Below are 60,000 nucleotides of genomic sequence, written 5' to 3'. Positions count from 1 at the left end.
GGGGCTGGGAGTGTGGGAGGGGAGGGGAGGCGGAGGGGGATTTCATAATGCCTGAGTCTCGGCCATGTGAGTTATGGCCGAGCGAACGAGGCTGAGTATGTTGGTTACGACCCAAACCACTTCAGCCATGGAGGGGATTGTTCCTTTTCCACTTAACGCGCCGCTGTTCTAGTAAAAAATGACGGTGTGCAACATAAAGTTTTAATCTCTCCTTCAAACCTTCTTGGCGTTAAAACGTTCATTTTTGTGTCAGGTACCAAATCTGCTTCTGTGTGATATTCGCTTCACACTCCTACACTGAGGTTAGCAAAAAGAGAGCGGTCATGAAGTTGAATCAACATTTCGGATAATGATAAACTTACCAATCTCTCTGATTCCTACAGCGCTGATTCCTACAGCCACTCTGCACTCTGTGCAGCTGTTATATCGGAAAGTTTTTAATGCGGCCCTTAATACAGACTGTAGAGTGTATGATTTGATAGTTCTCAGTCGCCCACCTGCCAGTCGCCTCGTATCAAAGCGTCTGCGAAGTGACTCAATATGTAATGCTCACACTGATTCTGGCCCTAGTCCTACAAATTGATGCTGTAGGGACACAGCTGGGGGTTGGACTGGTCCAGCTGGACCTTTGCCTAGATCCTGTTTAAGTAAACCCCACCCTAGACAGCAGATCTTCGTGTGTGTGTTTGTTTATGCATGTGTGTGTGTGTGTGCGTGTGTGTGCGCATGCGTGTGTGTGCGTGTGTGTGTGCGTGCGTGTGTGTGTGTGTGTGTGTGTGTGCGTGCGTGCGTGCGCATGAGCATGTTTTTAGATAGTTCCACATCCTTGAGTAAGGGAAGATATTGACGCAATGTAAATGGTTTTAAGTTTCTTTCATCTGGGTGCCATGGATGTCTGTGCAGTGCGAGTGGGACCACACTACCAGATATGCTGTGTGAAAGGCACTGTGAGAACAAGAAATCAAGTGATCTTACTTGTTCATGTAGCAAAATATTTGACCACCCAACCGTAGACTAATCATAGATCCTCTGTTTAATAGAGTTGCATTTACTGAGGTCTCAGTAGCGGATGTTCTTTTTATGATTGTGGAAATGTGTTTCCCTACTCATGGTCAGACTGTGGTTTATTCTTCAGTAAATATACTGTTCAAACTGCCTATGTCTTCATAAGATCGAAAAATATATAACAGTATAACAGTTCTTGCTGATTTACCATCACCCTAAATCTCTTGGCATTTTTATGGCTCCACTTGTACTTAAAATACACACTTCATTGTATTCAAGTGACAAAAGACTGTGTAGGAATTGTATGGGAATATATGTCCCTTTTATTATTTGGTAATTACATTCATGACAAGTCCAGTCCTTCCTCTATTGCCATAATTGTGAATGCCCTTTTCAATCTCTGGTTAGTGTAATGCAGATCTTGTGAAAGCTGACTCATTCGCATGACTCATTGCATCAAATCCACTCTAAAACTCAAACAAAACTCGAAAGAAAACAACATATTCATTATTTGCCAGATGTTTGATAAAACAAACAAGATTTAAACTTTGAACATGGACTTATCTGAACAGACAGGACAGTTCCAGCTCGGGTCAATGACAGGCCAGGTCAAGATAGAATGGGAATGTTGAGAGAGCGAGTAAGAGTATGTGTGTGTGAGTGTGTGTGTGTGTGTGTGTGTGTGTTTGTGTGTCTGCGTCTGTGTGTGTGTGTGTGTGTGTGTGTGTGTGCGTGTGTGTGTGTGTGTGTGCATGTGTGTCTATGTGTGTGTCTGTGTGTGTATTTAGGTTTCCGTGGCAACGCTGGTGGAACAGGGAGGGAGGGAGTGAGTGAGTGAGTGAGTGAGTGTGTGAGTGAAGGGAGTGTTTCAGAGTGTGTGAGGGAGAGAGAGAGAAAGAGACAGGGGGAGGATGGATGTATGGAGGAAGGGAAGGAGAGAGGGGAGATAGAGGGAGAGAGAGAGGGAAGGGTGGGAGAGAGGAAGGGAGGGGGGAGGGAGGGTTTCAGGGTAACAAGGAGAATTCTGGGGGTTGCATAGCTTTCTGCAGTGAGAAAGTTCTGGTTTTCATTACATCGACCCATATATCCTCTACATATCTGATGCTCCTCCCCCAAGTCCCCTTCCTGGAATTGTTGTCAGTATCTGATCCAATCCTTCACACCGTCTCAAATCTGGATATGTGTGTGTGTGTGTGTGTGTGTGTGTGTGTGTGTGTGTGCGCGTGTGTTTATGTGTGCGTGTGTGTCTGTGTGTGTTTATATGTCACCATACAACAGAGTATTGCTGCATGTGTGCATTCATTAATACATGTGCATGCCATGATTGAATTCATCCATGAAAAGTGTGTTACATTGCAAATATATGTCTACAATCCTTCAAAAGATTGAGTTGGTTTGGTGCTGCTTAAAATGGCTATATTCACTGGTTTCAATATATTTTAAATCCAATCCCATAACAGGAATAGATTCTCAACATAATGAAAATAAAACCTTCATTGTCACTTAAAACATTAACGACTTGTGCTTACTACCCATCCTTGGCAAGGGACATTTTTATTTTGGATTGCTCATGAAGTTTGTTTGGATAGAGTTCAAGTCAAAAGCCGTAGTCAAAAGTCCTCCAAAAAAAGTATCCCTCCAATCATAGACGAATGCTGCAACCTTAGAGGTATTGCATTGTTCGTACCACTCTATTATTACTACTCCATTGTACTGTGTGTATGTGTGTGTGTGTGTGTCTGCGCGCGCGTGTGCGTGTGTGTGTGTGTGCGTGTGTGCCCCAGGTTTTTGTCCCGCCAAGTGTAAAAAGTGCACACAGAGGGCCTAGTTGTGGGTGGATAAATGTAAGTCACATGGTCACTTTTCCTTTTCCCACACAAACACACCCACACTCTCCATGCGGCCGCCCGCTTTCTGCTCAATCTCCCAGTCGGCCAGCCAACCTCCTCCACACGCTGCACGGATGAGCGCTACAACACCGCAGAAATAGTCGAAGATCGATGTTAACAACTGTTTGAATGTTCGAGGATTATCCGGGATAGGAGATTCAATATCCTTGGTATCGTTTATTTTTACTACTGAAGGGTTTCTTTGCAGGTAATTTCTTCTTTTTCTTGGGCTCTTTACAATCTGTTTTCAATCGGTGTTTAGTTAGTAAGTTGTCTGTTTCTTTTGCGGACCAAGGTATACTCACACAAAGTCGAGTTTAATGTTAAACGTTTTTTCGGGGTGTGAAAGTTTGTTGCTGGTTGTTATTTCTCCAAATATCTACACACTACTTTTCGCTTATGACAGGTTTCCATCCCAGTTTGAAATACCTTATTTCCGATTGTAGTATTGCTTTCTTGCATTTGCGCGTACTTCTCCCCAACGCTACAAGCCATCCCCACCCCTCCAGCCGAGCAGATGTGTGAACTCTTTTAAAGTATCTAATTTGCATGCGAGGCCCACTGCTGTGGTCTTTGTATTTGCTTGGTTGTTTGCTTGAGTTGTAGGTAAACCGTTTTTCACTCCATCCCCCAACTCATCTACCCCTAAGCTCAAGAGCCGTTTTGCATTACCTCAATTTGATGGCGGTTGTGTATTGGCGTGTGTGTGTGTGTGTGTGTGTGTTTGTGTGTGTGTTATGCATACGTGAAAAAGAAAACCCCAGCTGAACTCTAGTAGTACAAAGTCTACAGACTCAGATAAACAATACATCCATCGCATGTATAACTAAATTATCTCTTTTAGTTGATCTCTTTTTATTCTATTGTACTGGATGGTTGGAATAAATTCATTGTGAAGTATAAGATAAGTTACAACACATGTTATTACCTTAACAATACCCTTTTTCGTGGATTGCTATCCATAATGTGCTGAGTTTTGACATACTTTCCTCCTCTCTCTTCTGCGACCCAGAGCCTAACCCTCCAGGACGTCCCGACAGGACAGAGACAGAGAGAGGGGAACACATCCAGAGACATGAGTCTAGTTGACGTGAGACCGGCGCCCGGGTCTCTGACCCTCTCGCTGACCAGCAACCACCCCAAAGATCGCTTTGTGGACCGCATCGACCAGGCGGATCGCTCCAGAACCCTGTCCCCGGACCTCAGGGAGGACATCACCATGATGGAGCAGAAGAAGAGGGTCACCCACATCCTCCACAGCCCAGTATGTAGAGCCTAGATCTATATAGATCAGACCGTTCCCCCACAGCCCAGTATGTAGACCCTAGATCTATATAGATCAGACCGTTCCCCCACAGCCCAGTATGTAGACCCTAGATCTATATAGATCAGACTGTTCCCCCACAGCCCAGTACGTAGACCCTAGATCTATATAGATCAGACCGTTCCCCCACAGCCCAGTACGTAGACCCTAGATCTATATAGATCAGACCGTTCCCCCACAGCCCAGTATGTAGACCCTAGATCTATATAGATCAGACCGTTCCTCCACAGCCCAGTATGTCGAGCCTAGCTCTATATAGATCAGACCGTTCCCCCACAGCCCAGAACGTAGACCCTAGATCTATATAGATCAGACCGTTCCTCCACAGCCCAGTATGTAGACCCTAGATCTATATAGATCAGACCGTTCCTCCACAGCCCAGTACGTAGACCCTAGATCTATATAGATCAGACCGTTCCTCCACAGCCCAGTATGTCGAGCCTAGCTCTATATAGATCAGACCGTTCCCCCACAGCCCAGTACGTAGACCCTAGATCTATATAGATCAGACCGTTCCTCCACAGCCCAGTATGTAGGCCCTAGATCTATATAGATCAGACCGTTCCTCCACAGCCCAGTACGTAGACCCTAGATCTATATAGATCAGACCGTTCCTCCACAGCCCAGTACGTAGACCCTAGATCTTTATAGATCAGACCGTTCCTCCACAGCCCAGTATGTCGAGCCTAGCTCTATATAAAACAGACAGGTCCTCCACAGCCCAGTATGTAGACCCTAACTCTGTATAGATCCGACAGATCCTCTACAGCTCAGTATATATATACACAACATAACTCTGTACAGAGCAGACAGATCCTCCCCAGGTAATACATAGACCCTAGCTCTAAATATAACTTTTGGTGTATATTTTCTTGTGCACTGGCAAATGTAGAATCTGCAATCTACTTCTATATCAAAGTGAAGTGCCGTGCCAATGCACATACCCCTACACCCAGTTGGTCCCTAATCCCGCCCTGTGGGTATAAGGTAAATATCAGCGGCAAAGTATTCAGTGTTTTTATTCGCTGGGATTCATGCGGCAGGCGATGGAATGTGTCATTGTTTGGAGACAAGGCGCACAGAAATCGCTCAAATATTCTCTGACACGTTTGAGTTTAAAGTATGTCCTATATACAGCAATCTAACTTTGCTGCCGTTCGTATTCCTAGAAAGAAGGCATGAAGGCAGGATCAATTGCATTTAATCTGCTACTTTGATTCAGTGTTGATTCTAGGCAGCCGCCGCTGTTGTCGGTTATGATCTTCTCAGGATCATAGCTGTTAGTTATCAGGTCATGTGTAATAGACAAAGAACCAGGGACCAGCTACGTAGAATAAGTTAACCAGATCGCGCTCTATTATCAACTCTAATCCACCGTCATCGTGAAGCTCATTAAATAGAAGCAGAGTGCCGAGTAGAGACGCAGGGAACAGACACAGGGTTTCTGAAGTGGATGGAAATAAGATGAGCCCACGCACACATTTTGCCTGCGATTGCGTAACGGGCCCAACAAGTGGAGCGGCCGGCGCGTCGCCATGGGAACTGTAGCATAAGCCGAACGCTATCGAGCCTGACTGCGGAGAGAGACAGAGAGAAAACCTTTTTAGAAGGGGAAGGATTGGTTTCTCAAAGCCACTCTCTGCAGGGGTAAGTTGATAGGCGGTCTTCATATAAACAACAAAGTTCTCTCTCTCTCCTTGAGTCATGTCACACGGAGAGACACATGCCCACGCACACAGACGCACATCAGAGTCAGACTCGCATACAGCCCAGCACAGACAAATGCACGCACTCGTGCACACAAACAGACACACACACACATGCTTGCGCCCACATATACATATCAGAGTCTTGAACAAAAACGCACATATGCCCTCACACAAAAACACACACCCACACACACACACACACACACACACAATGAGATAGATTTTCTTTTTTACTTGTGATACGAAGGCCTGTGATTGTTCACCCCCATCTCCTGAGAAAGAGAAAGGTGGTAAAAGAGAGAGAAATGGGGAAGAGGTTCTAGGTTAGGCTGTGCAAACACACAAAACAAACAGGAATTGCAGTGATATGTTGTCGTGCCCACCTCCATCTCACCTCCTCTCATCATTTCACAGCGGAAAGAGACACATGAGCTCAATCAAAGTGTGTGTGAGATAAATCTGCACCAACCACAACCCATTTTGGTATGCTATGCACTCGAGGCGTGGATACACGCAACATTGCGGCACTAAGCCTTTTTTTTTTTAAGTCTGTTACTATTTGCTACTATTTTACTGTATTGTTATTCAGTAGGTAGAGGGTTGGTGCTAGGTCTGGTAATGGCCTAGAATCTGGGTTAGTTGGGGTTTGAATCTTTGGCCTGGAAGTCGAACACACCATATCCATGGCCTTTTGTCTTTATCTATATCATACCGCTCCTGTCTGAAGTAGAAGGATCACCCATTGTTAAATTGAATCAATTTTATACTTACTTCCCCTCACATTATTTCCTGTAGGAAAGGCAACCTACTGGTTGCCTGTTTAACCCCGGTGGTAACTGATTAGTCCACACTCTCTCTGTTTCTCTCTCTGTCTCTCTCTGTCTCTCTCTGTCTCTCTCTGTCTCTCTCTCTCTCTCTCTCTCTCTCTCTCTCTCTCTCGCGCTCTGTGTGTGAAAGGCCTTTGGTGGCAAAGAAAACACACAATTGACATTGCCAAAGCACTCAAAGTAAAGGAAGGTACCACATAAGTTACAAATTAATACAATTGTGTAAAGTACAATATTCTAAAAATATAAGGACAGGCAAACTATTTAAAAAGCACCATTACAACACAAGGCCATTCGTAGAGCTTTAAAAATAAAGGAAGTGATAGAAAACTGTAAAGGACAAGAAAAAAAAAAAATTGAAATGCAAGAAACATCTTCTATTATTTTTGGAGGACTGATGAGGTACGAGTTATTTCTTGTACCTCACATATTCGGGGAAGTGTTTCAGATCTGTTTTGCATGGAAACTAGAAGCTGCTTCACCATGCTGTGATCAACCCTGGGAACCGTGAGCAGGTTGGTCCCTGATGACCTGAGAACAGCTCTAATAACACACAAACAGATCACACATGTATTTTGGTCCTAACCCATTTAGTGCCTCATACACTTCACTGCTTTATACGATTTGGGACTTTGTGTTTAGTCTGCAATGATGAGATTCAGCACAAGCATTTACTTTTACTTGTTCACCCGTGGCACCAAAAATACTAATTTCAGTTTTATCTTTATTCAGCTTGAGTGAATGATGGCACATCCAGGCATTGATTTGCTCAATGCATGTGATGAGTCAAAAGCATTGGACCATAGTCCCCTGTTGATAAAAAAATGTACATTTGACTATCTTCTGCATCATTTTGGTAGGCTATATTGTTGTTTTTTCAAAATTTTGAAAAAGTGGGAGTATGCAAAGAATTGACATACTCCCACTTGAACAGAAGCAGCCTAGACCAAATCCTTGGTGGACCCCAGATGTGTTTAAAAAAACAAAAATGAGGTAATGGCTGGGATAGAGTTGAATAATCCAACTATTTCCTGGGAATAGGGCCATTGCATGACTGGTCTTCCTCCATTTCTGTAAACATCACTGTCGGTATATCACACTATATCTGACCTGTATACATCATGCATGTCTAAGCTCAACGTCCCTGACTCTGTAGGTGTTTAAAGAGGAGCTGGAGGGCCTGATCCAGGACCAGACTACCAAGGGAAGCAGCCCAGCAGGCCTGCTGGCCTTGCGACACATCGCTGACCTCATCACAGCCAGTACCATGGGGGGCGCCGGCCCCCTCACCTCCCCCAGCAGTACGTGTGTGTGTGTGTGTGTCTGTGCCTTAATGTCTACTTGTGTGTGTGTGTGTGTGTGTTAATGTTTGTGTGTGTTTCCGTCCTTCCAGATATATTAGCGTGTATGTATGTGTCCATGTATATATATGTGTGTTCATTGGTCTATCTGTGTGTGTGTGTCCTTTTTATTTTTGTTGTGTGTCTATGTGTGTGGATCTGTCTTTGTGCGAAACGCGTCTCTCCTCTGGCCTCTGTGCACTGCTGCACTCATCTTTGCTTTCCTTCACTTTATTTCCCGGTCTGAATATGGTTATTGTTCGCCGAGTGAGAGGCTCAGGGCCTTGTGACCAGCGCACCACTCAGCAGCTGAACGGGCCCAAAAGTTGTTGTTGTTGACCACATTCTCCATACAGAATGTTTCTGTTAACTTCCCCCTCGTGCTCGATAGCAGATAGCGGCGCCGTTTCACCCTCTGTGTTGCTTTAAAAACCTTAAAACGTCTCAAGTGTCAGCGATCTGACGAAATATGTAAACACCGGGCACTGGAGCAAAGCCACATCCAAACTGTTTTCTCCCAAAGGTTCTTTTTTTAGGAGGCCATAACCTAGAGAATCTTCTTTTTTTAGTAAATTGCCCTTATTTAGTAATGTGGCATAAAAGTGCCCAAAGCTAGTTGCAAGAGTGGAGGAGAAATGCCACGTTGAGGTTTTCGCCATTTAGGGTATACATAAGGACCATGTGATGTGTGGGCACATTGGGAGGACTCATTCTCACAATTACCCGTTTGTGTGCCGCCAATAGAATAACTGTGTTTTGTAACCAGCAAACACACAGATAAGGGAACATGTGTTAGCTAGATTGGTTTTGCATTCATGTGTACAACACTTGGCATGTTGCTATGGATACAGTCAAATAGATTGGTACTAGTTTACACTGAACGTTAACAAAAGTTAATGTTCAGAAGGTATCAGAGATAGGGTATCCTATAGAAGGGTATTAAAGGCATATGGATGGGGGGCATGGTAGTGTTAGGGTGTACGGCTCTAGTCAAACGGCACTGGGTTCGCTCTCCCAATGTCCGACGCCTAACCTGTGGGCATTGTTGAGTAACCCCTAACTGATGGCCCCTAACGGCTCCTTAATGACATGTAACTCAAATCACTGGCTTTGGATAGGTCTGAAGTTCCTGCTAAATGAATAAATAACAACAATATCCCTATTCATTACTTATCCCTGTTGATTACCTGTATGGTTGTGTTGGTGCAGGCATCGGGGCGGTGACGCCGGTGAACGACCTCCACGCCACCGAGCCCCCGACCTTCGTGAAGGGAGAGAAGCAGAGCCGCTGTAAGCTGGCCAGCCTCTACCGGCTGATGGACCTGTTCAGCTGGGCCCGCTTCACCAGCTCCTACGCCACCGTGAGCACCTCCTCTGAGTCGGCGGTCCCACTGTTTGAATGGGGGACTCCCCCCAGCCCAAAGGCTCTTGAGTTTGAACCCCGCAGTCTAATCTGTAGGGACCTTTGAGCAAGAAGCTTAAGCCCCTACTTGCCCTCTGATGACATGGATGACAAAAAATTAAACAGGACCGGTTCATATGGTTGTACCAAATACAAGTATACAAGTACATCTGGGCTATGCCTGCACTTTCCTTCTGTGGAGTCAGAATATTGCTGTTTCCTTTCTACTGATAGATATGCTTCATCAATAATCAAAAGAAGTTGGAAAGTATAAAACTCCATTAAAAGTGTGGTGATATCTTACCATTTCACTCATGACAAATTACAATATCAGGATGTTTTACCGTATGTACAGTTATAATGGTTGATGATCGAAATGATCGAAAGTCGAAAGAGTAAAAGTCTAAAATAAAATAAAGAGTTTATGCCATCAGAGCCTCATTATAAAGCCTTTGTTTGGTTTTGTTTACTCCAAAGATACGAGTCAGCAAAGAGCAGGATCACATTCTGATGGGTCCCCAGGGTCTGTCCTTTGCGGAGGTCTCTGCAGCCAATCTGGTAAGTAGAATTTCCATCAAGGTATAGCTGGAGGGTTGAAGCGTATCTGTTTGGAAACTAAAAGGAAATAGCTGAATGCCCTACCCCAACGTACCTTGTCGGAAATGAACCGACAGGGACCTATGTATTTCAAGTCATGCCCCAAATGTTTCAGATTGCTATTACCAGGGAAGTGGAAGTAGGTTATGTTCCGTTATCCCCCTGGCTGTTCCGGAAGATGACCACCCCCCTCCTCCTCCTCTAACCTGATCCCCCGCCTCTCGTCTCCCTCAGGTGAAGGTGAACATCGTCGGCGAAGTGGTCGAGCGCGGTTCCACCGATCTGGGCGTGGACATGTTTGGCTTCGCGCCTCACGCCGCCATTTACGCCATGCGCCCTGATGTCAAGTGCATCGTGCACATACACACCCCCGCCACCGCCGCTGTAAGTATGTGTGTGTGTGTGTGTGTGTGTGTGTGTGTGTGTCTGTGTGTGTGTGTGTGTTGGATCTGTAACAGAGATGTAAACAAGATTGAGTGCAGCGCTTCTCGGCTGCCTCGGGGAGGGGATCTGGCAGAGCGCTCCCCGGACCAACGCGCTCCCCCCTGTACACCCCTCATTATGTTCCCTTCCTTGGTCATTAGAGTGATCCACGCCTTTGAGGTTGGCCTGTAAAGGTTTTATAGCGCACAGCAGATGATACACAGACCATCGTTTTAAGTTCAATCCTGTGAGCAGCGGCGTGACGGTGCTTCAGTTGGAGTCGTGACCTTTTTTTATGATGCCTGTTATTTGTGTCTCCGTTTCTGACGGTGCTGTACTGTTGTTATTGAAAAGGTTTAAAGGAAACCCAAACAACAACAAAACAACTTATTACAGTTTACAGGTTACATAATGCTATGAATAGATCCTAGTCCAAATTTCATCTTAAATGCACAAAGTTAAAACATTTTGAATGAGATGAATGAATGAATATGGACTCAAAATGACCCCAGTTTAATGAATGTAATTGCACGCGTTTCCTCTTACTGGCAGACAGACCGGCTACTGCCCCATGTGCGGGAGATGGCGAAATAGGAGCAGCAGCATAGCCAAACAGGATGTTGAATTGTCATTGAATGTTTTGCACCTCCTCGACCATGCCTAAGAGTCATCAGTAAAGAGTCGGTCCTTCCTCGGCGTCCCGCAGGTGTCCTCCATGAAGTGCGGCCTCCTGCCCATCTCCCAGGAGGCTTTGCTGCTGGGCGACCTCAGCTACTTCGGTTACCATGGGGACCTGGATGGCAGGGACGAGAAGATGGCGTTCCAGAAGGCTCTGGGTCCAAACGCCAAGGTAGCGCCCCACATCACAGCCAGATGCTTCCCCACATCTTTTTATATACTTGTTTTGGATGTGTTATTATCGTTATGTAATAACTAATATAATTATTTAGTCATGCTTTATTTCTTAGTATGTAGAGGACCCTTGCCTTGTCATTAGAATTTCACTTTAAAAAATGACCCATGTTATATTTCACATCAGATTTTTGCTATTACACACCTCTAAGGATACTTCTCAGTGCACCTCTAAGGACCTAACTATTGCAATCATTTGCTTATTTAAGTAAACGCTGTTTTCCGAGACCACATACAGTAAATTCCGATATTGGTCATAAAGGAGCAGTTAGGGATTAGGGCGTCTCGGCTTAATGATGCCTACAGGTTAAGACCCAGCCCCTTTTGTCTGGGATACAGAACACCATAGCATGACACTGTCCTGGCCCCGACATAAATGCAGACTTGAACAGACATTTGTAATGGCAGATAGTGCATATAGTATGTATTAATTGACTGTAATGCATGTAACCAAGTGTTCCTTCTATAGGTTGTAGTGCTGCAGAACCATGGTCTGGTGGCTCTGGGAGAAACCATAGAGGAGGCCTTCTACTATGTTTACCACTCCCAGCAGGCCTGCGAGATTCAGGTACAACAAAACCCTTTGTTTACATTACTCTGTGGCACAGAACTGTGTCACGGTTTTTCCAAGATGGATGACTGCATGGTTTGGTTTGAGTCTGCATTACTTCTTGATCATTTTCGCGTACAGTTTAATATGATTCCTTTTTCCGGTTGACTCATCATTGGCTAACAGCTCAAAACCACCCTAACCAGCTTCATTAGCAAAGAAAAAGAAAGGTTGATGAATAGAGTACACACATAAATGTATTGCAAAAAGGTGTTAAATCGGTTATGTATATGGAAATATTTTTCTAACTTTGTCGTGATCATCCTCGTTGATTTTATTTATGACCAGGTGTCTTGGTCTATTTCCAAAATTGTCAAATAGACTAAACCAAACAATTCTAGACATCAGGGTGTACCGGTGGTGTTCGTTTGCCTCACTGCGTAGACGGTACTGTGTACTGTTATTCTATGTGGAGTGGCTGCATGATATGGTAACATATGTTCGATTCTACTCTTTAACATATTCATAATGCAAATCCGTTCTTGGCTCTAAACTTGGAGAAAGCGCTTTAAGGACACAATGCACTGCAGCACGGCTATTTTTAGTCTTTGAAGGCATCACCTGTGCTGAAAGTGAAGTGCACAATATGCTAAGTCTGTGTGTGAGCAGAGCTTGTTTAAATATGTGATCTAGAGTCTGCTTTCCATAGCCTGGTGGAGCCAATGCTGTTCAGACCCTTCCTTTGTTAGCTCTGCGTGCCGCAAGGGCTTCGCTGTTTGGACTGCATCTCTTTCTGAGCTGCTTTCATATTTGCTCCTACGCCTCAACAATGAGACAGCTGCACTCACACCTCATACAGGGATGTAAGGTAGAATGTAAGGCCAGCTGGACATTATTGAAAATGAAACCCCTTGAATCACCCTGTACAGTATCCCGCTTATTACACAGCTACCCACTAAAGAAATCAATCCTGTGCACATAATATAACAACCAAAATGTATTAAAAAATGATTAAATTGCTTCTGCTAAAATACAAATGTGCAGTTTGATTCTACAGTGGAAGAGCTGCAGCCATAGCAACGGCCTGTTGTTCCAACAAGCAGCGCACTTCTTTTCAGAAATAACTGACTGACTGGTGTATATATATATTTATTTATTATTATTTATTTATTTATAAACGTACACAAATACACATGCTTACACACCCAACGTATAGATGGCATGTGCCTGTTCTATATAACGGCCCATTTTGCCCATTTTTTACAACTTGTTAAACTTCAAATACAGAAACACGTGATGTACTTTTATGGGGGCATGATGGTGTAGTGTTTAAGGTGTGGTCCAGCTGCAGGGCACTGGGTTGGTTACCCCCACATCTGCAGCCTAACCTGTGGGCCTCCTAGAGCAGGGGGCCCGAACCACCTTATCTGCTCCTTAATGTCCTTTCAATGAATTCACAGTAAGACACTTTTAATAAAAGCATTTGCCAAATCACTAAATAATCGCGTAGACATTGCATTGCACAGGACATTCACAGATTGACCATTTGGGCTTAGCATCTCCGAGCTTTGAGCTCGTGGCTGGCCGTACCATAAGACATACAGGAAGTAGAGGTGGTCGATGTCACAAGTCAGACAAGTGTATGAAGGGGAACGCAAACGAGAGGATCCGACTCAGGGTAGGGGAACCAAGAGCTGATTCAGGGTAGGTGAACCTAGACCTGACTATGACCAGGCGTACCAAGACCTGACTAAGCAGGTGAACCCAGACCTGACTATGGGAAGGTGAACCCAGACCTGACTATGAACAGGTGAACCCAGACCTGACTATGTGAAGGTGAACCCAGACCTGACTATGAACAGGTGAACCCAGACCTGACTATGGGAAGGTGAACCCAGACCTGACTATGGGAAGGTGAACCCAGACCTGACTATGGGTAGATGAACCCAGACCTGACTATAAGCAGGTGAACCCAGACCTGACTATGGCTAGCTGAACCCAGACCTGACTATGGGAATGTGAACCCAGACCTGACTATAAGCAGGTGAACCCAGACCTGACTATGGGTAGCTGAACTCAGACCTGACTATGGGAAGGTGAACCCAGACCTGACTATTGGAAGGTAAACCCAGATCTGACTATGGGTAGGTGAACCCAGATCTGACCCACGGAAGGGGATCCCAGATCCGATGTTATCATCTTCGGTGCTCTGCCTGCAGGGCTGCTGGTTCTCAGTAAAACAGCACGCCAACCAGTGGGATGTTCCTTTACGCAAACAAAAATGTATGAGCTGTGCGGCGTTTTCATTGGATCTCATCTCCATCTTGTCTCTCTCCAGGTCGGAGCACTGAGGTGCTCTGGGGGAGTGGCCAACCTGGTGGTGCTGGACCGTGATAGGCTGAAGCCGCGGACGCAGGGGGTTGCGGCGGGAGGCGTCACCATTGACAACGAGCTCAAGTGGAAGGTGGGCGAGGCCGAGTTCGAGTCCCTCATGAGGATGCTAGACAACCTGGTGAGTGACCTCTGACCTCTCCACACCCACTGTGTTACCCATGATGTTTCCTCCTCCTCCTGCCTCTCCCTCCTCAACTTCCTTGGGATGTTTCTGATTACACAACGCGAAAAACAGTGGATCCGAAGGAGAACGACGTGCATGCATACTTTCATTTATTTTATTTTATTTTTACATATCCTGTCAGTCCTATTGGCAGATGTTGTTTGGGTAAAATAGCTGGAAGCTATGTGTGAAATTAATTGGCGTCATTTTCTTAACTCTCCCTTAAACCAAACAACATGAAAGAAACCCCATGTCTGACCTAGTTCTGCAATAGTTTCAGTACGTGGGAGCACTTTTATCTTTACCGTCGCAATGCCACGACCGCTATTGGTTACATCCATCAATCCATCAAACCGCTACACTGTCTTTATCGGCCAATGACAAGTGCCCGATGATGAAGTACATGTTCAATCCTCTTAACAAGTGCCTATGTGTGTGTGTCTGCATGTGTGTCCGTGTGTGTGTGTATGTGCAAATGTGGTGCGTGTGTGTGTGTTTATACTACATTATATGTTTAAAGAGAGTGGGTTGTGGTAGCTATTTGTGGTCTGTTGGGTGGTGGGGGTGCTGGTGCTGGTGGTGGTGGGGGCTGCAGCTGTGATCAGAACACATATCCCCCCCTCCCCCTACACACACACACACACCCCTTCCTTCCTCCTCACTTCCAGATGGCATGGAGCACTGTATGGAATGAACACACACACACACACACACACACACACCAGTCGGTGGGCTGGTCTTGGTTTGCCGTCTGATATGTTTTTAACAGTTTTCTCTGAAAAATTGACCGCGGCGTCACCCACTAGCTCCACCACCCTAATCCCCCTTCTTGCTCCCTCAACACAGTGCGTACTGGTTTGATATATTTATGCTATATAGAGAGTTTTTACCATGCCTTGAAGCCCTCTAGTGCAGTTCTTCCCAGCATGTGACTTTAGGTGAGGACACCAACTTGTCATCAAGACCTTTTGCGGCCCACCTCATATGCAAACGGTATAGAGCAGAGAACGTCACAGGCAGGGGCTGAGCAAAGACCGCCAGCACCCCCTTAATGCACAATTATTACTGCAAGAAGCCGGTGGGAAACAGTGGGAAGAACAAGTCTACGCCGCTTCTATGACGTTAGTTTGTTTATAAAGAAAACACAAATTAACAAGAAACATAACAAAAACAAGAGAAACTTGATAATGGAAAACATGATTGAATACCCAAATCGCCACTATATTGTTAATACAAAGCCATCATAATATGTTTACTAAACAAAATTAACAATGTATATTTTTTCAGTCGTCCATGTTGTTTTTCCTATTATTATTAACTTGTCTATTTCAAGAACATAATCCCACGCAGCAGCATGCATGCGTACGACAAACATTCTGCTCTAGTGCGCACAGAGAGAGAGAGAGAGGAGAGATCATCTGAGGATGAGGCTCTCGCTGGGAAGTTAGAGAGACTCGAATGTTCTAACGTTATACCAGCAAGAAAAGCTTTATTTAGCCTTTAGCTATATTTCAGCTTTTCGAACAAAAAGGATGCTTAACAACAGCAAACAGGGATACATTTACCAACAACATAAAGTGGTCGAAGAAGACAAACAGGCAAATATATACTGTGCTAAAACAAGGGGAACATATACAATATTAGTATATGCTACTTGTGAACCTCCTGAGATGGCGCAATTTGATTGGTTCGCTATATCTGGATATTGGGCAATATCCCATGATTGAGATCTCAAACTCGGGATAGCATGACGGTCATCTCGTCACGCTAATAAAAACTAATAAAACGCTAATAAAAACAAATAAATGTCGGCAAAAATTGTTATCTTGTTTAATTTTGGAGTGTTCAGGTAGTATATACTAAGACAATTATTCACCTCGGGCTCCGCTATTCCCCACTATTCACTTCACCCTCGGCGAATAATTGTTAAATATAACCCTATTAAAGAATACTTTAATACTGCAATTCAGACAATACAACAACGATTATGCACTTTTTCTTATGAAAACGCCAAACTAAGCTACCGACCAGTCTACTCATCGACTCCAGTTGTTTGGTTCTTTAGAAACCAAATCGCACGGCCCTTTTTGTGGCCACTCCAGTCCTGATCTCATGATTAGATGGTTCTCTGCTATGTAGAAGCCGGGATGGAAGAAAAGTGTTTCCTTTTTGCCTTTACGTGTACACTAAAACAAAGAGTGTCTCTCCCTCTGAACCTCCAGGGGTATCGCACCGGCTACTCCCACCGCAACCCCATCGTGCGGGAAAAGCCGCCGTCCAAGAACGACGTGGAGATCCCGGCCACGGTGTCCGCCCTGTCCCTGGTCGGGCTCTGCGGCGGCGTTGCCGATGGCGACCCCGGCCAGATGCTGGCCAGCCCGATGAAGCTCCTGGCCCAGAAGCAGCAGAAGGAGAGGACCCGCTGGCTCACCTCGCCCCACAGCTACCTGAAGGTCCATGTCCCGGAGCGTTCCGCCAGCGGGGAGTGCAGCCCCCGCACCAAGACCACCGTGAGTACCGCTTGGCACCGCTTTTCATCCACACATATTTATATACATATAGAGAGGGACTCATTGAGCAGTAGGTGGTTTAATCCAACGCACCCATCAAAGCATACAATCAGGACTGGAGATGGAATTACTACAAACACAAAGTAAATGCCTTGGAAGCACATCTGGAAAGAGTAGCCATAGAAGTCCGAAAACAAGGTTAATCATTTGTCAGCAGTCTACCAAATTGTTATATATGTTGCTTTGGCGGAAGGTTTCTGCCAAATTAGTAAATATTGTGTAATAAAATAGTTTGTCTGTACGGTTCCCAGGCAAAGTAAAGAAACAAATAACTGTAGGTTGCTTTTGATGACTGTGTCTACTAGATTATGAAATATTAGTTAATAATACCGTGAGAATTAATACAAACTGGTCTTCGAAGCCTTCTGGTATTTTGAGTTTATGCAAAAATTTATAACGACAGGCAAAGCTTACTGACAGTTTGGTGTGTGTGTGTGTGTGTGTGTGATGATAGTGCATTCAATGTTTACTCTAGACCCTCCCAACCAGCCATTCTGAACAAACCCAGACTCCTTTATATTCCTTGATATAACACTGCCCCCTTGTGGACATTTGGTAAATTACCGTTGGAAGATATTGAATCCAATGATAAGAATAAATCCAACTGTCAAAAATGTAATTTGAACATTGTGTTTACCCCCCCTAAAAAAGAATCTGCCGCTCACAATCTCTGGTTTATTTTCTATTTCAGTGGATGCAGTCTTCTGAGCCGGGCACAAACAGGGGCACCCCCATAAAGATTGAGGATCTCAACCAGTTTGTTCCTCTCAACACCAACCCCACAGATGTTCTGGACAAGAGGAACAGGGTCAGTTGGACAATACATAACTTTTACTTACACTTAACACATCACATATTCCAAAAAACTGACGTACAGTATTAATAGTTCAAAAATGGACATACAGTTGACCCTTACCTGGTGTAATGGTGTTAGACTCTGCTGAAGGGTTTGGGGTTCAAAATCCAATGTATTTAGTGTAAAAGAAAGTATTGATGTTAAAATGGTGTAACACCCTAATGTAATCCTGCCTTTCTTCTTAAGTCTTCATAAGTGTTGGTTTGAGGAGCTGTGGTTTTTCCTTGGCCTTTAGAGGGCTTAGGGTTCGGTCTTATACTCTCGTCCTCCTGCGAAGCCTGTTGAGACTGGAACTCTGATTAAGGGCCATACAAAAAAAATTGGCTTGACTTGACAGTAATGTAAATATGGCTACCAGCATGCAGTCAACTGTGCTGTCTGTGATTGGCCTTGCCCTCAGCTCTTTAGGTTTCTCACTGTTGCCCTCCCAAACGGCAGCAACTTTGCATCCTCCATTATGTAAAAGACTCACCGCTAAACTCATTCCTCAAGCAAATTAATATTGATTTGATACAAACACCAGCCCTTCAGGCCCCTGCTCTGGGTTTCACACATAATCAATCACAGAGTCCCCGGCCATTACTGAAAGACCTTATCAGCTGACGGAGCGAATGTAGCCACCACTTGCTCCTCCACAAGGCCCAATGCTGGAAGACATCGAGAAAGTTATGTTAATGTAGAGTGGAAGGGCGATAGGAACTGGTGGTCAGGTGTTTTAACTCTCAAACCCAAGGGTTCCGTGTTCGAACCCCAATGTCCACATTTGTAGGCATCCTTGTTTAAGACGGCAACTAACCGACCCGCTCCTCAAAGGCATGTAACAAATACAATTTGACTGTCCCTTTGGTTAAAGGTTCTGCTGCATGATAATGTAAGTGTGTGTGTGTATGTTTTTGTAGATACGGGACCAGAACAGATGCGATCAGATGACGCCGGGACCCAAGTCTCAATTACTGGCTGGCATCGTAGTGGACACCATAAAAGGACCTGTGAGTGTTTGATATATTTTAAATATTGAGCATACTTATAATGCAGTGTAGCCCGTTTAAGAGTCCCCAGGTCCAATCACACATTCATGGATGAATGGAAGAATGTAGTTCTAAAGAAAACTTCTTGGTTTATTGTTTTTGTTTTCTTCAAACAACCACAGAGGTTGACTTAAGTTAGCTTGGCAGCAGCTCCACATTAGGGACTGCCGGCCCATCCTCCGTGTTTGTTTTGATAACGCCTCCCTCTGTGCGGTCCAGGCCTTCATCGTGGAGGACGAGGAGCTGACTCGCTCCCTGCCCCCCAACCCCTTCAGCGGTCTGACGGAGAGAGAGCTGATGGAGTACAAGAACGCTGTGGAGCGGAGGCAGCAGGGCCACGAAGGTACACCTCCTACCTCCACCAACACCTACCTCCTTCATAGTACAACTACTACTACCAGCTAGGGCTGGGCGATATGGACCAAAAGTCATATCTCGATATCTTCAAGCAGAATATCGATATAAGATAAATATCGATATTTGTCGAGGGGGGGGGGGGGGGTAGAATTGAACACAGTTTGATGGTTGAATAAACCGTAGACTAGACACTGCCTCTGCCTCGTATTTGAGAACATTATAATATATAATATCACGGCCAAAAGCTGTGTGCGCCTCCGAAATATTATGAATCGTAACGACTGCGTGTGGGGGGGGGGGGGGGGGCGTTGCTAGGTTACTTGTTTATGTTTTATGTTTGGGTCTCGCGGAGTGAGAAACCTTGAAGTTAGTTACTGTGGGGTTACCGTTATTACTATACCTACCTACCGTTTGGATTTACCATTACTATTCCTACCGTACAGAAATGAATACAGTTTGATGGTTGAATAAACCGTGGACTAGACACTGCCTCCGCCTCGTATCATTATAATATATAATATCACGGCCAAAAGCTGTGTGTGCCCCCAGAATATTATGCACAGAATTGCAACCCTTTGGTTGCGACAGTTTTTAAGCACTCTCTACAAATTACGTGAATTTGTAATTTGTCAGACACCTTATATCCAAACCATTTCCATACTATGGAGCCGTTGGTCTTTCGCTTACAAACAAGCTCCCATGGAGCCGCTTGTGCCGGCGGACTCCATGTTTCGCGATTTCAAAAAGTGACGTGAGTGGAAGGGTCGGGGGGGGCAGAGACTGTGTGTGTGAGCCAGAGGCAGGGCGGGAGAGACATAAGCAGAGTTACGAAATAGCAGGCACGGTTCGAAACTGCTGTTATTTGGAACAAATGTGCTGTAATTTCAACGCAAATTAAATTATATCGATGTTGACGATATGGTCTCGTTCCATATCGCGTTTGAAAAAATATCGATATATATAATTTAAATATCGATATATCGCCCAGCCCTACTACCAGCCACCTTCTACATATAACCACCTACACTGCTACCACAACCTATCTCCTACATAGTACCACAGCCTACACTACTACAACTACCACCACCTACACCACTTCTACCACCATCACCAGCCAATACGGCATACCGCTAGTCCCATTTGTAACCCCAGCACCTCCACCCGCACCAATACTGCACAGCCTAGTATTACCACTAGCTCCGGTACTCTCCAGTATTAGCCGTTATTTAGCCAGACTGAATTATTTCTTTGGTCTTTGGGATTTGACAGTTTTTTCCCTATTTAGACTTCTTACCTAAAAACACTCTGATGCACTTAGGGTAGAGCGTTGGAAATCATTTCTGCTCTCGATATGATCGTCATAATATAGATGCAACCAAACATTCATCCTCAAACGTAGGTGTTTTGCAGACAACTTGTCATGTATATTACCACTAATACATATTCGCACTGCACTGACTTGCTAGAGCAACACATTCTGCGATGAATGACCACTAAGGGTGATGAAGCGACCTCTAAGAGTATGACTGACCTCTAAGCGTGATGACAACTGACTGACTCCTCGCCACAGATACGGACGACCTCACGGACGCTGATGAGATGACCACGTTTGACGGCTCCACCATCTCGCTCTCCCTCTCTCCTCTGATGACGCCCGCCAAGAACGGTACAACAAGTGTGATGACTAAATAGTCTGGCTTTTGATAGTGTTGTCACTATTAACCTGTTACCATATATATGAGGGCAAATGCACTGATTGGTGACCAGGAGAATGAACTCCCTTCATACTCCTTTTTTTAAAAGGCCACCAAAACAGGTTGATTCATAAAGATTAAATCTCTTTCTCGGTAGTTCCTGCCACAGATGACACGGTCAAACTCCAGTAGAGTTTATTTGTAAAGCCTCTAATCATATTTATAGCCTCAAAGGGCTTCTTATCCCCACATTATACGACACCCCTCAACCCTTAACACAAAGGGCTAATAAATAATAGAAGAAGGATCCCTTTTCCCAAGGCTGCTTAGCAGGGCAATAGGCACCCAATGGGCAGACATGTAATCCTGGCCAAAATTGTAGATTTAACTGTTTTTCTTTGTCTGTCTCCCTAGATGCCGTAACAAACGGGCGGAACCACTTGGGGGATGACGAGGAGGAGGAGGAGCTGAGCCTCAAGGTGTCCAAGCTCAGCGTGAGCACGGCGGACACAGTCGAGATCACCATGACAACCGCGGAGAAGATAGGGGACGCCCAAAGCGAGAATAAGAAGAAGAAGAAGAAGTTCCGCACTCCCTCGTTCCTGAGGAAGAGCAAGAAGAAGGAGAAAGTCGATGTATAAGCTAATGGATAAGATAGGTGGGGCTGGATGAATCTTGTATTGGATCTCAATACTTAGTCGCAGTACATTCCTTTGCTTTTATGAAAGCGGACCAAGAAAATTAAGCTAACTGAAATGTACATTGTCAAACAGTGTTCTGTACGATATTGTGGTTTTACTTTCTCACTTTTGCTTGACTTACTGAGTGGAAAGTGGATGGTCGTGGTTTTCTGAACACCTACATGTTGAATCCAGTACTATATGTTGTGGTTTCCCAATGGAACTGGCTTCTTTAGACACTAAATAGACGTCAATGTTATCATCAATGCAGTATCATATGGCCTTTTGGATATTATATACAAAGTTAAAGTCTTTTGGCTTATTTTTAATGTTTGTACGACGACTACCGATTATCTACATTTAAGGGGTAGCTGTTAAGTCGATACAGTGTGATGGTGGGTAGTTATTTAAACTTTAAAGTGAAGATCATTTATAACCTGTGTCTGGGCCTATTTTTTTTTTATACTGCAGTGTAATGGTAAATGCTTGTTTTATATCCTATCATATGTTTTAAATAGTTTAATTGTTTGATTGGTTCATATCGTATACCTATAACAATTCAAACGCACCACTAATAATACAGAAAAGCTATGTGTGTTTTCATATATGTGTGAATTGTTTTTTTACTTGACTGCTACTTGTATGTAATATGACAGAAAAGTAAAGTGTAAGTAAAATGTATTGGATAGCAATGAGAAGGGGTAGTAGAGTAGATAAGATGAAGAAGATGACATGAATGTGAACGTTTGACTGTCAAAGGGAGGCGCCATGTCTGGATTGTTCCAAACGTTTTGAAATCAGAATGCAAGTTGATGGCAATATTCTGTGGGAAGGACATTTTTTCAAAAACATCCCAAGCTCAAAAAATGTGAATGACCTGCTTTGACCCAAAGGGTTGAAACTGATTTGCTGTGAATAGTAAACCAAATAGCGCAACGGTCACAACGTTGGAAATTTGCTATGACATTAAAAATGTAAACCTGTGCATTTCGACATGTCTTTTGTAATGTCGCCTTTCATTGTATATTCTACATTTGAATTCATAACAAGTATAAACCGTACCTGATATTGCTAAAGATAATTGTTTATGCCAGTGGTTGTCTAATGCTTGCGTTTTGTTAACTACAATAAACACCTCCGGTTTTTCTTGACCTAATAGGTTTCCTTCATATTACTAAATGTGACTGTATTGCCTTGATTGAGATTCAAATAGATGAATATATATTCAATTCAGATAGTTGGCACTATTTTGTCATTTAGCAGACACTTGAATAAAGTGAGATGCCGTGAATCCAAATAAATTTCATTGAGAAGCTGGTAGGATATCATGATTGCCCTCTAAAATAAATACATTCCTCACATTTCATACATCTGTTCAGCAGTTCTTTTGTCTCCTTCAAACCCGTACGTGGGTCAAAGGTCAACAACGAGTCTCACATGAATTAAAGCTTTTTACTCTAAAACAAAGCAAACGCAATGACACCGGCCCCTCCCCAAACCCTTTCAGTGATAATTGTGGTGTGTGTGTTTGTGTTTGTGTGTGTGTGTGTGTGTGTGTGTGTGTGTGTGTGTGCACACGTGGCTGTATAATCAGGCGGTTGCCGGCGTGTGAATGGTCACCATGGTTACCCCACCGAGAGGGTCTACGGAGACAAAGGGGGGATTTGGTGTCGCCAACAGGTGTTCCTTCAGCTAGCTACGAGGGAGTGGCAGGACCCATACCTTCCCAAGAACCACCCCTACCCCCTGGCTAAAGATATCCACTAGTTAGTTATCACGTGTTTCAAAGGGGGCCTCAACCAAGCAGCTGCACTTCATGTATTGTGTTAAGCAAAAATAGAAATATATATATTCAATGTACGTTTGTAGGTGAGCAAGAAAAGGGGTAAGGGGGCATCTTGCTGATTGATGGCTACAGGATAGAAAAGGACAATGGGACTCAAACCCAAAACTGTTCACCTGGAAATCAAACACCCTGAACCACAGTCAAAAGTACTGGCCACCTCAAAATAACAGCGGATCGCAGACCAAACCAAACGGAAAGACGGAACTCAAAGGTGAAATATGAGACACAGGCGAGGAAGGGGTTGGAATAAAAATAAGTATAAGGGAAAAAAGACCCCCCTCCCTCTTTACTACAACGTAAACACACACGGGCAGAACAATCAGTAAGGACAGGTGCCGGAGCCTGAGTTGTTATCCTAACACTGCCTTGCAGCACATTGTGCATCAGACCCCCAGATTATCCCCCAGCCCCTCTCATCGTCTCCCGGCTGGGTTAACGAGTGGAGGGCTTTCCCCAAGGAGCAGGTGATGGTGGGGGGGGACTGTCTGTGATCCTACGGGCCAAAGTGCAGCCATTGTGTTGAAACAATGAGGCCGCACACACGCTGCTGGGGGATGCCTCATCTAAGCCAAGAGATGTGTTCATATATATATATAAATATAAATATATAAATATATATATATATATATATATATATATATATATATATATATATATATATATATATATATATATATATATACAATTGACAGATGAACGGCTTTCTTAGTTTGATTTTCTTAAAAGATTGATAGTAGCACCATGCATACAACACAGATGGATGGACATATTTGCATTTATACATGCAACAGATAGAAACATAGATGCCAATGGACATACACACACACACACACACACACGCACACGCACACGCACACACACACACACACACACACACGGTGTGACTTTGCCTGCCCTATGACACCAAGGCCACTGCTGTAATCCAGAAGCTTTTCAGATTACTAGCGATGGGGTCACATTCTCCACCATGTACGGCTAGCTGCTGCACTCTGCATATACACCAAGCGTAGCCAACACACAACCAGCCCAGTGAGCCGCTCTGCTTAAACACCCAAGGTTAGCCTACTCACCATCCTACAGCACAGCTAGCTTCTCTGCATACACACCAAGGTTAGCCTACACACCATCCCACAGCACAAACCTGCACTGAATGGAAGTTTCTCCCGTTTGGTAAAAGTCAGAGATATCTAACATATCCCTGTCCCTGTTACTTTGTTATCAGTTCCATTTATAATAAACATGATAAGTGAGAGAGACACAAAGGTGCTGTTTGTACATGGTTGGGTAGAGGATATGGCCTTTTAGCATTACTATTCTATTATGAAAATGTTTTTGCATAATCATACTTCATTCAGTGTGTTCTAACGATGGTCTGTGTATGTCTGTGTGTGTGCGTGTGTGTGGGTGTGTGTGTGTGAGTTTGTGTGTTCTTACATGTGTGTGTGGGTGTACGTGCAAGTGTGCATGTGTGTATGTGCATGGGTACATGTGTGTGTGTACAATGATATCACTGACGCTACTGTTTGTATGTTTGTATGTGTGTGTGGGTGTTCTTAGGTATGTTTGTGTGTGTGTGCATCTGTGTATGTGCATGTGTACATGTGTGTATGTGCGTGGGTACATGTTTGTACTTTCATATCACTGACTCTACTGTTTGTATGTTTGTGTGTGTGTGTGTTCTTACATGTGTGTGTTTGTGTGTGTATGTGTTAGTATGCCTGTGTACATGCATGTGTGTTCACTCATATCACTGACTCTACTGTTTGCATGCGTGTGTGTGTAATATCACCACGCCTCCTCTGTCTGTGAGGGTGTGAGTCTGCCTGTGTGTGTCTCGCTGGGCAACTGAAACCATGAGGGGGGGGGGGGGCGCCCCCCCCCGGCGTCCGTTACGGAGCCAGCACACATCTGCAGCGGGCCGACCATCTGCACCCTTTGTCCCACACACACACACACACACACACACCCTCAAAAACACATACACACACACACAAGCACATGCATTCACTCACACACACAAACAGACACACACACACACACACACACACACTCGTACGCACAAGCACATGCACACACACACACACAGGTCTTGCATGCATGGCCGCCCCCTTTAACCCAGGCCATGTGCCCTTGTCCACCCCCTCCCTCCCTCCCTCCCTCCCTCCCTCTCTCCCTCTCTCTCTCCCTCCCTCTCTCTCTCTCTCTCTCTCTCTCTCTCTCTCTCTCTCTCTCTCTCTCTCTCTCTCTCTCTCTCTCTCTCTCTCTCTCTCTTGTTCTGTCAGAAGAGGAGAGGAGGTGAGCAGAAGGGGAGGGGTGGAGTAGGAGGAGGGAATAGAAATGACTTCTTAATCAGTGAAAGGCGTATAAGTCATAATGGAGCATCCTGCCATGGAACTGATCTAAAGCCAGTTTGAAGGGTGGTTTTCATGGCTGGGGTGCTTCTAAAGTTGGCTGCTTTGAAGGAGCAGTGTGACCAAAGGGATTGGTGTTGGTTTTTTTGTTGCTACAAAAACTGTCTGGTCCATTGGTTATAACTTAGTGATAGTTGCTAGTCGATAGTGCACAGTAGCTTATATGAATTTATTTAAAAAAAATAAAAAACTGCAAAGGGCGTGTACATGAGTAATTTTGTGTCATTGAATAATTTATATATATAATATATATATAGCTCACTAGAAAATGCACGCTGAGCCGTGCTCATACACACGCGCGCGCACACACACGCACGCACACACACACAAACACACATTATAAAATTATGAAGTATTCTATAGATACTCAAGCTGTAATTGTATAAACCGGTCAACACCAGTTTGAGGATACGATTGTTTGATATTTTCAATAAAAATGCTACCATTAGACAACCCTGGTGGGAAAGTGAATAAATAAATAAATACATGAATAAATAATCATTGTGAAACTAGATTTGATTCATATGTTCTGGTCTTGGTTGCACTCTTGGCCACTATAAAGGTCTGCATAACTCCCGCAAAGTAGCCTATGCGAGTCATTCATGGCCTTCGCTCATAACGTGCCAGTTGTTGTAAAAACTAACCTGCGATATTGGTAATTACGCATTATCTCCTCACAGCTGAAAATGAATGCAATGTGCATGCGTTAAGGGGGGAGGGATTAGCCAGCAAGTAGGGCAAGCGGCTGGAGCTCAGTTGCGATTCAATCCCGCTTGCAGCCTACTTCCCTCCACTCATCAGCTCAGCGCTGCGTTAAGAAGAGGGCCACAACACTTTTTTTGTGTCGGGTCATTTCTCCTACAAGGATAGCTGCAACAGCAGGAGGAAAACATGGTCAAATTCATGCGACAGCACCGTGAGCTCAAATCCGAAGAGACTCTGTCGGAGGAGTCGGATGCGTCCGTGGACCAGCAGGACTTCACAGAGATGACCGAGTATGCCTTTAACGACGTTTTGTATTCCAAATGTTCCGCAATGGACAAAATCGACACTTTTATGAAAAACGTGCAAGTGTTGCTCGATGCGGCGCACTACATTGAGAATATAGAGAAGAATAACGGAAGTAAGTAAACATTTTGCATTGTGGATTATAATACTGAGGCGAGCAGACAACAATGGGAGCGAAGGCGACAAAAGAGGCGCAAGGGTAGATTCATTGACCTGATAGACTATCATTTATGATAGCAGCCTACTCTCGCATCGATTGCCTAAAAGCCTATGCGATTTCAAGGTAAAAGTCATGGCGATATAATGTCGAAGTCCAAGTCCAGACTGTTTGTATATCGATTGCTCGGCTACATAAAATGGAATAAAACAACATGTTTAACTAAAGGGAAATAATACACTGACATGGACAGTGATGTCATGTCGCTATGTATAAAGTGAACCTTCACTTTCGTAAACCTGCCATTAGCGTGATTCTCTTATTTTGGCCTGTGCATCTGCACAATGCATATTGTGGCTTACTATTCATGATGGCTCATTTTAGACCATGATCTCTAATGTATTTGCGGAGTTAATGGCTTAGGCTTCAATAGCAGGTTGAAGGAAATACGCCAATGTGCATACACACAATCTTTCATTGGTGAACACGTATAATGACAAAGTTAGCATAGACATACGACTTGTTCAGTGCAAAGCTTCAGTTCGCAGCTCAACAAACGTCACTTCAGAGTCAACTGCGCTTCCTTGTATCTGTTGTTCACATGGTTTCCACATGGAACCAATCCCGACGATCTCATTGGACAGGAATGATGTAGCCAGCGTTTGACAGCCAATCGCAGCCGACCGCACGCATTCTCCGTTGCATGTTACTGGGTTGGTCCGCTAAATGATCGATGGGACTTGTAGGCTTTTAGTAAGCATTTATGATAGAAACATGGAGTGAATTATTGAGTTAAGCTTTTAAGCAGGCTTCAGTTTTTTATCTTAATTATTTGAGAATTATATTTTTAGTGCAGGACTTTGCGAAAAACCTAGTTAAAGCCTACTGAACCAGAGGGTTCAACACACTTCCCAATGACTTTCTCTTTTGACAGTCATTACTATTAAATATTGCTATTCTAAATATACACAAGGAACATTTAATGAAGGGCAGTCAACTCATTGGTTGCATTTGGCTGCATGATAACACATTTTAAATGAATGTATTAAACTGGATCTATTTTAACATTTATATTTCCACCACCAGAATGTGAACATGGATATGCATCATCATACCCTGAAACGGAGATCTCACTGCATCAGAAACAACGGAAATTTAAGAACAAGAAAATGGACCATATTCACAATAGGTATGTAAAGCCTTGTTAAATGTATTGCTTACTTTCTAACAAGCAATTTGGTAATAAATAAACATAATTACATTGATTAGTTGTATGGTTCATCATCCATAATCTCTCCCCCCCCCCCAACAGATCAGCACATAACGAACTGGAGAAGAACCGGTGAGTTCATATAATGAGGTTTAAATGTCAATAATAACTTTACCTGTAGCTTCCATCAGTTATACATATTTTATATAGTATCACTACCTGTATAAGTATTATTTTAACACTGGGACCACGCATGCTAACACTGTGTAGTAAACCCAGGTATTGTAAGGTGCATTTGGCTAAAATATTCTAATGACAAGCATAATATGGTATACAGGTAGTATAGCATAGAAGTATAGTATAGTAGTAGTATTGTATGGCATGGCATAGTACAGTATAGTAGTATATTAGGCTTATAGTTTTGTGTAGTAGGGGTATAGAATGGCATGGCATTGCATTATATCATATTATAGTATAGAATGGCTTAGCGTTGTGTGACATAATAGGCCCAAAGTACAGTGACCACCAAGATTTATTTTACCTCATTGTGCCTATTCAATCAGTATTTGAGAACACATTATACGCCTCATCAATGTTTCAATAGATATGTAGAAAGGCCAACGAGACAGAGAGAGAGGCGGGACTTTGTTACTGTAGAACCACTGTTCCTGGACTACAGCTCAGCTCAGCCAATCGGAACGCGCTGTTTGAAGACAACAGTGCTCCTTACTGTTGATCCAATGGCTTCATGGTTCTGTTCATTTTAGCCAATAGGCTACTGCGCCAAGTGTTTTTAACAAGCAAAAAGACAGCAACAACCAATGTTTATTGGAATGTAGCGCGGAACAAGAAGAGATGAAGGAGGACCATTCTTTCTGTCTGATCGTTGTTCGTAGTGCAAAATGGCAGTCAGTGCAAGAAGGGAGGACATTTTGATCTACATTCTATTTCATTATTTACTGGCAAGCGATACTTTGTGTTTTTGACGGAAATAAGACAAAAACACACAAGTAGCAAAACAACACACACTGTAGTATTTAAAAACGGTAAAAGCTAGAGAAATATCACAGTAGATGCCAGCTTCTGTCGCAGAATAAAACGACAAGCTCGGAAGTGAGCCACCAAAGATGTAACCGCAAGAGGAACAATACATTGCAACTTCCCATGTTTGCAGTCAACACCAGCTGACCTTCCGTCTTGCTATGCCTCTGTACCAGACGAGCACATCTTCGCCTGTGTCTGGAAAGGTTGAAGTCCCTCATACCCCTGGGGCCGGACTGCAGTCGGCACACTACACTAGGTCTGCTCAAAAAGGCCAAGTCACATATTAAGGTAAGACCACGCTGGGTCACGCACTTGTTAGTATTGGAGTTATGTCGCATATGCATTGTGTCAAAAAGGAGCAGGTGGAGAGCTAGGGCATTTTGTTTAAGGAAGCATCCTAGTTTAGGACACATGTCATCATGTCAGTACAAGTAGAGCAAATGACCCTCCCACTTCTCTCTGAAACCTTGACCATGGACTCACATTGGTAGTAAAACAAGATTCAATGGTGCTTTAATCATCCCAGGTGCTAAATTCTGGGTTGAGTAATAACCCCATGCCTTCTTGGAGACGTTATCAATTATAGTTATAACACAAGGATACCATTTTTACTTAGCTTATTCTCCATCAGTTGTGTTTATACATGTAAATGGACAGCTATTAAGCCTGCTTGCAAGAAGACTATATATGCAGACACTTTTATGCCTTTCATCCCCAAAAATTGAAATCTAAATTAGAGTAACTTAAAAAAAAATGCCGCAAGACCACCTTTAAATTAATCAGGACTGCTATCACACAATAAAGTGAAAGTGCTAGCGTAAATACAACACATTTTGACCATTTGGTTGCCATGGCAAACATAATGACATGGCAAGAAGATACAGCAAGGGGCTTTTTGTGGTTTCACATTTAATAAATATAAGTAGTGAAACCATCTGTTGAGTTATAATAATCTTGAGGAACAATCGGTGTGGAAACCAGGTTTAGTTCTATTGTTAAATTGGAAAGATGTTCCAGGAAAGACCGGGAGGCCATTTTAATCCCTCGGTCTGCAGTTGAAATCCAACCTTAAAAAACCTGGGCGCAGAACCAGTCATCTAAACAGTGTGCTTAAAAGACAATGGTGGGGAAAAAGTGCTCTGTGCTTGCCTGCTAGTCAACATGTCGTGCAACCATTTCTTGTGCACTGAGAAGACATTGTGTTTGTGGAAAACTTAGCAATGAGTAATACTTTAACAGCCAATATTGTGTTGCGGAGAGGAATTCTTGTTACAATGAGATTCATACACAACGAGTTTTGTTTTGGCCTAGTGGTTTACAAAACATGCCATTAAATCATAAACTACAGCAATGTAAAGGCATTCAAATTAATTTTGGATACATGTCATCAAGTAGCAGTTAGGGGTCAGGGCATTCTGCTCAAGGATGCCTACAGGTTATACTGTTGACAATGAGGGGTGAACCAAGAATCTTTCAGCTAGGAGCCACTCTAACACTCTCCCTCTTCCTTTTCTCTGTCTCCTACATCTCACTCTCCATCCCCTCCACACATCCCCCTCTCTCCTATCCAGAAACTGGAGGAGGCCGACAGGCGAAGCCAGCACCAGCTGGAGAACCTGGAGAGGGAGCAGAGACACCTCCAGAGGCAGCTGTCCAACCTCAGTCCATCAGGGGGCCGGGTGTCCATGGACACTCTGAGCTCCATGTTGGACTCCGACCGATCCGAGGATTCTGATCGAGGTGAGTCAATCACACTTACCACTTTCTATCTATTGTTATCAAGGTGTGTGAGAGAGACGAGTGAGAGAGGCAAGTGAGTGAGTGACAGAGGGAGAGAAAGAGAGAGGGTCGGCAGGGAGTGAGAGAGAGAAAGAGGGAGAGACGGGGCTCGATAGTTTTGAGACCTGTGAAAAGGTTATGGGTTTGAACCCCAATGTACGTAGCCTAATGTGGGCAAGATGCCCTAACCTAGCCTGGCTTTTGCCAGACCAAGCTCAATTGTAGATTGCACGTTGGTCTGGGGAGGCTGCTGTCTTTTTCTTCAGCATAAGAGGCGTGATCAATGGGCCTAGTTCAAATGACTCTGTATTCAATTGGCTGCTTGCCGTCGCTTCCCTGTCGTCATAGTGTTAAACCAGCCAAAAGCGTGCCAAGGGGAGAAGCCAGCTTGGTGATTGGCTCCCGCAAAACATATCAAAACTAGAAAGAAATGTATTGCTCTTCTTCAGACCCTTCTGCAAATCGCCGGCAGAATGGGCGGGGCTACCCAGTCTAGCCCTAACCCCCTAGCTGCTCCTTACTGACCTGTATCTTGTCTTATGTCACACAGAGGACATCGAAGTGGACGTGGAAAGCACAGAGTTCTCCCAGGGCGAGATGGACAGCATCAGCCTCAACGGGGGCAGTGACCTGGATGACCAAAGCAGCAGGCAGAGCCTGGCCAGCGACGAAGGATACTCCACCTGTAGTCTAAAACTCGCTTTCTCGGCTTAAAGGAAAAAACACACAACCATGTCCATCAATTCCTCTCCAGCTGCTGCTGTCTCATAGAGCTTTCACACATGTCTCACACAGTACATATACTCCTTCCCGAGGAGAAACCAGCCTGAAACCTTCCATCTCTTCACCGAAATAACTATCTTCATGAGAGTTCGGTTTTTCTGTCGAGAGTTCCCGATGAGTTCGATCCACTTAAATTCTATCGACTATATGTTTCCTAATTTCCTCAAGTCCTGATCAAAGCCATTTACTACAACGAAGACTCAAGTCAACGTTATCATACATAAAGTCTATTTTAATATAAACTCCCCCAAAAAAACGAATCTTCTGAGTTTCTAGGAAGTACCCTACGTCTCATTCGTTCCACTTGCGCAAACCAATCCTGACGCAAAGCCACAAAGTACATGCCCTTTATCAAATCCTTGCAGTGGTAAACCAGTACACTGTAACGTAATCCTATGTACTTACTTAAATACCAGCGGCCAACAACCAGCTAGAAGCTCACCAGATATTTAAAAAACAAACAATCTAGTTTGCTTTGTAATAATACGGTCCAACCCAAGACACTATATCCAAACAGCACTTCTTGTCGTTCACTAAGTCAACGGCAAGGGATACAAAATCTGCATTCCAACAGAATTGACATTTCTAGAGACTTCTGCCTTGAGATCTAACACCACCTGAGGGTTTAGGGGCCAAGTGTCCCCTCCTTCTGTGGGACGATTTGGGGGGGGAGGGGTTCAAAAAGGTAGCTGACATGTGATTTAATTTATTTTGCAAATAGTTATGTGTAGTATTTATTTTTGCTATATTTAATTTGTTATTTAGCCAATACTTGGACACACTTGAATTGGAAGGACAAAAGCACCCTGTGATTTTAATTTATTGCTCATGTGCTGAATATTACCGGACAAAATATGGCCACCATTCCACTACGTACAGTGGGGCAAAAAAGTATTTAGTCAGCCACCAATTGTGCAAGTTCTCCCACTTAAAAAGATGAGAGAGGCCTGTAATTTTCATCATAGGTAAACCTCAGCTATGAGAGACAAAATGAAAAAAAAAAATCTAGAAAATCACATTGTCTGATTTTTAAAGAATTTAATTGCAAATTATGGTGGAAAATAAGTATTTGGTCAATAACAAAAGGTAATCTCAATACTTTGTTACATGCCCTTTGTTGGCAATGACAGAGGTCAAACGTTTTCTGTAAGTCTTTACAAGGTTTTCACACACTGCTCCTGGTATTTTGGCCCATTCCTCCATGCAGATCTCCTCTAGAGCAGTGATGTTTTTGGGCCACACAGACTTTCAACTCCCTCCAAAGATTTTCTATGGGGTTGAGATCTGGAGACTGGCTAGGCCACTCCAGGACCTTGAAATGCTTCTTACGAAGCCACTCCTTCGTTGCCCGGGCGGTGTGTTTGGGGTCAATGTCATGCTGAAAGACCCAGCCACGTTTCATCTTCAGTGCCCTTGCTGATGGAAGGAGGTTTTCACTCAAAATCTCACGATACATGGCCCCATTCATTCTTTCCGTCATACGGATCAGACGTCTTGGTCCCTTGGCAGAAAAACAGCCCCAAAGCATGATGTTTCCACCCCCATGCTTCACTGTAGGTATGGTGTTCTTTGGATGCAACTCAGCATTCTTTCTCCTCCAAACACGACGAGTTGAGTTTTTACCAAAAAGTTCTATTTTGGTTTCATCTGACCATATTACATTCTCCCAATCCTGTTCTGGATCATCCAAATGCTCTCTAGCAAACTTCAAACGGGCCCGGATATGCACTGGCTTTAGCAGGGGGACACGTCTGGCACTGCAGGATTTGAGTCCCTGGCGGCGTAGTGTGTTAGTGATGGTAGCCTTTGTTACTTTGGTCCCAGCTCTCTGGAGGTCATTCACTAGGTCCCCCCGTGTGGTTCTGGGATTTTTGTTCACCGTTCTTGTGATCATTTTGACCCCACAGGGTGAGATCTTGCGTGGAGCCCCAGATCGTGGGAGATTATCAGTGGTCTTGTATGTATTCCATTTCCTAATAATTGCTCCAACAGTTGATTTATTCACACCAAGCTGCTTACCTATTGCAGATTCAGACTTCCCAGCCTGGTGCAGATCTACAATTGTGTTTCTGGTGTCCTTTGACAGCTCTTTGGTCTTGGTCATAGTGGAGTTTGGAGTGTGACTGTTTGAGGTTGTGGACAGGTGTCTTTTATACTGATAAGGAGTTCAAACAGGTGCCATTAATACAGGTAACATGTGGAGGATAGAGGGCCTCTTAAAGAAGAAGTTACAGGTCTGTGACAGCCAGAAATCTTGCTGGTTTGTAGGTGACCAAATACTTAGTTTCCACCATAATTGGCAAATAAATTCTTAAAAAATCAGACAATTTGATTTTATGGATTTTTTTTTTTTCATTTTGTCTCTCATAGCTGAGGTTTACCTATGAGGAAAATTACAGGCCTCTCTCGTCTTTTTAAGTGGGAGAACTTGCACAATTGGTGGCTGACTAAATACTTTTTTGCCCCACTGTATGTAGTGCTACAAGGCAGCCTCAATTTGTTTAAAAGAAATACGCAATGGTCTTTTGTCTAAATTATGATTTACATTTCATGCCAATTTGTACAAGACATGAAACCATTATATTGAACAGTAATAAGCTATTTTGCCTTGTCGAAGCACAAGAGTCGAGCAATAAGTTGTCCAAATTTGTACAGTTGGCTGTGTTTGGCACACCACCTGCCCTAACCCAAAATTAAATTCAATGTTTTTTGTATTTGCTACAATGGTACCAGAACATAATCACTGGTAGAGAAAAAAAATGATTGTAATGAACAAAAGCTATGGTGCATGTGTTTTGAATGTAATCTTTTCATGTACGTTTTATGCTATGATTTTACAAGTCTTCAAAGATGTCTGGAGCATGAACATTACAGAGAAAAAAAAAACATTTAAATGTTCAGTCGCATCTTTTTCTATTGTAGCCGAAACGTATTATTACGTTGGAATATTCCTTTCGACACTACCCATGAATTAAAATATATATATACACACACACCAATTTGCACTGGTAACCTCCTCTACCCAAAGAAAACCAAATACATTTGAGTATACCACCAACTATCTACACACTATTGTGAAACGAGTCTGATGTAGATCACCAACACCACCAAATGTGTCTTAACATGGCTAATTGACTTAATTGCACAAATTTCCTTGCTGTCAAGTCTTTTTCCACATTTTCTGTTATTTGGGGGAAAATTGTAAAATGCACTATGAAGAAGACTTGACCGTCGAAAGCACACCAAGGAAGTTCCTGTGTGCTACAAATCAGCCAATCGGAGGCGGCTTCTGCACAACATACTGCTGGTTCCCTTCCCTGCTTGTATGCTATGGTTCCTAACAGCTGTCCCTGGAATCGTAATAAAACTATCACACTCGCTACGCTGGTCAGAAGTGGTATGTTTGTTGGGTGTGGGGGTTAACATGATTGGCTATTGCTTTGATCCGAATTATTTTTCTTCTGCTGATGGGTTAACTTTCCATTTCTGCATAATGTTAACCATTAAATCAGTCAAAACAAGGGTTTCACTCAACCAACGTGTGGTTCCGAAAGGCCTGATGAGAAGTGTTACCTGCCATGTTTTAAGTTTACCCATGAGCAGAAACAAATTGAAGAAAAGAAATATTTTGCAAGGAAAACAATTGTCTTTTAATAATGGATGTACAAAAAAATAACAAGTCTGGTTTTGTTAAAATTCTGCATCGTAAAGCAGGCCTCACAAAACGACAAAGTCATGGCATGTCCAACCGACAAACATCGACTTCTTAATACAGGCAGCAACTAATTAAATAAGTTACACAATCCCAGCCACATTTATGGTTTTCTGTGGTCTCCACATACATACACAACTGGTGAATATGGTGAAAATCAGGTATCTATTATTTCCTTTACAAAAAATGTCCAAGATTTAAAACTTTTTTTTCCCCGCTCTGTCTATATAATATAAAAAAGTACTTCAGTAAATCAAGCAATGGTGTACAGCAATGTATTCTGCAAGACTCAAGGAACGTAAATCATATGACCACATGGCAACATCGACCCAGCCAGTATACAGTTGGATGAACATTATTTACACAACACGACGGGTCACTGGGGCATTAAATGTCTGACGTTGAATTTCGATGTGTCGTTGTACACCGTCATCGGTTTGTCTGCGATACCACATGTTCCCACTCCTACCTTGCCGTCAACACTTTCTGGAGATGCAAATATACTCCTTTTAACCTATGAGGCACAAAAAAGGAGACTTCATTAGTCAATATCATCCTGGGACTTTCATTCATATCGTTAAATGAATAGAATAATAATATTGCGAGAAATATGAAAAGGCTTTCTTTCAGAAAACCAATCGATAAATGCTTCAGAGATGTTGACATCACTACTAGCAAGCACAGGACATAACTCGACAATAGTGTAAACTGAAACGCTCATCTTTGCTCCCAAAACACAAAAGGTATGACATTGCATTGATTGTGTAAATAGTGTGGCACAGCAATAGCATCTAGTGTGACTACCCGTTAAAAATCAACAACAATCTGACCAACTGAAAGATTACTTTGATAAAGTAATCCCTTTGTACAAAACACAAAAAATATATCAAATCAGTCCGTTCTTACGGGAATCACTGCAACCAAAGCTAAATCACAACTGAACATGTTTGCAATTGTACTGGTGGTATTTAAAACAAAAATAACTAATGCCTACTTGGGCCCTTTCATCTATTCTCAGAAAAAAGATATTTGAATAGTTGGAAATATGTAAATGGTGTTGCTCCACAGTAGTGGAAAAGTCCTTAGAATTTAGACAACAATGTCACTGTTTAAATTGATAGTATTCTTTACAATTTATTCAACAACATTCAGCTTTTGATACATTCAACCAGTCAGTGCACACGCATCCACCCACACAAAAACCTACCTGTCCCTTTTTGTTCTTGGAGTAAGCTTTGTTATTGAACTGCTGCCACTTCGACTTCTGGTCCTCCCTTTCCTGCTCCAACTCCTTCATCCTCAGGACCTTCTTCTGGGCTTTCTTCTTCTTATACTCCCTCTGTTCTGCTATCTGCTCCTTCCTGGAATCAAGAGTGACAACAGCAACTATGTTCACAAGGTGTGAAACATCCACCATCTTCTTCACCATCATCATAATCATCATGGGACAATTTTTTTAAAACACACAAGTTTTGTGATCAGGGTTAGCAGGTATTGCGGTCACTGTTCACTGGCTGATAGATTTGACTATTCGGCAAGTAAAAATGTTGAGCATTACATACTAAAACAATTGCTTTCGGCTGTAGAATTTATATATCTGGCAGTTAAAAATAAACATTCAAAAATGATAATTTTGGTTATGTGCACGTAGCACCATATTTTGCAGGACTACAGCAGACTGCAGTTTTAAATTAAACCTAAGATTAGCGTCAACCTCATCTACTTTTGCAACATTGCTCAGGTACAGTACAATAAATGTAGTTGGCATCGAACCAGAAGTTAAGAACGCTTCAGAAGATACATTCCTTTTTACAAAGTACAACAGATCTACAAACACATCCATTAGACTACGACAAAGAGTGGGGTAAATTCTTCATAACGGTTGGGATGAACAACTGAAAGGTTCTGGGTTCAGGCTCTGCCTGTGCCCCGTCTACCTGCACCTTAAAAACCTGTATCTAAAATGCAGTGTGTGCATCACTTAGAATGAAAGCCCCAGCTAAAGGACTGAATAGTAAATGGAACCATTGATGAAAAGTGCTCAGCCTACCAGCGAGCCCCACTAGGACAACAGCTGCAGGTATGTGAAGGTGTAGGTGGGGCCGAGACGATGAACCATACCTTGACTTGGGCTTGCCGTCTTCATCGCGGAGCTTGCCCTCCTCCAGGGGCTTGAGGTGCTGCAGGGGGATGACCTCTGCGTTGCCGTAGCTGATGAAGGTGATGGCCGCCGTGCCGTTCTCCTCGTCTATCTCCTCGATCTCTGCGTCGTACACCCTGTCAAAGAATCACGTCTGTAAGCAGGTGAGTAGGAGTTGACTGCCAGGCCCCACGTGATCCAACTATCCACTACGGTAACATGGTAAAAATATAGTAAATTATGAGATAACATAAGTTGGTCGTAGCATATATTTCCCAATTGTTTATTTAGATCTGAGTTTATGCATTTGTTAAGCCCTTTTGCAGCTTCTAACACTGAAATACATCTTAATTAAAATATTTGATGCCTGATACTTTTAAGTACGCAATATGTGCTTATTAATCTATTAAGACATCTGATTTACTATAACATAAATGCAATATGTGGCTGTGTGTGAAAATGTAAGCCCACTCAGTGACGATGAATCATAATTAATGCATCACTGAGAATAATCAATGAGACTAACAATAAATGATTCATTGCCCACCAGCCTCCCCGTTAATATTCCCATAGCGTTCAAGTGTTAAGGTGAACGCCTAGAACTAGTCAGATGACTCCCACACAGGCTACAGTGAGAAGAGAGCAGCTGACACTCACTGTCCGTCCTGGCTCCAAACAGCCATACAGCCATCGCCAACCTTCCAGTTGTGTTTCAGTGGAGCTGCGTCGGAGCTGTTGGTACTGGACGTGCTGTCAACCGGCTGAGCTGCAAGCAAGTCCTTAGTCAACTCAATGACTTCCTAGAAATATAAAAGGAATCAAGTCCAGAAGTTACATTATATTATAAATATAGAATGAAATGTCATGTGAATGCAACAGGTTTGTTTGTTTTTGTAACATAAATACAACACATTTATAATAAGTCCATTAATAATCCAGTAGATCTTATGATTAATTTGAGCCTACTACAAGCACCTGTAAATCTTTCTGCAGTTTGAGCAGATCTTCATTGTCCTCGTCGGTGGACAAGGCAGCTTCCACCTGCTGTAGTTGGGCCTTGTAACTGCTCAGCTGTTTCACTAGGTCGTCTGACATCTAAACAGAGGGAAACATACAAAACAGTTAGTTGAGAACACACTAGGGGCTGATGCCTAACATCACAAAGGCTAGCACTGGGCTAACACCAGGTTAGCATCTATGAATTCCGTGAATAAAGCAGTAAGTGTGTGTGAAATTGGGATATGGATTTGATGTTTATATGAAATGAAAATGACCACTGGGTACATAAACTAATTTCGAATTTATTGATATTTCTGGGTGGTATTAGAGAGATCGGCGGTATGGCAAAGGCCTAAGTTAGCATATGTTAGCTACTGCTACAGCTAATATCCCATTAAAGCGATGACATAACCATCGAAAACATACAAATCGAGGCAATTGAAAAAGTAAATATCGCAGCTGTGAACTTACCTTTGTATTATTGTTATTCTATGTTGTGAAAATAGTGAGCACCTAGATCTATATTGCCTAATTTCCGAAACCGATTGACTCGGGAACAAACAACAACTCGGCCTGCTTATCAACCGACACAGCGTTCAGGTAATGTGCAGCTGAACAATCGCGAGAGTATGGTGGTCTTCGAGGAGGAAATCATAGGTTGGATCAGTTTATGGTTGAGTGACGCTAGGGGGAGTTACTAACTCTGTGCTCAAATGGCCTACAATAAAAGAAAAGGCAAGCTACAATTTATGAATTGTGCTAACCAAATATACATGGTGGCATTACAAATATATCCATTCCGTCAGATCTTCCAGTTATTATATTATTATTGTATGGTTGCTATGATTATTTAATTTGTCAGAATTCTTTTAGAAAATGCATTAGAATCAATTAGAAATATATCATGGGAAATGGAATACAGGCAACACACAGAAAACACCCATCTGCTTTATTATGGGTCTCCATTATCCCTTTTCCTGCAATTAGGGTTTTGTAACATGGCATGTTTAATACAGCCATAGCTTGGCTCTTAAAACATGATTCACATTAATCACCAAGAATCCCAAAGTTGGCTATATAACTCTATTATTGTACCACAATTAATAACGTGTGCCCAAAAACCGGAGCTAATTTCAACATGTTAGCTTTTATGTGTGACATCATATAAAACTATACTTTATGAGTCATATGGCAGATGCTCCTATAACTCTTACAAATCCTCTGCTTTTAGCTTTCTCTATCTCCTCTATCACCCTAATTGTAAACAGTTTGAAACCTTAACTGGTGTACCCTACAAAGTGTCCGAAAAATTCTAATGCATTTGTTGGGGTGTGTGTGTGGATGATGGCAGGTTTAAGCAGCCTCACCTGCCCAGTCTGATTGGACTCTAGGGCTGGGTGAGGCTGCACCACTGTTGCACATTGAGCAATCAGTGTGGATAGGTAAAACCAGTCATCTTCAGACACAAACTCAAATGGCAGTGGACAACCGTGGGCGTGTTTATTAACTACAATCGTTACAACAAACCGGATTCAACATCACTACCCTGTCCTTTAATTAGAGGAGCCCAGAAAAGCCACCGAGGTCGAGAGTGGCAGCCACCCAGGTGGCATGTAGCAGGGACCTTTTTACTTAATATGACCTTTTTACTTAATAGATTTGAAAATAAAATATTCAGTGCATTTGATTAAATTATTGCTGAGATTGACATTGGATGTTAGGATTCAATGAACACACAAACAACCCACCGAACAAATCTTTTTCCTCGAAGCCATCTAAAAATAGCAACGGTATAATTGTATATGATGTTGTGTACATCACGTTAGTCACTTCCCCTAAAGAGGGTGGACTATGAATGGGGGTCAGGATAGGATAAGAGGCCCCGCATGCGTGTTGTACGTGCCCTCATTCACAAGCCAATCACAATCATGGTAAACAGAAGATTGCGTCATTGTTATTGTCGTGGTTCGTGGGCTTCTGTTTTATTCTACAAGGTGGACGTGGTATTCGTACATGTATTCGGTTTCAATTGTGTTGATCTCGACCGGAGACTAATAGAGTTCGTACAATATGTCGGTTTCGAAGGAGATTTCCTCGGAGGAGTTACAAGGTAGGAGATTCATAAATTATGGCAAGGGAAGAACGTTGTGAACCATCTGGGAAACAGCCGATTCATGCACACACTGTCGAAAATAGATAGGGGAAATTCGAAAATACAAAAATCATTGCATCCAGTGTTTTACAAAGCTAGCAGCTATCTCAGTCTATCAACCAATTCGATTGATTCACCTTGCGTTATCATGAGCTCTGATACCGCGATAACGTACAGATTATTCATATTACCGTTATGACTGTTTTACCACCGTCAACAGCATTATTGGCGCATTGTTTTACGTGCTAACCTGTAAACCCGTTCGTCTCCCAGGTTCTTGGGTAGAGCTAAGCTTCAGCGGTTCAAGCTCCCACACGACGGGTTCCCAGGACGACCAGGGGGAGCAGAGCCAATCCGCAGGCCTGGAGGCTGACGTAGAGAACATGCTCCTGGATGCACAACATGAGTCGGCCAGAAACAGCTCAAAGGGAAGCTCTCATTGTAACAGGTTTGTGTGGATGGCAAATGCACACCTTTGATTTCAACCTCCTCTATTGTGAATGAATTTAAACATGAAACTTTCCGTGCTTTCATCAATCAGCCCACTCCGATCACAGACTCCCCTGCTTGTGTGTAAGGGATCGGAGGCAAACAGCTCACAGGTAAAATCCATACAAATCAATGAATATGGAATATATGAAATATTTACTATCTTCAGTACCCCAGTAGATTACGTTGTGGCGTTTGGTTAAGTGCACTCCATTTGTATATAATATAACACTTCCACATCATGATAACATCTGTTGTGGCACAACAAATGATGTATCCATTAAAGGTGTTATTGATTTCTGCAGTCAGAAGAAGACTTCCAAGAAAGGAGACGTGAAGTGGAGAACCTGATGGTCAGGAACGCCGACTGGATCTGGGATTGGTCTAGCCGACCCGAGAACAACCCGCCCAAGTAGGTTGACCGTAATGTAGGCCTGCCCGCAGCCGTCAAGTTACTTCAATGAACCATCACCACCAACAAAATAATGCAAAAAAACAGAAAGCAATGCAGTTGCTTTCATAAAAACTACAATAGTAGCCTCAAGAATACTTAAACAGCCATTACAGTTTTTCATTTAGCAGCAGATGCCTTTATCAAAAGTGATTGATAAAAGAGGCTGAGGACAACAGAAGCCTACAAAGAAAATGTGAGTTGATACAAAAAAAATTACCAAAAAGTTAGCATGTAGACATTAAACCTTAACCTGAATTCAAAATGGTTATCCATTTAAAGAAGAAAGGTCGTGACTGTTTAGAAATTAGCCGTACCATTGCTTGTCTCATCAAACAGAGACAAAAACAGATAATCGCTAGAGCTTCGTTCACTAATAGCAGACAGAGGGCGCTAGCGTTTCTCACCAATTACACTTGAAGTATGGTTCTTAAATCGCAACCGCCTTCAAAAAAGAACCATCCTGCTAACCTCGCCTTTTTAAAAAGCCTTTCAGGTTATTTTCTTTCTGGGGTTGGGCCCCTAGAAACGCCCCTTAAACCGAGTTTCAACAAGCATAGGACAGGTGTGTCGCAGCTATGCTTAATCAGCAGGTCAAACCATCACGGCCAATAATATAATATTATGCAAGCAATAGCATGTGTTTAATCGAGAGGGAGTCTTCTACGAAATACAAACCAAATCTACAAGTGGTGTTGGTTCTACAATGGGTGTTAGGAGGTTGGCTCCCCTCTAATCGTATTATGAGGCGTGGAGCCTGGGCCCGGCAGGGGGTGTGGATGGGATGCGGATGCGATGCCATTAGTGAGGCACCTCTGGCGCGTTATTAATCCATAATTGATGCGTCTCTCGGCAGGGAGTTCCTGCTGAAGCATCCCCCGCGACGCTCCGCCTCCTCCCTCAGCATCAGGAACACCCGGGTGATGAAGAGTGGGGGGGTCCTCTCCCCTGACTTCCTGAAGCTCTTCCTGCCCTCACTCATCGTTTCACATATACTGGCCATTGGCCTGGGGTAAGCACTGCATAGTAGTAGTAGTAATACTACTACAATAATATTAATAATACTTTTATATTGTAATTTATAAGACGCTTGAATACAAATTCAAACCCAGAGAATCAAACCCAGTACCCTTTGAATTGTTTGCGCTCTCTTCGGCAAAGTTGTGACTAATTGTGTGTCTTTTTTCCTTCTTGTCCAGGATCTACATCGGGAAGCGTTTGACCTCACATAACACCTACTGATTATGTCGCCGTTTTAGGCTCAGGACAGCTCCGGTCATGCCGGGTTGGATTGCGCAACGAGGCATGCGTCAAGCTACAAACAAAGCAAGAAGCAAGGAGAAGAGACAGCCGTGTGTCACGCTTGGGTTTGGCCGATTCCTCAAAACGGTTTAGGGTGAGGTCCCAATCTCCAGTCATTGCTAAATCACATCGTCGCATTCATGAATATGTCCCCACACACACACTCGCTATAACTCCAAAACACCAGGCCTGGCAATGACCTTTTTGCCATTTCCTGCTCCCTCAAATGTGCACGAATAGGAACTGACATGTAAAGCTGTCAGTTCCTGTTATAGTGGGGGGAAAAAGATGATGGTTGCCTCAGAGTAATCTGCCATCCAGTCGATTGCTTTGTTGTCGTTTTTTGTTGCATCTATAATGTTTTGCTCCATTGTCTATGGGATCAATATGCTTCTTTTAAGAATGGTTATTATAAATAATTATAAATGATTCTCATGTAAAATTAACAACGCAAGCAAAATGTAATCAGACTTTGTATATTGAACTGTGATTGTGTCTTCCATAAGCTTTAAATGGACCTTTGTTTTCAAGCTCTTACTCAAGGCAAAAATAAAAAAGGTAAATGTTGAAGAGGATTCCTTTCCTAAATACAGAAGTGTTAGACGATTAGAATTTCCTGTCTGGTTTAATCAAGTCCATCTGTTATAAACAAGAGAAAGCGACTATCCTATCAAAGAGGTTCTGGACTACATGCAGATTAACACAATAAGATTTTTATTTAACTTTGGTCAAAATAATGAAACAAGTGAATACATTGTCACCATGTTAGGAATCAATGGACAAAGACAATGCATCGTTATGTTCGCTTTAATGTCATTTTATGATCCGTGTAGTCAATCTTCATTTTTGCATTCACAACTAGAGAGAAGAGCCACATTTTTAATATGCAGTTCAAATTCGAGTGACATCCCTAATAAAATGAATAAGAGCACGTGAAGGAAGCCAGTCTAAGAGTCCTACTTAACGTGAGATGGAGGCACTCTTTATTACAACGGCAATGTGTGCAGTTTTCCCCTCTTTATGTGTGTTTTCATAGACGGCCACGCATAGCAGCGGTGTATGAGGACAGAACTATAAAACAGGATTCCAAAATAATGCACATGAGGTTTGTAAAAAAGAAAACGACTGGGACGCAAAGTAGTAGCGGTCACTGATAGGAGATAAGTATTAAGGCTGTGGATTCCCTTTGCCCATCTACTGCCTTTCAGCCTCTCGCCGTCATCTTAAAACAACTTGAGAAAGAAATTGTCTGGACACAAACACATGATTGGCCGTCTCCGACAGTGGTTCTGAATTAGAGCCGCAAAACAGTTATTTTTTCTCCTTCCGATTTGAGATCTGCTTAAAAAAATTAAATTAAAATAAAAGACAGTGGTGTGACTGGACATTTTTTTTCCAACCTCTCTACAACATAAAAACATGCAAAGCAATAAAGAACAACATGTTTAATACATACTTGTAGATTTAAAAACATCTTTTAGTTTTAGTTTCTTTTATTATGTGGATGACAAGGTGTACTCGAGTAGATACAGTCAGTGAAATTATGTCACCATATTGACTGGGATAAAGTAAGAGGAAGAGGAGGAAAAAGGAGGAGGGGGGAGAACAGAAATGTCCACTTCCCACTTGGCATGACCATCTGCCACCAGTAGTTTTGGCCTGAATACACGACCAATGGGGGAATGTTACAGTTAGGCCTACCGGCCAGCAGTCCATGTGTGAGATGGGCCCCGAACTCTTTTGCAACGGTGTTAAAACTTTGACAAGACGTCAACTTATTTTTTTGGGGAGGGGGGGCTTTTCCAAGAATTCATTCGGTTAATGAAAAGCAGGCTTTTAAAAGTCAACACAAACACCAATGCGTTCGAGAGGGTCACCTCTGGGGAGGGGACGGGGAGAGAGGAAGCGGGGGAGGGGGGAGTGCCAGTCTGTCAATCAGACCCACATTGGAATTACTGGGTCGGGGGGGGGGTGGTTGGGGAGTATGGGGCATGTCGATCAGCCCTGGTGCCAAAGGCAAGAAACAACCTAAGCTCAGACTTAAAAAAAATAAAAACAGGCCTATGGAACTGGCCTATGAACCTCCTGTGGCAAAAAAAAGAAAGAAAAGGAGACATGCTTTCGAATTCTTCCCCAGCAGGCGAACCAGGGCCGTTGCTTCTTATACAGATAGACAAGTAGTAGGCTTGACTACAACGGTACAAGTAAAAGCCCTATCCGGAGCCCCCCACCCCCTCCGCAAATTAATTTTTATTAATCTTCGTCTTCTTCTTATTGTCTCCTAGTTGATTTTGTCCTGGAAAATGTACAGGTTGTTAGTGGCCGCCACGGCGATCACATTTTCTTTGGGGTGCCAGGCCGTGTGGAGTATCTTCTTGTTGAAGTCCAGGCTGTCCACGCTGATCTCGTCCTTCTTCCGCTTGCCCCCGGTGGACACCTTGCGGGGTTTCAGCGTGGCTCGTGGTTTGCTGCTCTCCCGGGACGCCTCCAGCGTGATGTCCCGTCGGGTGTTGCGGTCGAACATTCGGAAGAAGTTGTTGTACGACCCGGTCATGATGGCACTGAGAGAGAGAGCGAGAGAGAGAGAGAGAACCACAGAGTCTTTGTTTACACTCGACACAAAAGCCTGGTGTCAAACACAGAGAGGAATCCAAACATCCAAGAGGACGGTCAGAATGATTAAGGGGTCTCGAGAAACAACTAAAGAGAGAGTGTTATGAAAGAGGGAGACAGAGTGAGTTGTCATTTACACTTAACACACATAAATGGCTGGCTGTTAAAAGCCACTCAAACATAGGAGAATCCAATCAATTAGACAATGGATCAGAAAGGATGTAATACAACAAGCTATAGAAAGCTGTATGTTACCTGTCACTGCCATTCCAGCAGCACTCAAATTTGTCAAAGATGCAGTCGTTTTCATACAAGGAGCACAGTTTACTGCGAAGGTATTCATGAACCTGAAACAAGAACAACATAACTTAGTCTGATATTTCATCCAACTAATTGTTAAACATAACACAGCACAATAGCTCATGTTGTTTAAAAGGTACAATAATTCTTTAGATCACTTAGATCAAATACTAAATGGTAGAAAACGAGCAAATTCTATAGTTTTAATTGCCTTCTACTTGTTGCAGACAAACCTGCAACAAGTTGTTAACATGTTTGCGATATATAAAACATGATGCAGTTCACTACGATGACCTACATTGTGTCCCATCTAGATCAGCCTAGCTCTCTCCATGTTGCCCCGGGCCTCTTCACGCCATCCATTCACTACACACCAACAATCACACCATCAAACCGCATGAGGCCACACCTGATACGTCTCCACGGGCCGGTTCTCCATGTTCAGGTCCCACACTTTGACAGAGAGGTAGTCCCGGGTCATCATGTAGCGTCCGCTGTGGCTGAACTTGACGTCCGAGATGGAGGAGATGATCTCCGAGAAGAAGGACCGGCTGCTCGGGTCCTCAGGCTCCTCAAAGACTGGGGTTCAATGGAATAAAATAGATGGAAAAGGGGCATTACTTCATTGACACTATTTCTTATTTCAACATTCCAAAGCAAGTTAATTATTTTCCATTTCTCGATTAAGATAAGGCAAAATAAAATGTACATTTCTTCAATATATTTGGCAAAGCTTTCATCAAAACAGTACATTATCTTTTAAAGACATTTCATCAGGGTCCAAACGTACACGTTATTGGGACCTACTTACACTTTGAGTGCCTGTCACAGAGCGCAGCCGCCCGCATGTCACAGAGACGGATGGTGCCTTTGCTACTGCTGTACACAAATACATTACATTGGTGTGGATGGCACTCTGCAGCCGTGATGACTTCCGTCAGTTCCTCCATGTTGGCAGGCTTGATGTCTACAATATCTGGGAGCACAGCATTAAGGGCCAGACGAAGACGCACAGATACACAGATTCAAGAGTCCACCATACACTACGGCGATGGTGGTTTCCGACAATTGTGGGATTGAGTCACAGGCCATTTTAAACCCTGGAACTTTGACTCATTGAACATGTTTGAGACCCCAACTTCTCTATTTTAGTGCATCCGCTGTCACACACATCAATTATATTCTACGAAGTTACGAACATTGTGGGTAACAGTTAGAGATGGGCGATATGGCCTAAAATCCATATTGCGATATACATTGCAGCCTCTTGCGATAACGATATATATCACGATATAAAATCATAAAGTAACCGATTCAGAACAGGTTACAGAGACCCTAAGGAAAGCCAAACTGCTAAATGTATTTAAAAAAAGAGAAATATAGTATGTCATTTCGAGAACATTTATTGTGAAACACTGTAATCATACAACATAATGTTGCAGATAAATAAAATTAGTATTGGGTTTCTTTCCTTTAGTGCAAACCATTCTAAAAGGCACTACACTTAGTTTAAGTCCTTGGTTCTTAAATGCCACCCAAGATGCAGAGAACAGGAAAAACGGGTGTCTTTCTAGATAAGGAACAGACACTGTACTGACAATTAGGGATGGGCATGATTAATTGATGATCGATCATTGATTGTTAAGATTTTTGTCGATTACGTGATATTTTTAACCATCAAAAGGAGGTTGACCCAGCCGGAGAGGTGGCCTCGGAGACGTTGCTCAACATGGAGCAAAGAGGAGACGGAACGTCTTTTGGATATTTGGGTCCGATATCCAAAAGACATTCCGTCTCCTCTTTGCTCCATGTTGAGCCACCACCCGACGGTCCGACAAAAGCAAGTAAAAAGTATGCTGGAAAACATAACTTAAAAATGCCGATGCATTTAACACATTCCGAGTCAGGATGAGGGAGAAGGAGTTGGACCAGTCCGCAGATCAATGTATATCACGCTGGATATCCATGATTGTTTACTTTCACCGATGCTTCCCCCCCCCCGCTTTTTCTTTAACGCTTTACAACGCCCCAGACCTTTTTGTCCAATGATTTAACCCATTCAGACCGGATTACGCATCTGTGCTTGTTTACCTTTAAGACCGGATTGCGCATCAATGGGTGTTTACCATTAACCCATTTGTACCGGCTGCGCGGAGCAACATTGTATCTACTAGATACAATGTTGCGCTGCACAGCAGCCGGTACAAATGGGTTAACGTTCTTTGCACACATGCAGGTTTGTTGACGAATTCTAGCACTGTTGCGAAAATTGCAATGTGAAAAGGAATTGCACCAAACCAAAAATTAAACATTGCATTTTGCGTCATCAACATGCATTATCGCGATAGAATTAACATCTCTATCGTAGGCCATTTTTTTTATCGTTTATATCGTATATTGTGCATTACTAGTAACAGTGATATCCCACTGATTGTATGTGCATTGTGCTACACAAAGCAAGTCGTAAGAAGCTGGCTTGTGGCTACAGATCATTATCTATTGTTCTCTTTTAAATTAAGAATGCACCATAAATGAGTCTGCATGTCAGTCATCTCCAGTGAACATATGCACACCAAGCAACCCAAAGGTCCAGACCCCACGGTGGGGAAACAACGCACCACAGTATGTTCCTGACGCACGAGACTCATCATAAAGACATTTCTTTTGAAAAAGGATACTGAAACTTCTGTCTGTGATTTCCAAGTGCCATAGATTTATTCTTAGGTCATCTGCGGAGAGGTACGTTTCATGGTCGCTATTTACAGAAATGGAATTAATGTGATAGGTGTGCGCGTTGGCGAAGATCCTGCGCGGGCTTGCCTCCACCATGAGGTCCATTGGCATCAGCACCGGTACCTGTGAGTCACCAACACCAGCGCAATAGGAAGACTTAAGTGGAGTTCACACTGTTAAACTGCCTCCATTTTACCACCAGGTGTGATGAATGATTAGCCGCTACAAGGCAGTTCAAAACCGACCATATCGTGATGTTACACATGGGAGAGGCCGACCCTGATGTTTAATGGATAGATAACCCTGTGACAAGCCTACCCAACATTCTGTACCACCCGATAGGCTGTTTAATCATCCATTGATCACACATCCGAGTAGACACTCCCCCTGGTGATGTCACTAACAGGGAGGATTTTGTAATGACTCATACTGCCCTTTCAACATCACACCAGGAGGTAATATAGGGATCCTTTGAGTTATGGGGGGGATCTAAGTTCCAGACGTACCCGTAAAGAAGAGATCCTAAAGGGGTCTCGAAGTCGCCCCTCCTCGTCCTTCAGGTTATAACCCTCTGCCCGTTTGTCCCTTTCACTGATCTTCCACAATTTGATAGTTTTATCTGCACAAAGACGGGTTGAAGTGAGGTTAATAGAGAAAGCTGGCAAATGGTTATGTGACACAGTGCAATTTACTACCATCTTTATCATTGAGTCATTAAGCATATGCTTTTAAGCTAAAACAACCTTCAGTGATTTCAGATTCATGTACTTAAGGAGCAGGGTTAGTGTATCTTGCGTAAGGATGCCTGAAGGTTGGGCTGTTGGCATCGGGTAAGAGCCCAGTACCTTTCGGCTGGGAGTCAAACACCCACAGGCCCACAATGGCCTTTAATGCTCACTATATAAAAGTATTACCTTGAAATACAAAGAATTGAAAGCAGAGGTCCTACCATTTGTTGAGAGTAGAAAGTGAGCAGAGTTTTGCTGGGGTAGCCATCTTATTTTGTTGATTTTCTCTTCAATTTCTAAACTTTTCAAATAGTCAAACTCTGGTTCGTGACTCTGAAAAGTGCTATAGACATTGTACTCCCCACGTAGTTGTGGACGATTTTTTGACTGAGAGAAAGGAAAATGTACGAAACAAAATCATTATTATTATGCACCAACACAGCAAACTGCACTGAATGGATCCACACTAGGACTATCGTTACAACCATATTACAATAATGTACCTCTTGTTCATGCTGAAATATCACTACTCTTCCTCCTTTATCCCCAGTCGCAAGCAATTCTCCAGAATAGTTGAATTCAACCGTGGATATTATGTCAGCTAGAAAAACAAAACAAAATACACGTCTCAAAATAGTCCAACACGCAAAAAATAAATGGTAGCAATGTTTGGTTAATTTCCTGCACATTCATGTGGTGAAGTTCCCACATGAACTAAAGCCTCTGGCACTACAAATATTTCTCAATGGCATGAGACTTATCTAAGGTTGTATTGCATACTAGTTGTGTGATTCATTACTCTCATATGGCTTCAATGTCATGTTGAAGCCGTGCATTTACGTATGTGTTTTAAGCATGTTGTGTATATTTGTATGCACACAACATACATGGACGCAGCACAGTGACGTCAGGAACACGGTCGCTCCCTACAACTAGCTCAAGGCTAGCTACATAGCTCCCGAAATCTAATTGACCGTGCAAGGAAAATCGTTATTAATTACAATTAAAAACAAAACTGCACTGCCTTTCATGAATCGCATTGTGTCCAATTACGCACACCACACACATCTCATGATAGGATGCCCACACAAATCATTAAGAACCGACTTTTTCTTTACCTAGCCTGGTAAGCTATCAGCTAGCCACTTACCTTCCGCAACATCTTCATCTATCGCCCCTTTCACTTGGGAGAAACACCACTGAAAATCATTTCCTCCTGAAACTCCTACAATAAAGAGACAATAAGAATCGCGTTAGATCCACACTGGGGGGATGTTGCGACGCGTTGGGTCCAAACATGACCCGACAGTGACACAGTTTTGACAACTAGCCGCTTTATTAGCCGCTAGCAAACCTGGCAATCCAGGGCCATCACATACACACATACACACATCATCTCTTTTAAAGTCCGTGTTTAAAAGTAGCCCACCTGCCATTGCTTCATTTAGCAGCTCTTGGGATACTTATTCAACCAATGCAGCTTTCTTGAGGGAATAGAGATAACATCCACAATCAGGGTGAGGACTGGGGAGTACAGATCTGTCAGACCACGGAGGAAATTATCCCAGATTTTTTTTTCGCTTTCAAAATGGCGCACAGTACATGGGCCGATGACGTCATACACACACACGCACACGCACACACACACACACACACACGCACACACACACACACACACACACACACACACACACACACACATACGCACAAAGACACGCATGGACGCACGCACGGAAGCACACACGCACGAACACACATCCTGGCTCTCACAGCATCCATCGAGGATGTTGTCCTATAATAAAACATTTGCGTCCAACTTTTGCATGTCTTCTTCTGCTGTTGTTAATGTGATTCTACCATTCTGACTTTCACTGTTTGTATCTGTTTTTATCATTTGTTCTGTTGCAACCCCTGAAATTCCCTCACGTGATTAAAAAGGGTTATTCTATCGTGTTATATTTTCTTATCTGTTGCATTCCACATTCAGTAGGCTGCATGCAATTGGGATTGGTACAAATATATGCCTATTAGAGATATTCAAGATAAAAATAGTTTCTCTCAGTAAAGTTCGTTAGGTAACAGGCAGACAGGATTTAGCAATGGCTATAATGATCTCATAAATAATAAATTTCAAATATTAGAAGGCGTACAGTAAAAATATGTTGTTTAATGTTTTCTGTAATCTTTTTTGTGTTTACCTTTTTGATTATGTGTGCTGCCGTCAGTGTTGGGCAAGTTACTTCAAAAGCGTAATGCATTATTTATTACTTGTTACTGTCATTTCAAAGTAATAAGTTACATTACAATATTACTGTCTTTGAATTGTAAGGCATTACACTACTTCACATTACTTTTGCATTACTTTCACCAAAATAACAGGAAATATGGATTTGGTGTTCTCAATAGATCTTCTTGTATTCAATGCAGCTCATTACACAGCAGGAGGTGATGTGGTTGGCATAATGACTGAGCTAGGGTGGTCCTGCATTGAGTTTAAATCCAACTATAACGAATAAATGGTCCAGTTTTAAGTTTCATAGAAAATGTATTTATACATCCCCAGCAGGGCATGTTAAATAAGTGCATGCCCCGCCACTCGTAACACATGGGTTATTTCACATCGTCGAAACCAGAATTTGGAATTAATCAAATAAATAATACTGAAATGGATACTTTTTGGTTGAACACATTTGAACGAAATATTTACGATCCCCGAATGTTGACCTGAAGTTGGCGCCACTGATAGGAAGACTGTCGGAATGGCAGTAGGCCTAATAAAAGCTAACGTGTACCGTGTGGACTGACTCTATAGCCCAGTTGCACTAATCTGTTAAGGCATTGATAATAGAAGCTTACCTTGTCGTTGCTTGCCTGGACAGGGATCTTGCTCACAATGTTTCTAAAAGAAGGTGACTCCACTGTTGAAAGTGGCAGCATATCTTCGACAACATACTCTGCCACGAGTCTCCTCACTTCTCGAGGTTCAAGCATCGCAGAATGGGAGAATGTTAGTTTTTGCTGTTTAGCAGTTTTTTCTCCACTCTCATCCTCCGTTTCCTTTCTTTTTTTGGTTACTAGCTTGATGTTGGCGTGGCACCGCGCTAGATGTTTCGTTAGATTACTTGTTGTTACTTGTTTCACACACAAAGTGCACTTAACTATAAGGTTCTTCATATCCTTGTCTCTGACGAATTGAAAATAATGAGCGTATGCCCATCTTGCAAATGTAGAGTCCGACTCTGCTGCTGCTGCTGTCATCTTCTCTAGCAGTAAGACGAAGTAAACATTTGCGCGGGTATTTTCTCCTCTGAGAATCTCGCGGTGTTGGCGAATTTGTATGAAAACAACACACCAGTTAATTTCGGGTTTAAAATGCATTGTAACGCGCGTTACTGAGATTTGTACCGAGTAAAATATTACTATTTTTTTTTGTAATGCCTTACATTACCGCGTTACAGCAAAAAGTAATACATTACAGTAATCACATTACTTTTGTAACGCGTTACTCCCAACACTGGCTGCCGTCAAAGCAAGGGGAGTTTACAGGTATCTATTTATTTTAATATGCGGTCTATGGGCGACATCTGGTGGACAAAAAGCAAAATTGGCCTGTGTTTTCGATTTTCTGTGGGCGGTTTTGAATAACCAATTAAACATTTTCAAATTTTAATTAATGTTCGGCTTAAAAGAACGTAACCATATTTAAAATTGCGATTGAAAAAATATTAATACGTTGAAAAGTTAATATTTAGGCATTTGTCTATTTTTTTCATCCCCTGCTTTCTGAATATATTAATTAAGCGAAAGGCTTTATTTGCATTTGCATTTGCATGAAGCTGTAGACTTAATATTTTAATTTATAATACAATCAATTAATAAAAAAAGAATATGTAATTATTATTATTATTATTACTATTATTATTATTATTATTATTATTATTAGTAGTAGTAGTAGTAGTAGTAGTAGTAGTCTTAGTAGTAGAAGTAGTAGTAATAGTAGTATTGTGTGTTTATCTTTCTGTATAGAAAAGTACATTAGCATTTGATTCAGTCAAACTTTCAACATTCAACTTTATCCTTTCATTAGCTTGTTACCGAGAATCAAATCCTTGCTGTAATGATGTCTCATTTATTTGTTCTGCATAAAATAAAATCAGACCTCCACCAAATTGAATGTGTCTGGAAGGGTTGTATCAAATTCTCCCCAACCCATCCCAGAACCCACCCTGTTCTATCGTTCTCTAATCACTTGTCCGGGGGGAGGGGGGGAGTTTCCCTGAGGGTCGAGAGACTGTGAAAGAAAAATACAGAGGAATGGAGTTTAAGCATCAGAAGAGATTTGATACATCAATACACAGCAGCCTATAGTAGAATCATCTTCTTTTTTTTTTGATAAAGTGTGGCAACTGAAAGAAAGAAAGAAAGAAAGAAAGAAAGAAACACTGACAGTTAAATATTTCATAAGCATCTTAGGATTCTTTATACAACAAATTCATACTCATGAGATAATACTGATAATATTACACTCATACAATATGTCACTTACTTTTTTGAGTAGCAGCAAAGCCTTTCCTAATTATTGAGAACTAATCAATATAAGTGAATGATTAGTGGTCTTATTAGTCGATTGTGAATGATAACACACATTCAAACAAAGGATATATTTTGCCTGAACCCAATTAATTATTCAAAACAATACAGGCTACAGCTTAATAGCTGTGTGAATAAGAATTATCTTATTTGATGAAAGGCTTCAATATCTGCATGTGTGTGTGTGTGCCTGTGTGTGTGTGCGTGCGTGTGTGTGTTTGTGTGTGTGTGTGTGGGGGGGGTGTTTGTGTGTATGTGTGTGTGCTTGTGTGTGAGTGTACCTGTGTGTATGTGTGTGTTTCCATGTTTATTTTATTTGTATTATGTCTGTATCCTATTTGTATGTGTACGGATGTGTGTTTTATCAGTGTGTGTATGTTTGTCGTGTGTTTTATCTGTGTATATGTGTGTTATGTGTGTGTTGTATCAGTGTGTTATGTGTGTTTTATCTGCGTGTTGGCATGTCTGTCTCTTTCTCTAAAGTTTGTACGTTTTAACTATGTTAGTGTGTTTTTTTTATGTGTGTGTTACCATGTTTGTATTATGTGTGTGTTTTATCTGTGTGTCACATGTGTTTTATCTGTCTATGTGTGTGCGTGTGTGTGTGTGTGTGTGTGTGTGTGTGTGTGTGTGTGTGTGTGTGTGTGTGTGTGTGTATGTGTGTGTGTGTGTATGCGTGGGCCTGTGTGTTTTCATGTGTGTTTTATCTGTGTGTGTGTGTGTGTGTGTGTGTGTATGTGTATGTGTGTGTTTGTGAGTGTGTGTGCGCTTCCATGTGTCTATCTGAATGTATGTGTGTGTGTGTGTGTGTGTTTTCTGTGTGTGTTCTATGTGTGTGTGTGTTTGAAGGCGTACTACCCTCATCAGGTATAAGGAGGGTTGCTGACTTCATTCCGAGCCTCCAGTAACACCACTGCCTCTGATAGTTCCCCGTCCCGCTGGGGATTCATTATAAGACAGCTAGAGGCTGCTTGTGGATGGTTACTGCGCTCGGCCGTATGTTAACTTGTCGCTATCGTGCTAAGGCAAACATGTGGTGCAGCTGCTTGCTCTGGCTGTGGGCAACCTGGGGAGATTGATCGGTGAGCCGTCTGTGGTGTATGTTTTTTTTACCCAGGATCATGGCCACATTCAGCAGACACGCAGCCTCCGGAGAAGAAGACATTTTCCCGGAGAAAATACGTCTCATTACCGACGCGGAAGAATGAAAGTATATTGACTTTTATTTTTGCATTATATATATATATATAGTTTTTTTTTTCTAACAGCATCATACACATTGCTATTCTTGTTCTTTAACAACAACAACAACAACACAACATTTGTGAAGATGTTTTGATTTAGTATTGTTCCTCATCACACCCCACGTTGGAGGCATTCGAAACCTGGCATGGAACTTATTTTGATTCTAAATTCAATAAATCTTTTTTTTGTTTGGTGTTTATTTTTAATGAAAGAAAACAGAGGATACTTCAGTCTTTCTGATCGTGTAATGGTGATGTGAACAAACTAATAAACACGTAAGAAATCCACATTTTTTGGATTTTATTTTTGAACTCAAACCATAGGCCATTATATGTGATCTGCTCAAGGGCTCTGTCCAGCCTTTCAGTTGTAGCACTCTCTCTCTCTCTCTCTCTCTCTCTCCCTACCTCTCTCTCTCTCTCTCTCTCTCTCTCTCTCTCTCTCTCTCTCTCTCTCTCTCTCTCTCACTCTCTCTCTCCCTCTTTCTCTGACTCACACTCTCATCCTTTAGCTCTCTTGTATGCATACACCTTCAGACACACACCACAGACACAGACACATACACAGACACACACAGACACACACACACACACACACACACACGCACACACACAAACACATACACACATACACACACACACACACACAGGAGCCAAACAACAGTCCTAAATAATTGATTGTGTTTGTCTTGTGTGTGTGTGCGTATGTATGTGTGTGTGTGTGTGTGTATTATTTTTTCTGTTATTCTGAGCTCTCCTCTGGCCGCCCCAGAGCCAGAAGGGCCTGATGAGTGGGATACGATGGAGCTTTGCGATTGGTGCATTGACTGCATGTGTCTTTGTAATTTAAATATCTGTAAAAGTAATCTGCATGCATCGCCTTAAACATCCTCATCTCGCCTCTCTGCCGGAGATCGTCTGGAGGCACAAGTCAGAACCTGTTGTTTGTTTTGTCTGTCTGTCTGTCTGTCTGTCTGTCTGTCTGTCTGTCTGTCTGTCTATCTCTCTGTCTATCTTTCTATTTGTCCTCTGGGTTTAGCATATGTGTGTGTGTGTGTGTGTGTGTGTGTGTGTGTGTGTGTGTGTGTGTGTGTGTGTGTGTGTGTATGTTTGTGTGCGTTTGCATGTTTGCGTATATTTGTGTTTGGGTGTGTGGGTGTGTGGGTGTATGTGTGTGCGTCTGTGTGTGTGTGTGCATGTTTGCGTGCACGTATGTGTGTGTGTGTGTGTGTGTGTGTGTGTGTGTGTGTGTGTGTGTGTGTGTGTGTGTGTGTGTGTGTGTGTGTGTGTGTGTGTGTGTGTGGTCACCAAGAGAGTAGTTCAACCAAACCACACGCCCCACTGATCTGTTGGCTGGTCTAGTAGTGATTAGGCTGTTTGACTCTTAGAGCCAAAAAGGTACTTGGTTTGATCCCCAATGTCAACAGTATATGCAACCTTGAGCTAAGATGCCCAAACCTCCCCCCTGTTATTAATGAAGGTGTCTGGATTCATAAGTCAATTTGGATAAAATAGTTTGCTCTTTGAGTAAATAGTCAGATAGTAAACATATATGCATGAACTTGTACAGTTCAGAATGCCTCTATGATGTTCTTTAGCCGTGGTATATCTTCCATGTTACTAAGTGTCTCGTTCGTACACTAGAGGGCACTATAGCACTTAGTATTCAACCCCAGTGGAACGTTTCCATGTTAGAAATATTCCAGCCATGTGCTGCAGATGAAAGTGTAAAATCACAAACTTATTTTTCCCCTCAACATAATAAATCATCTTCAATATTTCATGGGTCATCATCATGTATCATTGATCATTAAAAAAACTCATCAAATTCATTATAAATGTGGAATGTACTGTTTTCTATCAAAGGACATGTTAAATGCCATGGGTTGCTTATGCTTTAACAAACCTTGGTTCAGTTGTCATTGAGGCTGTTCCAGCTCAATCATACTTTTATTAATTTACATGTCTATACTCCATTGACTGATTATTAATATATTTTTCCGGCAAAGCATCCGAGAACAGCTAACAACACTGACGTTCTGCTATCACAGAAAGACAGAAATGAAAAAGCCCTTGCCAGCTTTCCGAAAGCAGTCAGGGTTGAAATATACGAGCTATATTAGAACCCTGGTCCCACGGATCATATTGTAAATAGGATGGGTTAAATTTCACTTGTAGCTTCCCCATCAAACAATCTGGCTGCTCTCCTGGGAGGGATGAGGCATGGGGGTGTCGGGGGGGGGAGTGCTGCTGCTGACTCGGCCTGTAATAATGCCAGACAATGAATTCCCGGCTCATAACGTAGCCCTCCACTATATGGAACATGTATTGGTGGGGGGGCTTAGCAGCTAATAAAGTGGCAAGGCTTCAGAATCCATGTCAGAAGAGCTCGGCGCCACTGGGACCTTTGCTCACACTTGTATGTGCAGGTTCAACTGCAGGGGAAAGGTTACACATTCACATGGCGCGGATCTAAGTTGATGAGTTGCCCTGAGCACTGGCCGCTCCAAGGCCACGCTCCTCGTTGGCTTTCTATTTATTTTCTTATTTTTTCTGTGTCAAGGAACAAGAACGGAATAACTTGACGCGCGCTGCACTATCCCCACAGCGTTTATTTGTTTGGATCGGACGATAATGATGAGGAACATTGGATTGATGGTCGATTTCTCCGTCTGTCTCTATCTGTGTATCTATCAATCTATACATCTGTCTGATTGTCTGTCTGTCCGTCAGTCTCTATCTATCTTTACCTCTATCTATACCTCTATCGACCTATCTTTCTATCTGTCTACCTATCTATCCATCTATCTATCTACCTATCTATCAATATCTATCAATATCTATCTATCTATCTATCTATCTATCTATCTATCTATCTATCTATCTATCTATCTATCTATCTATCTATCTATCTATCTATCTATCTATACATTCCACATCATTATTTCATACAGTTATGGTTTTTCTTGGTTCATATTGCTACAGATGTTTACACAGCTAAAACATATTGCAGGTTGTTCTGACAAAACAGGCAACATACTCTGTAATTGACTACAATTGGACTTGTCTCTGTTCTATATTTACAGTGCCCCCCCTCTCTCTCCCTCCCTCTCTCCCTTCTCTCTCTCTCTCTCTCTCTCTCTCTCTCTCTCTCTCTCTCTCTCTCTCTCTAGTGAACCTGTCCTTTACTGCCAGACATGGACACTGCTCTGCCGTTTCCACCTACTTTGTTTGTGAGTCTTTGATCCACGGTATTCCAGTTAAAGTTACACCCATGCGCTGCAAGTCGAACCTTTGCGTATTGTTGCCGGGGGACACACTATATCCGTGGTGCCTTCTGTTTTTGTCCTTTTCTTCAGCTACAGAACTCCTGTATGGCCCCGGCACAAAGGAAGGCTCACGACACCATTTTATGATCTCTGTGATAATTCTGTTTCTCGCTTCCTACTCTCGTCTCCTCTTTTTTGTACCTTCCGGCCTGTTGTACGCCCGTACAACCGGATTCAGATGAATGTGCTTTTTTTTGTGTGTGTGGAGAATACAAAAGTGCAGCGGAATCAGTGCATCGGAACATTTTCCTATATGTTCCACTGGCCTGCTGATCCATTGGTTTGGTCTGCCATAGAAGGGATTATAAACTATAGAGGCAACCTTTTTATGGGGATATCTTTGATGAATGATGCACCTAACTGACATCATTTACAAGAAATGTGTAGAATGCGTTGTCTTTGGTTTGTTGCAATGATTCTCTTTTTGCAGGAGTTTAACAATGTGTACCGTGCATTCTACTCAAGGGAGAGAGAGAGTGTCTGCGTGTTAGGCGTAGGTGTGTGTGGAGCTGTGCACAGGTGTTTGTGTGTATATTTGTGTGTGTGTGTGTGTGTGTGTGTGTGTGTGTGAGTGAGAGAGGATGTGTGTCTGCGTATCTGAGTGTTTAAAGGTGTGCAGGTGTGTGTTTGTGCACAGTTGTGTATGTGTATTGTGTGTAGGTTTGTGTATATATGTGTGGGTGTGCGTGTGTGTGCGTGTGTGTGTGTGTGTGTGTGTGTGTGTGTGTGTGTGTGTGTGTGTGTGTGTGAGCTTGTGTGTGTGCGCGTGTGTGTGTACAGCCCCGCAGGTGGAACACCGTGATTTATGTGTTCATGTTAATCCTAATGTATAAAATTTAGGGGCCGTTTGCTGCAACGACGACATAATTTAAAGTGAAAGACTCACACACACCTGACGGAAGAGCAACATAAACAGTACATTAAACTGTTAAGCAACCAAGTCGGGTGCACCGATCTCGCCTCTCCTAGTCTGTGTAATCACATTGTGAGTGAAACATTCATGGTACACTTGATCAGTTCAATATTTAATTTCTCAACAAAGACTACACGATGGAACAGATGCTGCGACTTTGTGTGTCTTTCTCCTGAGAGAGAGGGAGAGAGAGAGAGAGAAAGGGAGAGAGAGAGAGAGAGAGAGAGAGAGAGAGAGAGAGAGGAGAGAGAGAGGGAGAGAGAGAGAGAGAGAGAGAGTGCGAGTGAGAAAGAAATTCACTTTAATGGAGGCTATTGGGTATTGTAATTGTCATGCACGCGTTATGT

General features: G+C 42.7%; 5 protein-coding genes across 6 annotated transcripts; 3 read left to right on the top strand and 2 right to left on the bottom strand.

Annotated features, from left to right (window-relative positions):
- The first annotated feature begins 2,948 nt into the window (after window positions 1-2,948).
- On the top strand, window positions 2,949-22,859 carry add3b (adducin 3 (gamma) b). Of its 2 annotated transcripts, XM_079731056.1 has the most exons (15): window positions 2,949-3,102; window positions 3,907-4,158; window positions 7,911-8,055; window positions 9,304-9,455; window positions 9,974-10,054; window positions 10,328-10,477; window positions 11,223-11,366; window positions 11,898-11,996; window positions 14,317-14,490; window positions 16,758-17,045; window positions 17,797-17,913; window positions 18,861-18,950; window positions 19,209-19,332; window positions 20,917-21,012; window positions 21,455-22,859. In XM_079731056.1, the coding sequence occupies exons 2-15, from the start codon at window positions 3,970-3,972 to the stop codon at window positions 21,679-21,681; spliced, it is 2,076 nt and encodes a 691-aa protein (XP_079587182.1). In that variant the 5' UTR covers window positions 2,949-3,102; window positions 3,907-3,969; the 3' UTR covers window positions 21,682-22,859. The 2 variants fall into 2 exon arrangements, with proteins under 2 accessions (XP_079587182.1, XP_079587183.1); XM_079731057.1 differs by lacking the exons at window positions 2,949-3,102; window positions 3,907-4,158 and adding an exon at window positions 4,936-4,942.
- A 3,894-nt stretch (window positions 22,860-26,753) lies between these two features.
- LOC307071046 (max-interacting protein 1-like) lies at window positions 26,754-35,296 on the top strand. The gene is made up of 6 exons (XM_079729913.1): window positions 26,754-27,100; window positions 28,229-28,331; window positions 28,455-28,484; window positions 29,570-29,684; window positions 30,968-31,136; window positions 31,726-35,296. The coding sequence occupies exons 1-6, from the start codon at window positions 26,869-26,871 to the stop codon at window positions 31,887-31,889; spliced, it is 813 nt and encodes a 270-aa protein (XP_079586039.1). The 5' UTR covers window positions 26,754-26,868; the 3' UTR covers window positions 31,890-35,296.
- Window positions 35,297-35,595: 299 nt separating this feature from the next.
- smndc1 (survival motor neuron domain containing 1) lies at window positions 35,596-39,410 on the bottom strand. The gene is made up of 6 exons (XM_079759010.1): window positions 39,281-39,410; window positions 38,786-38,905; window positions 38,468-38,610; window positions 37,792-37,947; window positions 36,878-37,031; window positions 35,596-36,184 (listed from the first exon to the last, which is right to left on the bottom strand). The coding sequence occupies exons 2-6, from the start codon at window positions 38,903-38,905 to the stop codon at window positions 36,047-36,049; spliced, it is 711 nt and encodes a 236-aa protein (XP_079615136.1). The 5' UTR covers window positions 39,281-39,410; the 3' UTR covers window positions 35,596-36,046.
- Window positions 39,411-40,784: 1,374 nt separating this feature from the next.
- On the top strand, window positions 40,785-43,897 carry LOC307071090 (BCL2/adenovirus E1B 19 kDa protein-interacting protein 3-like). The gene is made up of 6 exons (XM_079729966.1): window positions 40,785-40,919; window positions 41,235-41,409; window positions 41,503-41,563; window positions 41,756-41,862; window positions 42,758-42,913; window positions 43,101-43,897. The coding sequence occupies exons 1-6, from the start codon at window positions 40,880-40,882 to the stop codon at window positions 43,141-43,143; spliced, it is 582 nt and encodes a 193-aa protein (XP_079586092.1). The 5' UTR covers window positions 40,785-40,879; the 3' UTR covers window positions 43,144-43,897.
- Window positions 43,898-43,913: 16 nt separating this feature from the next.
- LOC307071089 (serine/threonine-protein phosphatase 2A 55 kDa regulatory subunit B delta isoform) lies at window positions 43,914-51,146 on the bottom strand. The gene is made up of 10 exons (XM_079729965.1): window positions 51,007-51,146; window positions 50,728-50,802; window positions 50,081-50,178; window positions 49,799-49,964; window positions 49,356-49,468; window positions 48,795-48,972; window positions 46,928-47,092; window positions 46,526-46,695; window positions 46,072-46,163; window positions 43,914-45,764 (listed from the first exon to the last, which is right to left on the bottom strand). Exons 1-10 carry the CDS (start codon window positions 51,011-51,013, stop codon window positions 45,485-45,487), a joined length of 1,344 nt encoding a protein of 447 aa, XP_079586091.1. The 5' UTR covers window positions 51,014-51,146; the 3' UTR covers window positions 43,914-45,484.
- Between the last annotated feature and the right edge of the window lie 8,854 nt (window positions 51,147-60,000).

The sequence above is a fragment of the Pollachius pollachius genome (genome assembly GCF_949987615.1).
Source record: "Pollachius pollachius genome assembly, chromosome: 2".
Taxonomy (NCBI): domain Eukaryota; kingdom Metazoa; phylum Chordata; class Actinopteri; order Gadiformes; family Gadidae; genus Pollachius; species Pollachius pollachius.
This window is presented reverse-complemented; position numbering and strand designations above follow the sequence as displayed.

Bases quoted from the DNA above. Each gene is read 5' to 3' on its own strand.
- add3b (XM_079731056.1), top strand. From the start codon at position 3,970: ATGAGTCTAGTTGACGTGAGACCGGCGCCCGGGTCTCTGACCCTCTCG. The intron at 10,055-10,327 runs GTAAGTAGAATT...CGTCTCCCTCAG, and splicing joins AGGTCTCTGCAGCCAATCTG to GTGAAGGTGAACATCGTCGG. The intron at 21,013-21,454 runs GTACAACAAGTG...CTGTCTCCCTAG, and splicing joins GATGACGCCCGCCAAGAACG to ATGCCGTAACAAACGGGCGG.
- LOC307071046 (XM_079729913.1), top strand. From the start codon at position 26,869: ATGGTCAAATTCATGCGACAGCACCGTGAGCTCAAATCCGAAGAGACT. The intron at 27,101-28,228 runs GTAAGTAAACAT...TTCCACCACCAG, and splicing joins TATAGAGAAGAATAACGGAA to AATGTGAACATGGATATGCA. The intron at 31,137-31,725 runs GTGAGTCAATCA...TATGTCACACAG, and splicing joins ATCCGAGGATTCTGATCGAG to AGGACATCGAAGTGGACGTG.
- smndc1 (XM_079759010.1), bottom strand. From the start codon at position 38,905: ATGTCAGACGACCTAGTGAAACAGCTGAGCAGTTACAAGGCCCAACTA. The intron at 38,611-38,785 runs GTGCTTGTAGTA...TTATATTTCTAG, and splicing joins AACTGCAGAAAGATTTACAG to GAAGTCATTGAGTTGACTAA. The intron at 36,185-36,877 runs GTAGGTTTTTGT...TGTGCCTCATAG, and splicing joins CCAAGAACAAAAAGGGACAG to GTTAAAAGGAGTATATTTGC.
- LOC307071090 (XM_079729966.1), top strand. From the start codon at position 40,880: ATGTCGGTTTCGAAGGAGATTTCCTCGGAGGAGTTACAAG. The intron at 40,920-41,234 runs GTAGGAGATTCA...TTCGTCTCCCAG, and splicing joins TTCCTCGGAGGAGTTACAAG to GTTCTTGGGTAGAGCTAAGC. The intron at 41,410-41,502 runs GTTTGTGTGGAT...TTCATCAATCAG, and splicing joins GGAAGCTCTCATTGTAACAG to CCCACTCCGATCACAGACTC.
- LOC307071089 (XM_079729965.1), bottom strand. The intron at 50,179-50,727 runs GTAAGTGGCTAG...TTGTTTTTCTAG, and splicing joins AGATGAAGATGTTGCGGAAG to CTGACATAATATCCACGGTT. The intron at 49,469-49,798 runs GTAGGACCTCTG...GTCTTTGTGCAG, and splicing joins CTTTCTACTCTCAACAAATG to ATAAAACTATCAAATTGTGG.